At 37.5% G+C, this 63,111-nt stretch overlaps 2 protein-coding genes across 2 annotated transcripts; one reads left to right on the top strand and one right to left on the bottom strand.

The window, feature by feature from the left end:
- Nucleotides 1–2,650: 2,650 nt before the first annotated feature.
- Nucleotides 2,651–37,827, top strand: TSPAN13 (tetraspanin 13). Its single transcript, XM_019727176.3, has 6 exons — nucleotides 2,651–2,960; nucleotides 25,054–25,221; nucleotides 25,876–25,956; nucleotides 26,899–27,012; nucleotides 29,616–29,729; nucleotides 36,719–37,827. Exons 1-6 carry the CDS (start codon nucleotides 2,898–2,900, stop codon nucleotides 36,791–36,793), a joined length of 615 nt encoding a protein of 204 aa, XP_019582735.1. The 5' UTR covers nucleotides 2,651–2,897; the 3' UTR covers nucleotides 36,794–37,827.
- Nucleotides 37,828–43,423: 5,596 nt separating this feature from the next.
- AGR2 (anterior gradient 2, protein disulphide isomerase family member) lies at nucleotides 43,424–54,732 on the bottom strand. The gene is made up of 8 exons (XM_019726630.3): nucleotides 54,467–54,732; nucleotides 51,588–51,733; nucleotides 51,279–51,342; nucleotides 51,114–51,166; nucleotides 49,615–49,688; nucleotides 47,539–47,602; nucleotides 44,893–44,976; nucleotides 43,424–43,710 (listed from the first exon to the last, which is right to left on the bottom strand). Exons 2-8 carry the CDS (start codon nucleotides 51,724–51,726, stop codon nucleotides 43,661–43,663), a joined length of 528 nt encoding a protein of 175 aa, XP_019582189.1. The 5' UTR covers nucleotides 51,727–51,733; nucleotides 54,467–54,732; the 3' UTR covers nucleotides 43,424–43,660.
- Nucleotides 54,733–63,111: the final 8,379 nt, after the last annotated feature.

Here is a 63,111-nt window from a genome sequence, read left to right as displayed (position 1 = left end):
TTTAGCTACTGTCATGTACTTGGGGAAGGCCAATATGCCATAATTTAGCTGGGGAGGGAGCACTCTTTTCTGACCACAGCCTTTGGGGTGTATAACCCTTGTACTAAGTGAAGACCCATGGGTTAGAGCTGGCAAGTAGTTGTAGACTCACTCTGTCTGGGGATCCTTGTGTAACAGAGTGAAATACTCCATTTCTCTAACTCTACTTTGTTTAAGCCTGCTTTGTTCCTATGGCATTCAGGCTGATAGCTCCTGCTTAGTCTTGCATATAGGCACAACAATCATTAGAGGAATTTTGCTTGCAGCTTGAGGAGATAAGGGAAGTATGCACAAAAATAATGATTGTTTATCAAAAATTTGCAGGAACCTCTTGATCAGACTCACATCAACTAGCACAATCTTCCTCGAACCTGTTGGCCCCCAGATAACTATGGTGGTCAACCTCCGCTTGCCCCTCCCTTTTCCCTCTCCCCTTGACATAAAAGAAGACTGAACTCTCTACTTTCTTAAGATGGATTTGAGGTAATTACTAGGGCTCCCATCTTCTCAGTTGGTGCCTTCTGGATCAGTAAACCTTTTCTTACTCCAGACTCTCACATTTGACTTTTGGCTTTTTGAAATTTTGGGCACACTGACTTTGGACTGGTAACACTTGGATTATAAATTGTCACACTAGTGCACATATGGCATTAAAATATGGTTAAATGATCAACTAGTTTCTCTTTATCCCTCTCTATAGCAGTCTTCCTTTGATAGCCAATCCACAAGAGATAAAAGCAACTGTGGCTTTTACTTCCTAAGACTGTCTTGTTACTTCCTGGATTTTAGTTCCTTTAGATGTCTTTGGAGCCTCAGAGTTCTCTGATACATTTTTTTGAAAAGCTAAGATTTTGTAGCTTATCTAGCTGCTTGCTAGCGTGGACTAAATGGTCTTTTGTAAAATTCTATATTCCAATACTAAGGAGAAATCCACTATGTTTGTTTTCTTTACCAATTTGCAGTAGTTTCTCTATTTTCCTTATTAAAGGCCACAACTCCTGTCAGACAGCCCTCCTACAACGACAGCCCTTATCTAGCTTCTGTAACTGCTGCCTTAAGTTGCCCCTCAGAATTAAGGGAAATCATAAGCACCTGTTCTTGCTAGGTCTCAGCTGATTCACCATCCATTGTTGACTTCCTTTAATCTTGTCCATACTTTTGAAAATAGTCCCTTAATTATACTCTTCTCAATTATGCTATTTGAATGAGCTGTCTCCTTCCTGCTGGATCCCTGATAGGTGGCATTTCTTTGAGGAAAAAGAAAGAGATTCAATTTACAGGGAGATCGTAGATAATATTATGAAGAAGGCAAAAAGAGAGTGGCCATAGTTGGTTGAGTAATGTTGAAGTGGTGGCAATGTTGGTGACATCCAGGAATGGGAAGAGAAAGAATAGATCTCCCTGCTAATAAGCCTTTTTTTAGTAAGCCTCTGGCTTTTCAAATGGAAAGCCAAGCACCAAAATATTGTTTGGGATAGAGGCTCATTTTCCAGATTGATTTTTGGAATACTTCTTGGTGTATACAGAAGGTTAACGTGGAAAACAAAAGCTAAAGTATTAGTGCAGGCTTCTTGATGTGGTGGGGTTTGGGAATGTAAGAAAGGGATAGAAGAGGGAGCAGAGAATTCCAAGGAGACAAATTACTTTAATAAGCTGCAGTGTTTTATTTAACATACATTTAACATTTGCTATCATATAATTTACTTAACATGAACACTTAGGTTCCATGTAAGATTCTGAAAATGCCTTTATAAGAACCTTTTCTGGTAGAAGGTACTATGAAATAATCAAACCTTTATTGGTTCCTGGAACACAGTTGGCATTCAAAAACTGTTAGATCTACTAATACTAGTTGACATGTATTGCCAGGCACTGTGCAAAAAGCTTGACATATTGTTCTAATTCCAATTTATAGGTCAGAAATCTGAGGACATAAGATGCATTTCTACAGTAGACAATAAAGTGACAATGAATTTACTGAGATGAAGACTGCCATTTAAAATTTTTCAGTTATTTGTGGAAAAAAAGTTTATTGAAATTCAGAATTGGATGACAAAAATAATCTCTTGATTTTCTTTTGCATGCACTTATTCATAAAGTTTATTAATATTTTGCAAATCCCTGTAGGATAAATATGACCTGATAAGAGTCATAATTATCTTACCTGTTTTCGGAGTCAGGAATTTCATTTTCTTCTTTTATTCTTTCACTAATTACCTTCCTTTCATTTTTCTCCATTTCGTTCTCTCTTTTAAATCTGACATTCATTCATTTATTGCTTCATTTATGCCTTCCTTCCCTCCTTCGTTTATTTAAAGAAGGCCAGGTGCTTAATTTTTAAATCTCATTCGAAATGGTGCCACGTCATCCGCCGGGGACGAGAACTGGGAGGTGCTGTCACGTTTCTCTCTGCCTGCATGATCTCTGTCGAGCCCCGCCCTCTTCCCCTCACCTGCTCCCCAGGAAATGCCAGCGAGGCCAAGTCACAAGCTCTGGCCTCGGGCTTCCTACCCTTAGCCCCTGGGCCGCCCCGCCCCTTCCAGATCCCGACTGGCTGAGCGCATTTATTTGCATATTTCTACCTTTGTTCCTGCTGGCGGCCAATCAGCGCGCGGGGCGAGGTGGGGGGGGGGTGCTGGGCGGGGCTCGGGCTCCAGCTGCAGCGGCCGCAGGTTCCGGAGCGAGTCCGACTCGCCACGGGTGCGCTGTGTACTGCTATCCGAGCCCCGGGCCCCCCACCCGTGGCCGCACTGCTGCTTCTCCTTGGCTAGGCCCCGAAGGCAAGGACAAAGAGGCTGTCCGGGAGGGTCTTCCGGAGCCAGATTAACCTGCAGTTGCGGGAAACTACAGGCTTCAAGATGGTTTGCGGGGGTTTTGCGTGTTCCAAGAACTGCCTCTGCGTGCTTAACCTGCTCTACACTGTGAGTATCTCGAGCCCGTTCCTGTGGGTCTGGGGGCTTTGCACCTGCTCTGGTGCTTCTTAGCTTCCATGTCTGGCCGGCGACTCTCTCACTTCATCCCGCGCCCCCTTCCCGTCTTCCCACGCTTTGCGCCCCCGGGCCTAGCCATCAGTCCCCGCCCGCGACCAGGAGCCGGCGCTTGTCGCAGTCGCCTGCTTTCTCTCATTGTGAAGCCGCGGTCTTTCTGGCTGGCTGGCCTGGTCTCTGCCACACTGCTTTACCCCGCCCCCTCACCCATCGCCTTATTTTCAGTTATTTGACCAGACCTTCCCACTTTCCTCTTCTGCACCTCGCTCCTGGCTTCCAACCCCATCTGGGACGGGTTTGGAGGCGAGAGAGCCGCCTCGGGTTCGAGGACAGTTTTGCAAAATAGCTTGATCTGAAATTGTCGAGGAGGCTTGTGGACCCTGTGCGTTTAGCGTAGCTCTACGTGCTCCTGTGATTTTAATTGAGGCCGTAGGGGAGGTTCACAGGATATCCGTACCTTTGGAAGTTTGTTTCGTGCTTACATAAAGGGATGTCTTTTTTTTTTTTTTTTTTTGGACTGTTTTGCTCATACTGGATGCTTTTTCCATATGTCTTCCCCCTTTTCAATATCCTAACTCCATTTTAAGCAAAATCTTCTAGTAAATCCTTGAGCCTCCACCCAAATCGTTTTTCCCCTGCTAACCAGCGAGGGCCTTTTAGTTTTAACGTTGCAGTCTATCTTTGGTTTTTGAGGAGCAATTCTGGTTGAACTGGAGGATGGGAAAGCAGGCTGCCCTTTATTGATTGCCTACCACGTCCCAGTTTTTACATTCGTGATTTTCGTCCATCATCACACCGAGGACCGACAAAGAGGCATTGTCTAAATTTTACCCTTAAGATAGCAGACCCCAAAAAAAGGGTCTTAATAAAGTTTACATAGCCGGTAACTAGCGAGTCAGGAATAGAACCCAGGCTGTGGAATCCAGATCTTTCCACAGGCGACCAGACGGAAGAAACTTACTCTTCTGTCATCATCCCTCCATCATATAGTCTTGCTCCCTTCTATAAATACACCTGGAGTTTTGCAGCACCCACCCTGAAAACAAACCCAGCTCCTCTGCAATAGCGGTGAGCTAGGCCATCTGTGCAAGCTTAGGTTACATCTTTGGAATGGAGGCTGCCCTGTGGTCATCAACAGGAGAGAGGCTGGGTCAGTTTACCATAACTGGTCCTTTGTATGTGAACAGGATTGCAAAGCTTTCAAGGCAGGACAGAAACTGGAATCACGTATGCTGTTCTGGTTAGTTAGGAATCTAATCAACATGGTCACTAATGGTAGACTTGGGGGCAACAATTCTAAAACACCTGGTGGTACAACTCCTTGTAACTGGAGATCCATGGCAAGTTTCAGATCAAAATCCACCTTTGTCTTATCTGAAGCATGCTTATCACATTGATTATTTATTAAATGCTGACCAATTCTCCAGGTATTTTATTAGCATGGATGGATGGCCTGCTTAGAACTTCAGATTCCCCATTTTGTGCCCTGACTTTTCCCCACCCCAATGATTTAGTCACCTGTTCACCAGACACTTAACCTTGTAGTGTCTGCTTAACACACAGTAAAAGGTCTACTTTGCATACTTGACCGAGGGATCTGTTTAGGTTAATTTGCAATATGTATATTCTTTAAAAAAAGGGAAGTTATTTTTTAAATCTAGTTCTGTTGCTTTCAAGGTATATCGTTTCTTGCTATATTGACTGTGTATCAGAAAAGCAAGGAGAAAGGTGATTCTACAGGAACATATTAAGACTTTTATATCTTAATTATTGACCTTCAAAGTGTATTCTATTGATTTTAATAGCTATGCAGTAAAACTTAATTGGATATTCATAATACTATAAAAATGGTTCACCTTTTTAAATCCTAGACTTTTTAGACAAAAATATATTTCTTGAAATGAATTAGTGTCTACTTCTTATACGTTGTGAACAAGCTAAAATAATTTCAGCAGTTTAAATTGGAGGTAAACAAAAGTTAAAAAGTTGGATCAGATTTTAAATAGATGCTGAAAATGTTCCACAGTTATTATTTAGATTCTGTGTTTTTCCTGATCACTCCCTCAGCATTTTAAGATGAGAAATGTTAGGTGATTTGGGGTGGGGTTAAGGTTGAAGACTTGGGAGACATTTCTTTTTAAGGCAGGAATAGGAGGACCCTTTGTAGGTTCCAATCCCACCTGAGCCACTGCCTCAAAAATATGTTCCAGGTTGCAGGGTTAGGTCTGAGTTCATTTCTAAAAGTGTTCAGTAAAACCAGGGTGGCATACGGAGTGGCAGGGGTAAAGGCCACAGCCGCCCTTAAGTGTCATCTCTATTGTGTTGAAGCATTTTCTTGAGGAACTTAGGACTGTTAGCCAAACTGTTCACATACTCTGGTGGCCTGCTGGTGAGTCTGATATTAGAGCAGACATTCTGATCTGTCCAGGAAGCATGTCACTAAAATAGGTTGGAAGGACCATTCCCCCAAACTTGTCGTGGATTTTTGATCACAAGCCAAAGGTGCAGTTGATTTTTAATCGTTATTGTTGCTATTGTTTATGGTTTGGTTGTTTAATAAGATCCCTAGTACTGAGCAACTTTAAGTGTGGTGAATATAGTTTGTATGGCAGGCTCTTCATGCACCTTCCTGGTGTTCTAAGAAAGAGAATGACTTGCTTTTTAAAGAAACTGAAAGTTTCTTCACTCAGTGAATACTTACTGAGTGTCTATTATGTGCTAAGCTCTCTTCTCATTCTGGGAATACAGCAGTGTATCCAACTGGGCTTTAAAATTAATCCTTTATGCACCCTCTTTTTTATTTACTGTCTTTTCTATGTATGATCTCAAGAGCTTTATTCAGTCAATAAACATTTACCTCCTGTGTGCATTCTGCTGAGAACTGTGGGAAACAATAAACACATACAAAGGCAAATACCTACTCTGTTAAGATAAGATCTAGTTGAGATTCATGGAGTGGGAAAGTTAAATGCTACACTATAAGGGAGGGACTGACTTTAGGTGCCATAACATTTAGGAGAGTTCTCTGTGGGTCCAGGAAATCAAGGGAGTGAAGGTCTGATTGAATCGAGGAAATGTATAATAGAAATAACGCGGATCTTTTTTACACTGTTTAGAATAGAAATACAAATTAAAACTACTTTGAGAAAATGGTTTATTTTATCTTTAATAGATCATTTAAAAATAATTTTAATTGAAAATATTTTGGCAAATAGTAAAAACCAACTTTTTAAAATTATGCTTAGTGATTTGTGGGGAATATTAGGAAATATAAAATAATATATTACAATATGTGACATTTTGAGATGTATAATATATCTCCTTGTACTTAAGCGAAGAAAGGACTTGTAGGAATTGCACTGATGAGATATATACATATACAGAGGGTGCCAAAAAAATGTATACATATTTTAAGGAAAGGAAAACTGTGTTAATATTGTAATACTCAATATACTAGTATACCAGTAATAACAGATGAATGCAAGTCACATTTGACTTCTGCTATTACAAGAGGTGCTCAAAGTGGTTACCATCAGCATCAAGACACTTCTGATTACAGTGAACTACTGCTTGACCAACGTTGACCAACGTGTCCACTTGGAAACATTTTTTTTGGCACCCTCAGTGTGTGTGTGTCTGTGTGTATGAATAATTTTAATTAAGAGTATAAGCAACAGAAAGTAAGTTAAAATGTGGTCTTAACATGAAAAGGGCAATTTCAGAAGTTTCAGTTTTGTCTTTTTCCATATTCATTCTTTGTTCTAAAAATTTTCCAAGTTTGTTTCTATTGATGTTTTCCGTTTGCAGTTTTTTCTGATACCTTTGAGTGCTTTGGTAAAAATCCCCATGCAGCATCAAAAATAATACTGATTTACATTCATTCTAAGACACACATTTTAATATCTCTGAAATTGAGATTGTCTTAGATAAAACATTACATATTTATCTGATAAAAATAGATCTATTTATGCAGTCTGTGGGGGAGATCTATTTATGCAATCTGGATTTGGGAAGAAAGCTCAAGTTTGAGTACTAATTCTACAACTTGCTTGGAATGTAATCTTGGGCAAACAGTTCACTTTATTTGAGCTTCAGTTTTTTGTTTTTGTTTTTTAATTTATAAACTGGTGATGATATTTTTTATTCTTCCCTTATAGAGTTGTAGTGAGGATAAAATGAGAGAATGTAGGTAAATGCTTGGGATGTACTACAGAAAAAATTAAGTTTTTACAGCTTCAAGTGGAAAAAGTTGAATTATTTTAAATTTCGAAATTATAAACCTGCATGTTACAATAAAGACATTTTCAGACTATTGGGATTACTAACATTTAAGGCTTGTGTTAATTCAGGCAGGTCCCACATAGGCAAGAGTTTATACCCTCAAAATATAATATTAATCTTTTTGTTGTAAGGAAGAAAAATGACTGACATACAGTAAATATAAATTTGGAATGATTTATCTGAACTTTTTTTGTTTTTTTTTTTAGTCTTATTCTGGTAGACTGCTCTAATTTTGTTTAGTCTCAACTGTAAAATAAATGAAAAGCACTAGTACTTAAACCAAAGAAAAATCTACGTGTTGGAATTGCTTCAAATTTTTGCATTATCACTTTTCAAAATTATCATCATTTTTCAAATTTATTCTTTTTTGATATTTTAGTGTGTGGTTAGGTTGATGTTATTTCTCTCTCTGCCTTTGTTCAAACTACTGAATGAATTTAAAAATGATTTGTTATTTGCAGAACCTGGAACTTCCACATGATATTGTTGTGCTGGTATTTATAGACCGCCTTTGTGCCAACTATGTTTGTAAAATTTTCCAACTTTTGGTTTAAAAACACAATAACAAAAATGTGCCATTTATGCCATTTCTTACTTGAAATGAGGTTATCAACTTTTCACAAAGTTTAACTACATAATTAAGAGGCATTTACAAAGAAACAATTAATTTTGGGAAAAATTATATTTCAGCCCATATTTGAAAAGGGAGATTTGAACACCTCAGTGGCTTAATATTACATACAGTTTTTAGGTGATTTAAAAGTGGGCCATCGTCACTTCAAACACATTTGAATTACCGGTGAGGACAGGCAAGGTTGAATTCCTCTTCCTTTTTTATCACATTTCACGTAAATTCATCCTCCAAACTGTCTTAACATGGTAAAATGAATAATTCAAGCCCACTTGGAATGGTGGATGAAAACTCTTGGAAAATAAACCCAAATTCTTCAACATGCCATTCATCATCTGTCAGCATCTACTCCTTCCGTCTGCATCTCTCTCTCTATTTCAGCCACACAGGATTCCCCACATAGCTTGCCCTTTCTTGCCTTTCTGTCTTTGCTGAGCCTCTGCTGTTAACCTATAATGCCTTGCTTTGTCTTTGTAAGGTTACTCAAATAAAGCCTCCTATTTCTTTAGTCAGCATGAATTGTTTCCTTAAAGTTTCACTGGAGAATCTTAATACTTGAATGCCACCCCAGCCGAATTCAATTAGGATTCAGGGAGGGCGGGAGGGTGTGTGGTTTTCTTCAAAAAGCTTTTTGGTAGCTTCCTAGCTAATTCTAAAGTACAGTGAGGTTTTACTTTGTCTTTGCCATTGACCATGCCGCTCCATATTGTAGATAGCTTTGTGCCTGTATTTACCCTCTAGCTGGTCCATTAACCTTTCCTTGGCAGAGATCGTAGCTTTCTCTGTTGTGTCCATCAGTGAGTGGCATCTTATTTTTTTTTTTTTTAACACAGAACCTGTACTGTCTGAATACTTCTTGAATTGAATTTGCAAATTGGCCGCCCCCCTTTTCACCAGCAGCAAAACATACCTAACGGTGTATAAAAACGATAATCTGATCAAAGTTGTATCTAGAAGGCAGCCACATATTTTAAAACACGAAAGTTAGCATTGGGTTAAAAATAATAAGTACGAATTACTTTTACCTCTCTACTGTAGAATCTAATGTTTCTTGAAATGCTGTTTTTTCCTCCCTCGTTGGCCAACCTTCTGAGGTTTTCCTATAACTTTTCCCATGAGCAAAGCTACTTCCTGTAAAATTGTACTACAATCCTAATTGACTCGGGTTCTTTACATTTAGTCTGCTATATTATTGTTAGCGTAACATAAATGTATTGTAAGATGAACCCAAATAATTTTCTTTCTTTTATTCATTCCAATAATAAATGCTGATTGAGCATCAACAACAATGAACAAAACCCAAACCACAATATCCTGCCTTCATGGATCTTACATCTATGGGAGGAAGATAGATAATAAGCAAAAAAGGAAATACATTATACATTGTCTTATAAGGTGAAAAAGTGCTATGGAGAAAAGTGGAATGAGAAGAGTGAAGAGTGGTGGGGCAGTGGAGTGGGGAGGGGAGGATAAGTGCTTAGAGGCATGTATGGTGGTCGGGATTAGCTTGCTTGGAACAAAGACTGGAAGGAGATGAAGGATAAATAGCTGAGAAAAATATTTAAGGTAGAGGGAACGGCCTTTGGAAAGAGCCTGAAGGAGGACTATTCCTGGTTTGTGCGGGGGACAGAGAAGAGTCCAGTGTGAATGGGACAGAGTGAGCAAAGGTTGGTAGGAAATGAATCAGAGAAGTTCTGGGACCCAGGTTATGAAGGCCTTCCGAGCACTGTAAGGACTTGAGCTTTTAAACCAAATGAAATGGGGAACTATTGGTGCCTTTGTGCCTGATTTTCATTTAAAAGATTGTCTGACTGCTGAACTGAGAATAGATTATAGCTGGCAAAAGTGGAAGCAGTGAGATCACGTATCAGGCTATTCATTGCAGTACTTCAGGCAAGAGGTGATGGAGGCTTGGACTAAGAATGGCAGTAGAAGTAACAGAAATAATCAGATTTGGGGTGTATTTTGAATCCATAATTTCCTGATGGATTCGAATGGGGTATGAGAGAGACAAGTCATAGATTACTCATGATTTATGGTCTAAGCGACTGGCAGGATGGATTTGTTGTTAATGGGAATGAGGAGACTGTGTGTGGAGCAGGCTTTGGGAGGAAAAGAAGGGGTTCAGTATTAGATGGGATGCCAGTCAGACACCTAAGTGGAGATGTCAAGGAGCAGTTAGACTAAGAACAGGGAGAGGAATAGCTGGAGGTTTACATTCAGGGAGCGGTTGACATAGAGAATGGTGTTTAGAATTGAGATTGGATGAAATCAACAAGTTAGTGAAGGTAGATGGAGACGAGCAGTGGTCCATGGATTGAACCAAAGGCACTCTTAAAATAACAGTTTCAGGAGACAAGGAGGAGCCAGCAAAGGAGCCTGAGAAGTAATGGCCAGTCAGGTTAGAGGAAAACCTGGTAAATTTTGGAGTCCTAGAAGCCAAGTGCAAATCGTTGTAAGGAGATGGAATTGAACATCTGTGTCAAAAGCTGCTAAGTAAGATGAGGACTAAGACTTGATACTTGAATTGATCAATGAAGAAGTCATTGAAAAGGGCAATTACGCTTTTATTTTTCACATCATAGACTATATGGCCCTCAACAATAAGGACCTGCTTTCTTGAGTGCCCAGCAAAGCCCTGGCATATGGTTGGCATTTGCTTGAATGAAGGAATCAGTGCAGGGCTGGTCTACCCATTACTCCACCTCTTGTCTCCCAGACAGCTCCAAAGAAGAGGGAGAGGGTGGGTTGGAAGTGTGTTGGCAGGTGCGGGTGCCCCCTCAAACTAGTCATCCTTGGAAAATGACAAGTCAAGGTCCCTTACTTTAGATTCCCTTTGTATAATTTCTTCTCAGCACATATTATATACTATGCATTTTGTGCCTTATAAGTATAAAATAATCTGCTTGGCACCATGGAGAACATAAGAAAAATATATGACAAAGTCATTTCTGGCTTCCTGTGTCATTTGAAGAATAAAAATGAAACCATCAAAGAACTGAGGTCTTGGCTTCCACACTAAATGTCTGGATATTTAGCAATATCTGGATTTATTTATAGAATTTTCAAATTTTCCATCCAGATGTTTGGCATCATGGAAACACATGCTTGATCATCACTGAATTGTTCTTCAGTTTTCCACATTAGGCAGGCGTTCAGAGGGACAGTTCCATGTTCACGTGTGGAATTTCTCATTATGAATGGTTGAAGCGTATAGAGGGCCCATTGTCTGGGGCCTTCGTGTTCTTTACGCCTCTGAGGAAGCTGTGTTACATTTTGGGGGTGGAGCCCTACATCTTATTACTGTTTTACCTTCCTTACCCTCCACTACCACCACGACTTCTCTTTTGCTTTTGTGCTGAGAAAACATTTTTGAATAATTGAACTACAAAATCAAATCCAGTGTTTTCAAATGTTCCTACATTCCTCTTTTATCCTCAAGGTGATTCACTTACTCTGATAGAATGTGGATGCTCACAAAAATAATGTAGCTGTTGTAGAAATAATTTCTTTGCATCTTGTTTTTGAAATGTGCATATTTGATGAAATAATGCAAATCTCTTTAATCGGCTATATAGAGACGGAATAATCTGGAACGTCATTAGGTTGGATTTCTTCTCCCCAAATATTGTACAGGTTAGGGAATTGTACAGGTATGGTCTTTGAAGCATAATGAGCAATATCATGAGTTCTTTCATTCAGCAGTGTATTTGGAGTATCTCTTCTGTACCAGGCTCTTAGCCAGGTGCCGGGAATATCAGATCAACGTGTCTTGATTGTATGGCACTTAAAGTGTAGACGGCTCGTTGGAAGAATTCAAAGTATGGCTGGAGGTGGGGAAGAGTGGTTAGTGAATTACCCCGAGAGATAATCCAAACCCTTTACATTCTTGGATTTGTCAGCCTTGGATTTGAACTGTGTTCTAAGGTTAGAAACAAAAGATAGCCAGTGTGGTATGATCTGATCTTACTGGCTTTAAAAAAAGACCATCCAAAACCACCATATTAGGAATAGAGTCCAGCTACAGGTAACAGAAACTCAGTTACTGCGCCTTAAAACAGTAAGCTTAATCATTTTCATGTAGCAACATGTCCAGAAGTAGGTAGTCCAGACTGGGGCATAATTTCAGGCGTGTTAATCAAGGCCTCAGTCGTCATCTATTTTCGTGCCCCATCATCCTTGGTGTGTAACTTTATTCCTTGTCATCAAATTACATCTGCAACTCTAGGCATCATGATTTGTTCCATGCCCAAAGAAGGATGATGCTGTAAAATGCTTTCCCTTGTAAAGCTATCTTTTTTTTTTTTTTGGAACTGTTTAATTGATGTATTTTGACATACAGTAAGTTGCCCATTAAAGTATACATTTGATGAGTTTTGATATATATATATATATATATATATATATATATATATATACACACACACACACACACACCTGTGAACCGATCACCACATTCAAAACCTTGAACATATCCATCACCCTCCAGAGTTGTCTTATTCTCCTTTGTAATCCCTCCCGCCTGCCCTGCAACCCCTGCTCCCAATCTGCAGGCAACCACTGACCTGCTCAGCAGTAAAACTTAGGCTGGAGTTAAGTTTGGTAAGCGTAAGGAGACTGCTTGCAGAAAGATGGCCTAGGATGTTCTCTGGCTCATTGATTCCCTTGTTGTTTTGTCCTTATAGTAAGAAGTTTTAGGGAAGTCTTTTCAGCTAAGAGAGAGTGCTGCAGTTTTTTAAAAGCCCATTGATGAGTTGAAGGATTTGGAGTTAGTCTAGGTAGGAAAGTGGTCACAGTGGTGAAGTTAGAGTTACTGCAAATTTGCAGGTATTAAAAAATTTATGATAAACTCGTGCAAGATGGAGCTTGTGTTAACCACAATTCTTCATAGGTTATAAACGAGCTTAGAAAAAATGTGTTGGCAAGATAGCACGAACTCTTAAAAGAAATCTAATTCCGTACATCCAATAGTTGGATCATCAAGTATAGCTAGAACGAGGGCCTCAGAAAAGGTCAGAACTCTCTTGCTCCTTCTATCACTTCTCAGCCCACCTTGTCTCTGCTTAAATTCTTTTTGAGACTAGATATTTACATGTGCAACATGGCCACGGGAAGATTCAGTTTTAATTGTCCTCATAGCTTGCTATGCCAGAAGAATCGTTTTTAAAAATCTTTCTATATCTCTGGATTATGATATGAGACATACTGACTGACTCCGTGGATTTGTCGCCCAATCCCACGGACCAACCACTGTGGATAAGAGGATGAGCAACCGTGATTAATAGGCTTAAATCTTGTGCCTCTGCTGCTGCTAGTGGTTGGAGGGGGCCAGTGAGACTATGTTTAAGAGTTTTATAAGAAGTGTATGTGCTGGGTTGTAATGGTAGCATATGTCTGCTACAGAGGTCGTTTCTCCTCTGGGCAGCAATTTGGCTGGTTCTTCTATTTCTAATCCTAAAATATTCTGTCAACTCCTTAATCATTTGAAAAGGTTAGTGTAGTGCTTTCTGCACTCACTGAAACTGTATTATAAAGGACATGCACACCATCTTTTTTTACTTTGTTCTGTAATGGCAGTGCATGTATCAGTCCAAAAGGTGCATAAATACCTGTTTATTAGTTTTAAACAATTGTATTTGCTAGAGTATTTGATCTCAAAGATAAAGGCTTTTCATCCTGCGTAGAATTTCTTGCTTCCTTTCTCCAGGCAATGCACTATGTGGTTTTGTGTGAAGGTAGGCATATGTGACAAAATTTCTAGGTCAAGCAAAATAAAAAGCACAAAATGAGTATGGTAGTCAACTAATCGAAAAGTCATGTGAGGTAGAGGACTTTGTTGTTCTTTTATACATGACTGCAGCCAGGTCTCATAATGAGTAAGATAAAGAGATGCTATTCAAATGCATCTTAATGTGGCTACTAAGCAAAATCCACAATTTGTTATGCATTATAATCTTGTCTTTAGTATTATATCTAATGTTAAAAATTACTTAAATATATTCTTAGGCACTGTGATGTAATCCTACAGGGAGAAAACAATGCACCAAACAAAAAGTTTGCCACAGTTCTGCCTCTGTGTCATTGGGCATGTTATTTGGATACTCTGATTTATCACCTATCAAATGAAGAGACTGGATTAAAATCACTGGCCATTGCTTTGTGCCTCGGTGTTCTGTGAGTTTGTGCTCTGCTGTGAGCCTGTGCTAAGAATCGCTGCGTCCTTTCCACTAGCGCCCACCTGTTTCTTCACCTTCATCAGACGCTATCCGTGTGGGTACCAGTAGTTTTGTCCCCACCTCCTCTTTTTAAGATTTGCTTGGGAGAAGCAATTCCTGTTGTGGACACTTTTATAATCTTTCTTTGGCGTGATAATAGCTCTTCTAATCTCTCTTTTAAAAGCTCTTTTTGTATGATTCACTTTTGTTTTTAAGAGAAAACAGGAAAGGTTGGCGCTTCCTGTTCATAAAAACATTACTATCAATGAGTTAACAGTTCCATCATCTGTTTTTATCAGCATTCTGTCTCAAAGGAAGGAAACGGTCATAGGTCTAAATTTACTTTAATACAATTGGTCTTGTAAGGAAACTATTGTTATTATTGAACAAAAGATTCCCGCAGTTCCTTTGTCTACCAAATTCTAGTGACAAACAGGCTTTTAAATTATTTAGTTAGAATTAATTTTATTGGAATCAGTAATTTTTAGGTCACTAGTTTGGAAGATTTCATTATAATCCTATTCTGTTAAAATTACAAACCAACCATAACATAGAATTACCACTACTCAAAAATAGTTTCATTATTATCTTTAAAGGTTCTTTTTTAGTAGAAGTTAAAGAAACACTGATAAGCAAATCTATTTAGCGGCATATCATAATTGTTCAGGTGTGTGTGGTTTTTTTTTAATTTAAAAAGTGACTACTTGGGGGATTTTTGTTATACAATGTGTTAGAAATACCAGTCATACACAGGAAGACAAGAAAACATTTATGTTTTTTTCAATTTTTTAATTTAAGAAAACCTAACATATTTTGGGGGTTCATCAGAAAATTGATTAGCTCAAATAAGTTTATGTTTGGACAGTTTCACTGTCTTGGTAATAAATTTCGTATTTGTTTTGGATCGGATAGTTAAACCTATCTTCTTTCCCACCTTACAAATGAGAATGTGTATTTGTGTCCATGTGTGTGCTTGGGACTTGGGTTTGAGAAGGGGATGATTGGATGGTGTCTTGTGTCACATGTAAGAGTACCCACATGTAACACACCTAGAGCTTTGCTTTCTGTTATAAACAAGTGGAGGTTCAACAAATTATTGCCTACTGACTTAAGGTATATACCACTTTCATTTGAAAACCTTCCTGTTCCCTAAATTATAGGAGAGAATGTGGACAGTACTTGAAGATGCACAGATAGGCATTAATGTGAAATATTTGAGAGAGAAATAAGATCTTGTTTTAAGTAGCTGTGTTGGAGGAATAGTGAAAGGAAAGGCTGGATGAGAAAAGTTGGACCAATTTACAGAGGGAAGCAAAGCAGAAGAACTTAGAATTGGTGCTCTAGTAAGAAAAGGGCTGTTAAATTTTCAAGTCTAGTTTTATTCAGGAAGTATTTCATATACACAGAAAATAATGTGGTGGACTCTTGTGAACCTAACAGCCTAATTTTACAGATGCCAATGTTTTGCCACATCTCTCTCTTTTTGAGAAGATAGGCATTAAAAATAGTCATAGGTGAAATGCCCATCAGTAGACGACTGGATTAAGAAACGGGTACATTTATACAATGGAGTATTACGCAGCCATAAAGAAGAATGAAATCTTACCTTTTGCAACAATATGGATGGACCTAGAGAACATTATGTGAAATGAAATAAGTCAGACAGAGAAAGACAAATACCATATGCTCTCACTTATATGTGAAATCTAAAGAAAAGAATAAATGAACGAACTAATCAGAAACAGTCTTAGAGATACAGAGGAAAAACTGAGGGTGGTGAGATGAGAGGGGGGTGGGGGACGAGGGAGAAGGTGAGGGGATTAGAAAGCACAATCGGTAACCAAAAGATTGCCACGGGGATATGAAAGACAGTTTGGGGAATAGAATCAATAATGTAAAGATTTTGTAGGGTGTCAGATGGACACTTGTCTTATTAGGGAGACCACTTCATGGATGGTGTAGATGCCTGATCACTGCACTACACCTGAAGCTGAAGCTGAACAATAATGAATGTCAACTAAAATTTTGTATGTATGTGCATATATATATATATATACACACACACACACACACATACACACACACACACATATGTAGTTACAAGAAGTGGAGTACAGCATTAGGAATAGAGACAGTGGAAATGTAACGGCTGTATGCAATGTCAGAGGGGTAGTGGATTGAGAGAGGGGGGTTATCACTTTGTGAGGGATATAAATGATAAATGTCTAACTATTACATTGTTTTGTACACCTGAAACTAATTTTAAAAAAAAAGAAAGAAAAAAATAGTCATAGGAATGTAAGGTACAGCATAGGGTATATAGTCAATATTGTAGTAATTATGTATGGTGCCAGGTGGGTCCTAGACTAATTGGGGGATCACTTTGTGAATTAAATGTGTAACCACTATGTTGTTCACCGGAAACTAATATAAAATAATATTGATGATGGAATCTATAGATGTTTGGCAGACTTTATCTTTATAAAGGAACTAGAAATTTCTAAAAAAAAAAAAAAAAAAAGTAATATTTAATGTCAACTATAATTGAAGAATAAAATAAAAACAAAACAAACAAAGTGTTAAAGGCCCACTTTCCATCCACTTTCCCACTTTTCCCCTCTTGAAAGTAGTCACTACCCTAAAATCAATATTTGTCATATCTAATTGTCATGCAGGGTGTCATGCGGGGTCTCTAGTCCCGCTCCCCACATAAGAATGCAGGATATGGTGAGGCCAAAAAGGAACACCAACGGAGCCATAGATGGGGGAGTCGTACCACTATAGTCTCGCTGGTGGCTGGATTGGAGAGTCAGGAAGCAGGAGCCACACTATCTGCAACCTGACGTCCATGTCTCTGCCAACCAACCTCACTTGCTAGCTGCAATCCGCCTCTCTGCAATCCGCAATCCACACTCCGCCACGCCACCATGCTAGCTTAGTTAACGGCAGTTATATCAGTGGCTAATGGCTAACTGGTAACAGCCGATGGCCAACTAGTCACAGCTGATGGCCATGTACTACCTGAGCCAGCACCTTTCTATGTGAGGCCGAGAGCCTGGAAATTGCTCTCTGGGGCTCTGTCCGCACACCAATGCACGCTTATATTTATAACAATTTGACCTATTAACCACAAAGAATACACAGTATTGTTTTTGTGTTTTAAAATTTATATGAATGATATGTTTTATCAATATTTATACAATTTTATTTTTTTAGATTTGAGATTTATCAACTAAATAGAAATAGATCAGAATCATTTGTTTTCTACTGTGTCATTACACCGGTTTATGAATTCCCTAGTCATGGTGTTTGAGGTTGTTTTCAGTTTTTTTACTATTACAAACAAGTCTGCAGCAAAATTCTGATATATGTCTAGTTGGGTACATGGTGTTTCTCTTGGGTATTAACCCAAGCAGAGTTGCTAGCTTAGTAAGGGATACATGTCTTTAATTTTTCTAGGTGCTGTCACGTTCTGTAAAGTGACTACAACAATTTACACTTCTATTAGAATGTGAGGTCTAGATTCTCCACATCCTTGGTATCATTAGGCTTAATTCTTGCCAATCAAGTACATGTGAGATGGTTTCTCATTGTTATAATTTTTATTTTCCTGATGTATAATGAGATTTAACATCTTTCATGTGTTGATTGGCCTTTTGGATTCTTTTTCAGTGAATTGCCTCTTAAATTACCTTTGACCACTTTTCAGTGTGCTTTTTGTCTGTTTAAATTGATTTGTAGGTGTTTTTTAATATATGTGTATGCTGGAAGTATCTTCTAGTCCTAGGCCTATCCTACATTAGTCTGGTGTTTTTTTATTTTGTTTTTTAAAATTTTTTTTTAGTGTATAGAATTTAAATTTTAATTGTGAGGTATGGTGTGGTAGGTAAGTACACAGAATCTGCAGCCAGACAGCCTGGGTTCATGTCCCACTTCTATTCCTTCCTTGCTGTGTAACCTTGCATGTTACTTGGGCACGACTTCCCCCATCTGGAAAATGGAGGCAATAGTACTACCTACCTCTTAGGGTTGTTGAGAATATTAGTTAATAAACTATAATAAAGCACTTAAGACTACTTTCTTGCACACAGTAAATGCCCATTTAGTATTTTACATGCTTTTGGGGGTTCTTGTTTAAGAAATTCTTTCATGGCAAAGTCAAAACATTTTTCTGTATTTTTTCCTAAAAGTTGAAGTTTTACTTTTTTATATTTAGGATTTAACTCTATGGTGTGAGGTAAGGACTACTACTTTCCTGTTTCAAAATGAGAAGGTAATGGTCACGGGGCTATTAATTAAAGCCTATGCTTTCCCTACTGATTTAGAATTCCATCTCTCTCCAAGTCCGCACTGTTGACTTATTTAGATCTGTGTTTTTAACTACTGAACCATTACAATAAGTTCTGATATTTGTTGGGATGGTGTTTAACTTGTTTAGTTCTTTTTTGTTTATATATTTAATTTTAGTAATTTTACAAAACCAAACACATTCAAAAGAGGTTGAATCAGACTCAGATTTTGCAGAGCATGGTGAAAGCAGCAACAAAGACAGTTTGAGACAGTTAGATGGAACCACTGATAAAGGTTGATTTGCTACTGGGAGCATTTTTTATACATACATGGTGCTGCTGACAGTGCAGCAAACACAGGCTTTTCTTCTTAATCTTAAAAATGGTTATAGCTCTTTGATAACATTTGTTCTTCCATGTACATTAATGGATCATTGTATAAAATTCCACCTAAAACCCTATGGAGACTATGACTAGCAATTTAACTTGTAGGCTAAATTGGAGGTTCATTAATGCTTTATTATATTGACTGTTCCCACCCATGAACATGATATGTTTCTTCATTTAGTTTAGATCTTTTTCATGTTCTTCAATTTATTTCAAAGTTTCCTTCCTGAAGATCTTACAATACTTTTGTTAGATTTATTTATATGTGTGATGTTGGGGGTTTATTACAAATTGCATCCTAAAAAATGCATTAAGAGATAGTCTTTTGGTGCGTCAGCATTCTTTTGATTTTTGTGTATTGATCCTACTTTTAGCAACTTTTCTGGTTCTTACTAGTTTTAATAATATTTGCATTCTCTTAGATTTCTTGTCTAGATGCTCCTATTAATTTGAATCCTGACAGCTGTGTTTTCTCCTCATCTTTGTTCCATGTTCACTCTTATTCAGATGACTAAAACCTCTACTATGCTAAATATAAGTGGTGATGGCTGGGACCCTTGTCTTATTCCTAAATTTTGAAAGAAATGGTTCTCAGGTTTCACCATTAAGTATGATTTTTGCTTTGGGTTTTTTATAGTTATTTTTTATCAGTTAAGGAAATTTTGCAGGATTTATTCTTTTTTATTTATTTATTCTTATTCTTTCCTTTAATATATAATTTTGGTGAAGGCCTGTCAATTTTTTTCTTTTTTAATGTAGCTTTTGACCTTTCTGTTACACGTTTCTCTTCTTCTTTTGGTTTTGCTCTGGTTCTTTTTCAAGTCTTCATTTTTAAAATATGGTTTTGTTTTTTTATATTGTTTTTATTCCTTTTATCTTTTTAGTGCCTTTAAACAGGTTAATTTTAGTCTCATTCAGTTCGTTTTATTAGCTCAAGTGTTTGGGAGTGCTAATCTTTTGCTATGTCTTTTGTATCTCTCTCGTGGTAGATTTTTTTTTTTATGTGTTTTGTGATTTTTGATTGACAACAAAGTTTTTATTTTTTTCTTTGGGAATGGTGTGAGGGCTGGAATTTGGAAGTGTCCCTCTTGAGTCATTTTGGATTTGCTTCTGTGAGTTTCCTCCCCTAAATGCCATCATTCCCTGTGGTTAGCTTTTATCTGAATTGCTGGCTTAATGATTGCTGCATGCCTGAATAGAGTACCTTTTAAACTCCAGACATGGTCACGGTAGGCTTGGTGTTCCTCTTTCTTGCAGAATGCTTTTTGAAGAGACTCAAAAATCTTTGCTGTCTTCCTGGACGTCATGGTGTAATTTTTCTGTAACCCCTTACACTGAAAATACAGCTGTCGGGAAGTCCTAGTTACGCAAGTGTCTTAGTTTCACTTCCCACTTCTGCCTGGTTTAAAACCCAAGTCCTTCCCCTTTAAGGGACTGTTCTGATCCAAGAACCTCTTCCCACCCTCTCCTGGGCCACTACAGGACCAACTGTATGTTTTTAGCTTTGGCTTTCCGTTCTTTCTTCCTTTCTGGCCCATGGGAATTTCCCATGGTTTCCCTGTGCTCATATATTTAAATCAAATGTTACAGTCTTTTTCAATATTTTCAAGTATTTGTGGCAGGAAGGGTTCTATGGTAATTCAGTTGCCCATGTTCCCAAAACCCTCTCTGGTTGGCTGGATAATGCCCTTTTCCCCACAAAGGTGCACATCCAATCCTTGGAACCTATGAATATATTACCTCATATAGCAAAAGGGACTTTGAAGGTGTGATTAAATTAAGCATCTTGAAATGGGGTGATTTTTCTGAGTTATCTGGCAGAGACCTATGTAATCACAATAGTCCTTATTAGGGGAATGCAGGGGTGTTTACACAAGGTTTACGCAAAGAGACGTGCTTTGGGAAGCAGGTTGTAGTCTGAGGTATCTGAAGATGCTACATGGCTAGCTTTTGAAATGGAGTAGGGGTCTTTAGGCCAAGGCATGCAAATAGCTTCTAGAAACTGGAAATGGCAAAGAAATGGATTCTCCCCTAGAGCTTCCAGAAGGATTGCAACCTTGTACCATAATTTCAGCCGAGTGCGGCCCATGTTGGACTTCTCACCGCCAGAATTGCAAAATAAGTCTGTGTTATTTTAAGCCACTAAGCTTGTGGTAACTTTTGGTAAAGCAACAATGAGAAACTGATAACCTCTTCAATGTTTTTGGTATTTGTGAAGGGGATACACTGAAAACTACTGGGGGTGCAAAAAAAATGTATACACATGACTCGTATTCATCTTTTGTTATTGGTATAGATTGAGTATTACAATTTTAATATACAGTTTTTTCCTTGCTTAAAATGTATATACATTTTTTTGGCACCCTCTGTAAGTTAGAGACACAGCAGAGTGATCTAAGGAATACTCTTGACAGAATTATATAAAAGGGTGTTTGTTGTCTCTTTCTTCCCCTACATAGGGAAAAACAAAATCAGAGCAGAGATAGTTTTCAATGTTCTAGATAATGTTTTCAGTGATAGCATAATGCCTAGTCTGGGACCTAGAACTTCTTATAGAAGTGATTAAGTACCCCCTTTTTAGTTATAGCTATTATTTTTGAAAAGGTGAAAGATTCTGATTATTAACAAACCTGTAAGAAGGTAGCTGAGCTGAGAACAGTTTCATTTTCCTGAAATTCTGCTGTTGTAAATAAAGGGTTTGGTTTCCTGGGAGGCTTCTGATAGGATACCCGGATTCTTAACTCTAGCTACATGGTAGAGGTTCTACTGGTGGTAAAACATCAGACAGCTTTCTGAAACAGCTGACTTGTTTCCTGACTTGTTCACCTCAAATGTATAAATTGTCCTCTATTAGTTTCCTGGGGCTGCTGTGACAAATTTCCACAAACATGGTGGCTAGAAATAAAGTTTATTTTCACAGTTTAGTAGACCAGAAGCCTGAAATCAAGGTGGTGACATGATTGCACTCCTTCTGAAATCCCTGCTGGGGGAGACTCTGTTCCTTGCCTCTTCTGTCTTCTGGTGGCTGCCGGCATTTCTTGTCTTGGGATCACATCAAGCCCTGCCTGTGTCTTTACATTGCCGTCTCCTCTCTGTCTCTCTCTCTCTAATCTCTCTCTGTCTCTGTTTTATAAGGGCTCTTGTGATGACATCTAGGGCCCACCCAGTAATCCAGGTTAAGCTCCTCATTTTAAGATCCTTAATGCAGTCACCTCTTTTGCCATATAATATGTTATTTATTCTTTTGCTAAATAAGGCACTGTTAACAGGGAGGTCATTTTTGCAGCCTACTCCCTGCTCAGCCTACTGCCTGTTTATTTAGTCTTTGGCCCATTCTGTTTATCTGGATTTTTGGATTATTATTCTGTACTCTGACTCACCCTTGAGAAAGAAAATGCATGATAGAGCAAGTATTTGTCCCATTGTAATTTTTCATTCTTTCTTATGCTGACTTGTAGAATAAGAGGCAGCAAACTACAGTCCATGGGCCACATCCATTCCACTGCCTATTTTTGTATATTCTGCCAACTCAGAATGGTTTTACATTTTTAAACTGTTGGGAAAAAAAAATATCAAAGGAAGAATATTTTTGTCACACGTGAAAATTATATGAATTTACATTTCAGTATCTGTAAATGAAGTGTTATTGGAACACAGTCCTGCTCATTCATTTATGTATTGTCTATTGCTGCTTTCGTGTTACAATTGAATAGTTGTGGCAGAGACTATGTGATCCACATAGCCAGACGTTAAATATCTGGCCCTACACAGAGAAAGTTTCTGATCTTTATTCTAGTTGGGGTGTTTTGTCTCTGGCTTTAGTGCATAGTGGGCACCAACCGTTTGTTTATAAATATTTGACTTGTGATAAGAATTTCATTAATATACTAAGAGTTTGGATTCTTTAAAACTATGGGGTTAGAAGAATTTTATGTATCATATTATTCATGCTTCGCATCCTCTTGGCCCTAACACTCAAAGAAATGTAGAGTAATAGTCCTGCACCTGAATTTAATTGTATTAAGAAATAGACATCATATCCAGGACTTGAAGTTGGTATGTGTGTTGGTTAATTTTATATGTCAACTTGGCTAGGCTATGGTGCACAAATGTTTGTTCAAACACTAGGCTAGATGTTGCTGTGAAGGTATTTTTTTACATGTGATTAACATTTACACTTAATTGACTTTCCATAAAGCAAATTATCCTCCACACTGTGGGCCTCATCTACAATATGAAGCATAAAAGCATTAAGAATAAAGACTGAGGGTTCCTAAGGAAGATGGACTTTGTCTCAAGACTGTGGCATAGAAATTCTACCTGAATTTCTAACCTGCTACCCTGCCCTACAAATTTCAGACTTGCTGGCCCCCACAATTACATGAGCCAATTCCTTAAAATAACCCCCTCCCCCCCAAAAATACATATCCTATTCTGTTTCTCCGAAGAACCCTGGCTGGTAAGTGGTGAGTCAGTCTGATGTGTTGGAGTGTGAACCATCTTCAGTGTTTGGTCCCGCGATGCAGTGAAGATGCTGAGTGCAGCCCTCTAACCTCACCGAGGTGCTTTCATCACACCTCCTTCAGGATGCTGACTTTTACACCTCGTGAAAGGACATGTGTTATATTTGGATACCACAGAGTCAGAAATAAGCTCACTTGGGATGGGGCAGAGGACTTTTTCTCAATCCAACAGTGTCTGAAGTTGTGAGAAGGTTGTAAGTGAGATGATAAAAATGACGCAGCAGCAAATGGACCTGCTGATAAAAAGCAATTGAGAAAGTGAGAGGGACTGTGCAAATTTCGTGGTGGCAAAATTTGTGAGAATTTTTTCCCTTTCCCAAAGTTTTCATTAGGCTTTGAAGTGATGCTCAAAAAGTATATTTTATATATTTTGATTCCTCCCAACTGGGTATACAGTCATCTAGTTCCAGAAAATGATTGACTCACCACTGAATTAAAGATACTATCTCCTTCCTGTTCCCCACCTCTCTGTCTCCCACATACCTGTTTAAGTTATACCCTGTATCAGTTAATGATTATATGGCGTGCTATTTATTTGTGTTATTTTAAAGAATAATTGTAACTTTGATTTTTACAGGTAATGATTGATTTTTGAGGCGTGTGTTCTCCCTCTTCACTTGTTTTTTTTAATAAGTATATAAATAAAATGATTGGAATGTAAAGTAATTTCTTCTTGCTCAGAATACCATTTTACTCTAAATAGCAAAAAGCTTTTACACTCTTTTCATCCAAAAGTTTCAGTGGTCTCTCTCTATATAGTTGACCGTTCAACAACACAGGGGTTAGAGGTGCTGACCCCCTATGCTGTCAAAAATCTGCATATACCTTTTGATACCCCCCAAATTAATACCCTACTGTTGGCCAGAAAGAAGCCTTACCAACAACATAAATAGTTGATTAACACATATTTTATGTTATATGTATTATATACTATATTCTTACAGTAAAGTAAGCTAGAGAAAAAAAATGTTACTAAGAAAGTAATAAAGAGAAAATACATTTATAATGCTGTAAGTATTTATTGAAAAAAATCCACAGGTAAGTGGACCCCCACAGTTCAAACCTGTGATTTTCAAGGGTCAACTGTATATGAATTCTAATAGAATAGATAATGACACATAAAGCAATTCATTTCAGCAACAGCCCCGTGAGAAATTTTTGACTGTTCCCAATGGTCAAGTTCTTTGATAGGTTCTGGGGAGATAGGTGAAAAGATGGGGTCCTTATGCTCAAGTCGGACAGAGAAGGGGAAGATTCATTTAGTTTATTGGGGACCTGGAAAGCATAACAGAGAAGGTTACAGTCCAACTGGTTTTTGAAGGAAAGATTAGTGATTTCCATGTGAAGAAATTCAGTAAGTTGGACTGAGATGTAAGAGTATTGGCATCTAGAAATTTTATATATGCTATTATTTCAAAAACTTAAGTAGAAATCATTTAGGCTCAGTAAACCAGGTGACTTCTGAGGCTCCATAATAATTTTATAGGCCATGGTCAGTTTTTCTTTAAAGCATGACCAAGGATTAATATAGTTTGTTAAAACCATACTATCTCCTGAGCTCTTGTGTGTATTCTAGTATTGAGTATTAGCAATCCTTTGTAAGATACTGTGTGGGTCCCTGAAAAAATGTTCTTGATATTATTGTTCCAAATTGACGCTTTCCCCCCTCTCTCTCTCCTCCCTTTTTGGCTGTTTTTACAGTTGGTTAGTTTGTTGCTAATTGGAATTGCCGCCTGGGGCATTGGCTTCGGGCTGATATCCAGTCTCCGCGTGGTCGGTGTGGTCATTGCAGTGGGCATCTTCTTGTTCCTGATTGCTTTGGTGGGGCTGATCGGAGCGGTCAAGCATCATCAGGTGTTGCTGTTTTTTGTATCCTTTTTAAAAAGGGGCCGTTCCCCCCATTGGGTTTGTTCTTACCTTTATTGATTACTTTTTAATAACTATAACGAATTTTAAATTATCTTCAGGAAATGGTGAGACAAACTCCTGGCGAGCATTGTGTGTATTTGTTCAACCAACATGAGGGACATTTCTTAAGGTGAAGTTGTTATATGTGTACGTGTTCCCACCCTTGCTTTTCACGTCCTAAAGAATGTATTTTGCAAGTTCAGTATAGTCCTATTTATTGAGTATTGCAAATTCAGAGTTACGTGGAACTGATTCGGTGACCTCTCAGTCCTTTCCAACACATTCAGATTTCGTTGAGAATTTCACAGTGATCTATACGTTTATCTGTACTTATTTTCCTATTTTATATATGTAAGAATTTTTATTTTAATCGAAATGAAATTCTAATAGCTCAGCTTTTAGGTGAAATTATTATTGTCAGTATTTTTCTATATGAACTTACAGCTACAGTGTATTGTCAAAATAATAATCATGTGACTTCTTTTTGAATTTTCTCTCAGTGCCATTAGTTCTGTTTTCAGGGTGAATTCCTTCTAGTGAATTCTAAAGTTGTCAGTACCTCTGTTTTATGTTATTTCAAGAGTATCAAGAGATAACCTTAACTTGAATTCTCAGTACATGATCATTCTCTTACTTGTATTTATTGTTCAGTTTTCTGTATCATGTGCTTGTTTAGCCCTGAACGAGGAGCAACAGGTAAGCAAAGACTTTTTCCTTCTACTTTATTATGCCACACTGTATGTGTAGGAAAAAAGGGGGGAGAAATGAAAGGGATATAAAATAACTTTTTTTGTGTGCACAGTGCCATTTCACAGTACCTACCGTGTTTCCCTGAAAATAAGATTTAGCCGGGCAATAGGTTCTAATGTATTTTTTGGAGCAAAAATTAATATAAGACCCGGTTTTATTATAGTAAAATAAGACCTGATGTTATGTTATGTTATGTTATGTTATGTTATGTTATGTTATGTTATGTTATGTTATGTTATGTTATGTTATGTTATGTTATGTTATGTTCCTGGTCTTACAATAAAATAAGACCGGATCTTATATTAATTTTTACTCCAAAAAACGCATTAGAGCTGATTGTCTGGCTAGGCCTTATTTTCAGGGAAACACGGTAGCTGAAAAACCTTTTGTTTCTGATTGCATTCGTGGGCCTGATTAGAGCCCTAAAACTGTTGCTATGTTATTGCATCTTTTAAGTAGGATTTTGCCTGTACTGGGTAAAAATACTATTGCTAACAGATGTTCACCCAGTCTTTTCTCACTGGAGTGAAACATTTGCTCCAGAATATTGCAGTTCCATTCTAGCAATTACCCTTTTCAAACTCAAATTTGTAGAAGAGTATGGGTCTTAATTTTGGGGCAATGGAAAATGTTTCTTGTTACACGCTAAGGAGTATTCTTCTCAACCCAGTGCTGCTTTTAAATTGCATGTAAAATTTAAGACTTTTCATTCTTGGATAGAAATAGTGCCTTAATTTCGTTACAGAGTGAGGTATAACCTTTCGATCAGTTTTAATGGTCTTATAAAAAGTATTTATTTTAGGTACACTCAGTAAAAAGTTGCAGGCCGTAGATTTATACATTTAGTGCACGGATGACACATTTTCATGTATATATTAAATTTTCTAGGGTCAGCTTCTGGAAGTTGGTTGGAACAATACAGCAAGTGCCCGGAATGACATCCAGAGAAATCTAAACTGCTGTGGGTTCCGAAGTTTTAATCCAAATGACACCTGTCTGGCTGTAAGTACAAAGTATAAAATCTTTTTTGGAGATGTATTACATTAGACGAATAATGATGAACATGGAAGAAATGGACTTTCTGATATTGAATTGTATTTCTTAAATGCTTTATATACACCTAAATTATATTCCATGTACACTATTGTATCATTTGTCTTCAAATATCCACTTCTGAGAGTACTGCTTATCCAGGGTCCTGCCAGACACAGATGCTTTTCGTTCTTTGTCCCTAATGCCTTCCCACTTAGCTTCTTCTATTAGGTTGGTGCAAATGTAATTGCGGTTTTTGCAATTATTTTTAACCTTTTAAACCTCAATTACTTTTGTACCAACCTAAGAGAACAAATTGTGAAAGAGAAATAACAGCAGATCAGCCTTAGAGATTCAGAGGAGGTGTCTAAATATCTTTGTTTTGAGGCATATCAGGGAGGAGAGTGGTCTATATTAAATTGGGCTTCTTAACTAGCTAAAGTCCCTATGGTGGAGGACTCATGGAACTAACATCATTCCTCTCCCCCTTCTTTCCCATTACAACTCTTGCTCTTTCACTCTGGGAACTGAGTTAGTGATGGACCAGTTAGAGCCATTCTTTTGTCCCAGGCCAGACCCCTGACCTCCAGGTTCCAAACCAATCCTTTGTGAGGTTGGACTTGGAGCTTGGCTCTCCTAGAAAGTTCAGATGTGTTTATGTTTTGGGGAAACTCCTATTACCACCTCTCTGAGACTTGAGTTGGATATCTCCTCAGCGAGGCCTTTTTTTTTTTGGGGGTGGGGGTTATTAATTTTCTATTGCTATGCAACACCTGATCACAAATTTAGTGGCTTAAAACAACACCCATTTATATGATCTCAGTTTCCATGGGTATGGCTTAGCTGGGTCCTCTGCTCAGTATCTCACCAGGATGAAATCAAGCTGTTGGCTAGGGCTGCAATCTCATCTGAGGCTTGAGGTCCTCTACCAAGCTCCGTGGTTGTTGGCAGAATTCAGCCCCTGGTGGTTGTGGAACTGAAATCTTGTCTTCTTGCCGGGTGTTTCCCAGTTCCTAGAGGCTACTCTCAGGTCCTAACAATTCAGCCATCTCACAACATGGCAGCATCAAAGTCATCATGAGACTCTCTCCATTCTCTTAGGATTGTGTCTTAGCAACGCCACATAAACATGGGAGTGACCATCCATAGTACTTAAAAATCCCATCTACACTCAAGGAAGTGATTACTCAGTGTGGACACGGGGTGGGAATCTTGAGAGCCACCTTAGAATTTGGGACACTACTAAAGAAATAAGGCCCCAAAATGGATATAATATTCCAGACACTAATTTTTCTTTCTTTTTTTTTTTTTCAGGCAGCATAGACTTTATTTATTTTTTCACTTTTATTTATTTATTTTTATTTTTTCATTTTTTATTAGTTTCAGGTGCACAAAACTATGTAATAGTTAGACATTTATCATTTATAGCCCTCACACAGTGACAACCCCCCTCCCGCATCCACTATCCCTCTGACATCGCACACAGCCATTACGTTTCCATTGTCTCTATTCCTAATGCTGTACTCCGCTTCTTGTAACCATATATATATACATAATTACATACATATATATATATATAATTATAGTTGACATTTATTATTGTTCAGCTTCAGCTTCAGGTGTACACTGCAGTGATCAGGCATCTACATAATCCCTTAGGTGGTCTCCCTAACGAGACAAGTGTCCATCGGATACCCTACAAAGTCTTTACATTATTGATTACATTCCCCAAATTGACTTTCGTATCCCGTGGCCATCTTGTGGTTACTGACTGTGTTTTCTAATCCCCTCACCTTCCTCCTTGTCCCCATCCCCCCTCCCATCTAGCAACCCTCAGTTTTTCCTTTATGTCTCTGAGACTGTTTCTGATTAGTTCATTCATTTATTCTTTTCTTTAGATTACACATATAAGTGAGATCATATGGTATTTGTCTTTCTCTTTCTGACTTATTTCACTTAACATAATGTTCTGTAGTTCCATCCATATTGTTGCAAATGGTAAGATTTCATTCTTCTTTATGGCTACATAATACTCCATTGTATAAATGTATCACAGTTTCTTAATCCAGTGGTCTGCTGATGGGCATTTTGGTTGTTTCCATGTCTTGGCTATTGTGTATAGTGCTGCAATAAACATAGTGGTGCATAAGCTTTTTGAAATAGAGTTTTGGATTTCTCTGGATAGATAACCTAGGAGTGGAATTGCTGGGTCATAATGTAGTTCCTTTTTCAGATTTTTGAGATGCCTCCGTACTGTTTTCCATAGTCGCTGCACCAATTTGCAGTCCCACCAACAGTGCACAAGAGTTCCCTTTTCTCCACATCCTCGCCAGCACTGGTTGTTTGTTGATTTATTGATGATAGCCATTTTGACTGGGGTGAGGTGGTCTCTCATTATGGTTTTTATTTGCATTTCTCTAATGATGAGTGAGGTTGAGCATTTTTCATATGTCTGTCATCTGTATGTCGTTTTTAGAATAATGTCCAGACACTAATTTTTATGTGGGTGCAGTTTTTATCTGCTCTTTACAAATGTAGTTTGAAATAACATTTCTTGTCTTTAATTGATACAGAGCTGTACAAAAAGCGGCCACCCATGCTCACTGTGTGCTCCGATAATAGGAAAATACGCTGGAGAGGTTTTGAGATTTGTCGGTGGCATTGGTCTCTTCTTCAGTTTTACAGAGGTATGTGCAAATAACTCAATATCTTTCGTCCTTTCTCATAGGGATCCTTGTGGTACTTGACGAGAAGGCATAGCGTTTTACCTTAGCACGTCTCTTAACTTTTGGAATGTATCAATGAATATTTTCACTGAGAACTAGTATTGTAGTAGCAGGAGCCTGGAAAGTCCTGGAAATCAGAAGACCTCACAGATCTAGCATTAAGTTTATACAGGGTGAGATGTTTGATCATTGTGTAAAATGTAATGAACAAATGAAATGAGATCAGACTGGGGTATCTCTAGGGTCTCTCCTGTTTCTTGAGCTATATGATAAATTATCATTTTAAATTTGATTTTGGAATAGCTAGGACATTAACATTATTAAATATATATGTAATATACATAAAGGTACACTTTGAAAAATTTCCTTTCAACCCATCCTTTATTCCCCTTTGTTACTAGCCTTCTAAAACCTGCAGGTAACCAGTGCTATTAATTTCTTATCTCTGATTTTTGACATATATGACATATATTTATACTGTATTAGTATATTATATTACTTAATACATTCATATGTAATATATGTGTTGTAAGCGAAACCACAAAAAAGATTTTGATAATTTTTGAGGAATGCTAATTCCTTCCCCAGTGTCTTTATTAAACTCTTAATAACCATGGACATTTTTTTATGCATTTGAGTTGGCGATATGTATCAAAATTAAAATTTTTTTCTTTAACTCATAAATTCTACTAGCAGTGCTTTATTTCATGGAGATACTCATATAACTGTAAGATGAATACAAGAATGTTTATTGTTCATAACAGGAAACCTTTGGGCTAACTTGTGTTTTTCAATAATGAGCTAATTAAATTTGGGTATATTAGAAAGGAGCAAATAGTTAAGGAATACACTGTCTGGAATGGAAACCTGTTTCCACTGCTTATTCATTGTGTGACCTTGGGGCAAGTTACTTAACCTTTCTCTGCTTCTGTTTCCTCATTAAAAAGCAGATGTAATAATGGGAAGCCCTTATTTCATAGAGTTGTTCTGATGATTACAGGAGTCAGTATATGTAAAACTTGTAATACTTAGAATAGTACCTAGTACATGGCAAGGGCTGTGTGAGTGTTAGCTGTCATTTTGTAGCCATTAGTAAATTATTGATGGATAAGTCACCATGTTACATCTCATTAAGAAAAAATAATGGGACCTCAATGGTTGTCATGGTAGTCACACTCCTGCTTTAAGCAGATAATAGAATAGCATGTATAGAATAATGCTATTAAAAATAATCAGAAAAATCCTAAGTGTTTTTATATGATTGACGTTTAGTGTGTTAATTTAATCTCTTGGACATTTAATTTTTCCTTCAATATGTCACTATAATAAATAGTTCTATGGTTAACTTCCTCCTACGTAATTTTAAAATCTGTAGTCTCAAGTGTTTTTTTTTTTCCTTAGATTACATCTCTAGAAGTAAAACATGACACATTCAGTATGGACATTTTAAAAGAATTTGATAAATATTGTTAAGTTGCCTTTTGGGGAGATTTTATCAAATTTTGATTTAACCACTAATTCTAGATATTTCTATTCTAAAAAATATTTGCCAGTTTGATTGGTAAAAATAGTATTACCGTGTTTCCCCGAAAATAAGACCTAGCCGGACAATCAGTTGTAATGCGTCTTTTAGAGCAAAAATTAATATAAGACCCGGTATTATATTATATTATATTATATTATATTATATTATATTATACCCCGTCTTATATAAGACCCGGTCTTATTTTATAGTAATATAAGACCAGATCTTGTATTAATTTTTGCTCCAAAAGATACATTAGAGCTGATTGTCCGGCTAGGTCTTATTTTCGGGGAAACACAGTAAAGTCCTCTTTGTTCTTTTGAAAATGTGACTAATGAGTCTGACAATGTAGTTATATGTGTTTTGGCCATTTGCATTTCTTCTTTTGTCTTTTTTTGTAAGATTTTTCCTAAAATACAGCTAATGTACAATATTATATTAGTGTCAGGTGCACATCATAGTTATTCAATAGTACACACCTAGCACCATACAGTTCTTAACACACTATTGGTTATATTCCCTATGCTAATGCCCAGTTTTGTCTCGATCGAGGTCCTCTGGATTGCATGTAAGAAACTCAAAATAGCGTATGCACAAAAGGGAAATTTTGTATCAGAATCCCAGAGTGGGGCGCAGGGCCTAGGTGTGTGAGAAGTAGGCACCGAGCTGGTGTTCCTGAGAGGGTTGTCTTAGAAACCCAGGTGCATAAGAATGTGCACACTTCCCTTTTATTTCCTTCTTTTCCTCCCTTTCTTCCTCTTCCTCCTCACTTCACTTGGTTTCTTTGTTTCACTTTTACTTTCTTTGGCATTCATTTAACTTTTTAATGACTTTTAAATAAAATGTATAGAAGGTTTCAGTTTTCATGTAATTAAATTTGTTGCAGTTTTTTTTTTCTCTCTATGGTTTATCCAGTTGATTTTTATGCTTAGAAAGACCTTCCTCATTTTGATTATATGTGTTCAGAAATGATTAAAAGAGACAATTCAGATGATACTAACTTTCAGTCTCCTTTCGGAGAACTGCAGAATGGGGCAGAGGGTTAAAAAGCATTTATAGGATAAGTAATAAAAAACAAGGAAGAGAAAAATAGAAAATATCTTATTGGCTGGGGCCACAGAGTCAACCTTGTTTGGTGTGAGAAAGCCCAAAGCTTGGTGTTTGGGGACTGGCTGACTGAATATACTGTTTGTGGTCAAGTGGAGCATTTGTAGGGACACCAAAGCTATGTAAGTTTTGGTTTGCTGATGTGGCACCCTGGACAGGAGCAGCTCCATCTTAGGCCTAGAAATTTGTATAGATATAGATATTTTCAGTTTTATTGAGGTATAATTGGCACATAAAATTGTAAGATATTTAAGGTGTACATCATTTGATTTGATATATGTATACATGGTGATAGTTAATTACTAACTATTTACTATTATTATTTTTTTGTGAGAACATTTAATTTCTACTCTTTTAGTAAGTTTCCATTATACAATGAGGTATTATTAACTATAGTCACCATGTTATACATTAGATCCTCTCATTTTGATTGTGTGTGTGTAACATATACATATAATGTATGTATTGCATTTGTGTATGTAATGTATACCTAATGTAACATGAGTAACATAGGGTACATTATATATACATATACATGTGTGTATGTTATATATCTTATTCTAATTCAGTTATATTTTCCCCCCTCACAAAAAATCTACACTTGGCTCTTATTAACAAAGTGGAGAGAAAGACCAAGCTTAATGTTCACTTTTTAAAGAGAGTTTTTCCCTGATATCCCTTCCTACTCTGAGCATTTTTTTCGTTTTACTTTTTCTTGGGAAAGAGCTGTCTTGTGGGTTGATTTTGACATTGATTCAAGAAAAGGCATATATAGCTTGAAAACAATTCTGTTTGTGCATTCTTCCTTTCTTTCCTTTACAACAAACAAACAAACATGAATTTTTGTCGTGAGAACTTCAAAATATAGCTAGGGGAAAACTGGAATGAGGGATCTCCATTCACTCCATTACCTAGAGTTTTGCCACATGGTTTCTTTTTTTATATCTGGAAATTTGAGAATTTTATTTTTTTTTTGTTTTGAGCAGCTCCAATATTTCTCACCAGATCACACTGCCTTCACTTATGACTTTTTTTTTTTTTTTTTTTTTTTAAGAGCAGTTACAGGTTCATAGCAAAATTGAGTGAAAGGTACGCAGGTTTCCCCTATAGCCCATGCTCTACACATACACAGCCTCCCCCATTATCACCGTCCCTCACCAGTGTTGCATTTGTTACAGTTGATGAACCCACATTGACACATCATTCTCACCCAAAGTGCATAGTTTACATTAGGCTTCACCCTTGATATACAGTCTATGGACTTGCACAAATGTATAGGACATTTCTCCATCACTATAATATACAGAGTATTTTCACTGCCCTAAAAATCCTCTGTGTTCAAACTATGCATCTCTCCCCCTGCTTTTTTTTTTTAATACCAATTCTTTAAGAATATAAACTCATGAATCTTAGATATCTAACATGTTTTTTTCAAGGAATCCTGTTCTATATGTTATATACCATGTTCTTTTGAAACCTAGCTAGAGATTTTCATAATAATTTATTTAACCTGATATTTTCTGGATAATATTTTATAGGCTCTCTCACTTTAAAAATTTTTATTTTATTCACTGTTTCAGAGAATCAGTGATTCTTGGAGTCTGAAAGGGTGAGGCTGACTAGCTGATGATGTCCTACCATAGGTGAAGTGGAAAGATTTGATTTGAACTGTTAATACCTGAAAATAAATTTAAACTATCAAAGTAACATTGATTTTGAATCTGACAAAAGTAATGACAATTAGTACATGTTCTTTGTAGAAATTTTAGAAAATACAGAAAGTTATTAAAATGTCAGACTAAATGTATCTACTGACTAAAATGACCTATTCAGAAATAGTCACTGTTTATATTTTGGCATATTTCTTCTGCCTTTCTATATTTCATAGAACGAGTACAGACTTATTACATACTTTACATATACAGAGGGTGCCAAAAATTTATACACATTTTAAGAAAGGAAAAAACTGACTTAAAATTGTAATACTCAACATATGCCAATTAACAAAAAATGAATACAAGTCATATGTATGCATGTTTTTGGCACCTCCGGTACATTTCTAGGTGTCAGCTATACTTTGGTGACTTACTGTATATGGGATGTAAATTCTAGAATCAGCAGAGTTCATGATCAGGGCTAGTCAAAGTTACTCTTGACAAATTTTAAGTTATGAGCACTTTTGTAAGCTTAAAATCCAATAGGTGTCTAATGTTGATCTTTTTGCATTTTGGGTGTGGCCTCCCTTCCATGCTGTCCCTGAGAATGAGGGAGGAGATGGTGGTTCAGCAGTGGGGCAAAGGAAGGGATTGTCCTGTTTTGTCACTTACAGCTGCATTGGAGGAAAGAAATTTTCTGGTAAAATATGGCTCCAGGTTATAAGTATTTAATTGACTCAGTTGCTTTTTTGCCCTTAAGGACCATAACTTACAGCATTAGCACACCCAGGGGTGATAATCCAAATATTGAACAATCTCAAAAGTTCTAACCAGAAGCTCCTTGGGTGCCAGCATTTCCAAGGCAGGGTCAAGGACATGATGCTGGGGCAGGTTGTGGGGTGTCAGAGAAGTAGCTGTTTAACAACAGGCAGGTGTAACAACCAGCATAGCTGAAACGGTAGGTGAAATATTACTCTGAGAATGGCCAGTGGCACATCAGCATCTCATGTAAAACCATAAACGTGATTAAGAGCATGGACTCCAGGTTTAAACCCAGTTCTACCACTCATGACGTGTGTGACTATTTATTACCCAGTTATTTAACCTTGCTATGCCTCGGCTCCATCACTGATAAATGAGGGGAATGTAGGGTTGTTGGGAGGATTGTATGAATTTCTAGTGTATAGAACAGAGTCTGTCCCATAATACTCTGCGTGTTTAAGTAAATTGCTTTTTATCCCTGTCGTACAGACTCCAAACCAGACTTTCCACTTCCTTAAATTAGGCTTATTTTTCTTTGATTCAGTTCCCCAACCATAGTTCCATAAGCCCTCATGTGTTTTTAGCTATAAACATTGCCAGTCTTGAATTATACAGTAACTCAGCAATTATTATTGTGGTAAATTGAGAAAATGTGGGACTTACCATAATTCCCTAGAAGTAGTTTAAGGGGCTAATGAGTAGGTGGTTATAAACTAAATAAACAAAATTTAGATTATAAGTTGGCATAGATCTAAAATGGGAAATGTAATTTGTAATTCATTTTGTTCCGTTAAAATTGTGTCTTTTTCAGAGGGTTTTCACTATTTTAAATAAGTCAACTTTGAGGTAACAGGAACATAATGGACCCATTTCTTAGTTTAAACGATAAGTTATATTGGTTAACTCTTTAGTGAACCTAGTGTGGGACATGGCGCAATAACAACTTATCTTCTAAAATTGTAGCCCCCACACCTCCCTTGGAGAGGCTGCCTGCACGCCTTGGCTCATGGCCCCTTCCTCCATCTTCAAAGCCAGCAGTGTGGCATCTTTTTTTTTTTTTTTTTTATTTTTATTGGGGAAGGGGAAACAGGACTTTATTGGGGAACAGTGTGTACTTCCAGGCCTTTTTTCCAAGTCAAGTTGTTGTCCTTTCAATCTCAGTTGTGGAGGGCACAGCTCAGCTCCAGGTCCAGTTGCCGTTTTCTAGTTGCAGGTGGCACAGCCCACCATCCCTTGCAGGACTCAAGGAATCGAACTGGCAACCTTGTGGTTGAGAGGATGCGCTCCAACCAACTGAGCCATCTGGGAGCTCAGCGGCAGCTCAGCTCAAGGTGCCGTGTTCAATCTTAGTTGCAGGGGGCGCTGCCCACCATCCCTTGTGGGACTCAAGGAGTTGAACTGGCAACCTTGTGGTTGAGAGCCCACTGGCCCACGTGGGAATCGAACCGGCAGCCTTCGTTTTAGGAGCATGGAGCTCCAACCGCCTGAGCCACCGGGCCGGCCCGCAGTGTAGCATCTTTTCCCTGACTCGGCTTCCTGCTGCTTCTGTCATCACAGCATCTTTTCTCTGTATCTCTGATTTTGTCCTTCTGCTTCCCTGTCAAGATCAATCACATCTGTAAAGTTCCCTCTTATCATGCAAGGTGATGACATATCTGCAGGGTCTGGGCATGATGAGCTGGACATCCTTGGAGAGCCAGTATTCAGCCTACCACAGTGTTCATATTAATTTTTCTTTGGGCCTCTCTTTTGGGTTATTGACTACGTTTGAAAAAGAAGAAATCTTTTCCTCATTGAACAAATAATGCAAAATGCTTCAGAGGTTCCAGATTATTATAAACCGAATAAATATACACAACAGTGACTCTTTCTTTCTTCCCCTTTCTCTTTTTCCATTTCAGATCCTGGGCGTTTGGCTGACCTACAGATACAGAAACCAGAAAGACCCTCGTGCTAATCCTAGTGCATTCCTTTGATGCAATAACAAGGAAATGTTTTTCATACTCTGGTGGTGTTCACAGCTAACTTGAAGTTATGCTAATTTGCTTGTTTAAGGAACCAGCGTCTGGAAAATTACATGATTGACAGTGGAATTATATATTTTTACTCTTATGTTTCTCTAACTATTATTTTTCCCCATTGCTGAAAAAAAAAAAAAAAAAAAAGGAAACGTGTGGTCTCCTCTGAACCTCAGTTGTACCTGTAATCTACTGTATTCTCAGTGTCTAGCACTATCCTTTGTGGCCTTTCTTAGCATTTTAACTGCAGAACAACTTTGTATGGCACTATGCTGTTGATCTTATTGTGAATCTAAGTACACGTCTCACTGGAATAATTAATTGTATGTAGCACTGTGCTGTGTAGATTACTTCCTACAGGGAAAAAAAGAATTCAAGTTTATTAAAGCCAGTAAGTATAAGTTTCTATTAATATTGTGTTAAGTTCAGAATGGGAAATCTACATTCCCTTTTTTATTTTATTTTATTTTATTTTATTTTATTTTTTTGTCTTTTGAGAAGGTATGTATTGTGGTGAAAATTGTTAACATAAAAGTTATAATTTAGTTCTAGTAGTCTTTTATTACACTAATGTATTCTAGAAATAGCTATGTCTTTAGGAAAGTGTGGTTTAGTTTTTGATTTTTATAGGTAAGTACAAAGGAAATGGTCTTATGAATCTTCTCATGTGTCACATGGGCCTTCAGCCTTCAAAATGGAATGAGTTTGAGAAATTCAGAAAGTGTATCTATATAATGTTGATATTTTATAATAATTTGAAATCCAAGACTGCATTTTTAAACAAGCTACTATTATTGCATTGGCCCACGTAGCAAAAAGATATTTGATTATCTTACAAATTGTCAAATACCTTTTTCATGAAATTTCTCAGTATTGTAACAGCAAATTGTCAAATACAAGCATATTTGAATGTGAATTCCCATCATTTGAAATTGAAATAGTATTGTGATCCTGTATATTATGTTAAAAAAAATTAAAGGATGGAAACCTTTCTTCATGTATGAGTATCTGAATTAAAAAAAAACTAATGGGAGAGTTGATACATGAATTAAGTTAAGTGGACTTCGTTGTTCTTTCTTTTTTTTTAAATTTGGGTTCTCTTTTAACTACAGCTGAGTATTGATATTTTAGTGTATAATCCACCCATGGAAATGAATTTCCAGCACTAATGTCTACTGGTAGTCATCCCAAAATCCTTTCTTAAAGTGTTTCAGTTTAATATTTTCTCCATACTGAGAATTATTTTTTAAAAGAGAAGTTATTCATATTTATTTGGGGAAAAATAGGTAAGTTCTTCCTGTTACAGAAAATCCCTAATTTCTTGTCTTGAATTCTATGTAGTATATGGTATTTTATCAGTCATTTTCTTGATGGGTTTTGGACCAAGAAAGATGGTAAGTGATTGATCTATAGAATGTTAGAGTGGTGTGTGTGTGTGTGTGTGTGTCGCTTCCATGACTGGAAGATGGTTAATCTTTCAAGAAAACTAAATTGTGACATTCCCGTGATGTTGTAGGGGAGGAAAAATAACTTTCCCTCTACTGTTCTGAGTTCGGCTGACACCCTGTGTAATAAGACGGATTAACAAGAGAAAAGTAAGTTTATCCACATGCATACCTCATGTATACATAGGAGATACCCAGAAAAATTAAGTAACTTCCCTAGATGGCCCAACCCACCATCTTAAATACCATCTTTAGCGAAAGACGAAAGAGGTGTGTGTGTGTGTGTGTGTGTGTGTGTGTGTGTGTGTGTGTGTGTGTGTGTGTAGGCCAGTGAATGGGGTGGTTACCAGGAACAGTGCAGTAAACATAGGTAAGGTTTGTTATGTAGAGTTATTCAGTGACTTTTACATTGTTAAGTTTCTTGTGATTTAGAGTCCTCCTTCCCATCATACAGAGAAGGAGACAGCCTACAAATGGAGATTCTCTTTAAAAATATGAATTTCCCTTACATAAGGGTAAACTTCTACTCTTGTTTTTAGAGCTTCTCCTGTGTGTGCTGTTTCTCAGAAATAATCAGCTCAAAAGAATCTTTATGCCTAAGAGGTATGTTCTGGGGTAGCATATTCTGCCATCCTTCAATGTCATGTTGAGTTCTGAACAACGCTAACACAGTTCCCACTTATACATAAAATGAAATTGCGAGTGACGCATAGAGGAAGTGAGGCTTTTGAACTCTTATCTTCCTTTAAGGCATTTTGTTTGTTCTCTTCCCTATTTGCTTTGTGAACTTCACTGGAGTTTCTGGAATCTTCTAATACTTTTCTTGGTAGAAAGGATTATATGTGGAAAGGGCAGTGGCGGCAAGAACCAACCCATAGCCTTGGTCTGTGCTCTAATGGCAATGGACTTTATTTGGGTCCACCTAATTACAAACCAAAGCTTTGGAGGCATGCATCTTTAGGGCTATAAACTAGAGCATTGTAAGAGTAGGTAATAGCTGGTGATTAGCCACTCAAGAAATAACATACCAGGGGAGCCAAAAAATGTATACAAGTGGACACTTTGGTTAGCGTTGCTCAAGCAGTAGTTTGCTGGAATCAGAAGTGTCTGGACGCTGATGGTAACCACTTTGAGCACCTCTTGTAATTGCAGAAGTCAAACGTGACTTGTATTCATCTTTTGTATATATTGAGTATTACAGTTTTAATATGTTTTCCCTTTTATGTGTAGACATATTTTTGGCACACTCTGTATTTTTAAGTATCAAGCATAGCCTTGTTAGGTTAAGCTTTCTGTTCCCTCAGGCAGATCTAAAGGTGATAGATTCTCCAGCGTCTTTTAAGAGGTCTCCTGTGATCTCTGTGTCTGGGTACAGAGATAACAGCTCCCATTCCATAGCGTATTATAACACTTGCTGGAAAGGCCTCTGAATAGGTCTATCCTGAATCCCAAATGGCTGCTGGTGAGCAAGGGGAGGTCAGGCTGATCCCAAGCCAACTCAAAACCCTGGGGCTCCTTTTTTTCTAAACCTAGCATTTATTTTAGAAAAGAAACAGCTACTTTTATAAATTTCTCTTGGTCCCTGTTTACATGTTCGAGTTAGAAGAATATTTCTTGAAACATTCGTCCAGCCTTGATGTTAAAAGTGAAATTTTAGTTAGAGAATATAATGCTCATACCAAGGGAAAATATTAGACTGTAATTTCTAAAATCTGAGTGCATGTGGCATAAATTCCTCCCAGATACTCTGTTTTCTAAGCAGCAACGAGTTTAGTATGAAAACCAGTTTTGCATGTTCAACCTAAGTAATATGATGCTGAATGGAACCTTTCAGAGAGAGGAAAGAAACCAGGGTGTGGCTTTTAGTTCTTAGTTTCCTTAAGCCAAAAGCCTCCTCCTATAATTTTCTTAAATATTTGTGTAACCCTGTTACAGTTTATTCATCGTTTTGAAGATGCACCGAGTAAATATATGAAACACTTTTTAGCTGGTACTGAAAAGTTAGAATCACATTTTTGTGTAGTACATTTCATAGGCGAAAAACACTTTTAGGCATGGTGATCAGACAAATAGGATCATTCACATGTCACTTGTTTTATTAGAGATGACGATAAAGTTAAAGACAGAGCTTTCCAGGTTTCTGGGAAAGTGAAGGGATTTGTGTCCAGTTACTCTGCACTTGGTATATTTGGGGCTGGCAGTTAATTTTTACTCCTGGCCCTCTATGCCAACTACAATTACAATATGTGTTAGTGAGTGTTTTCTAAACCATTTTAAGGAAGCAACCAGCAGTGCCCTCCACCCTACCCCAGAGAGAGAGAGAGAGACAGAGAGAGAGAAACAGCCCTGGTGTGGAAGTTTTTCTGGAATGTCATATCACAACCTGGCAATTGTAGTCATTGAAATACCTCTGGAGACTAGAAAAGGGGAAAATCAGACCCTCCTGCCATGTATGAGGCTACTTCTCATCTACTCTCCTCAGGAAAGTCAGCTTTTGGAATTCATTTTCCAGTAAGGGCTTGAGGGAGTTGCCTGTGAGTTAAAATATACACGTGTGTCAGAGTGGACTTTGATATCACTTGGAGGGTGAAACCACTTTTGCTTACTTTCAGATCTTGCTTTTTACAAGTAGATGAGGTCATAGCTTGACAAGTGGCTATTTAATAAGTTAAGGTGACTTTATTTGGACTTTGAAGTCTGCCTCTTTGGTGAGACAGTGAAGAAAGTTCTGTTTCTGCCTTAGGGTTTTTTTCTGTTCTCCCCCCAGCTCCCATTCTTGCCAGTGATTACTAAATATAAGGACTCAGTAGCTACTTAGGATTACCGATTGCACAAAACAAACAAAAAACCAAAGCAGAGATAGATGGTCATAATCGGTCATTTGAGGAAGACTGGCTCTAAAACAGGTAAATATGGTTTAATCAAACATGTTGCTCATCCACGTAAATGACTCTTACAGATGATTTACATTACCAACGTTTTAAAAAGTTAGTTCCTCTGTTTTCCCCCTAAGCTAGGAGGCCTCAGATAAAATTGACTTTAAAAAATGTTAATGTGGTAAAACATACATAAAATGTGTCACTGTAACCATTTTTATCTGTATAATTCAATGTCATATAAGTATATTCACATTGTTCCACAACCATCACCACCATCCATTTCCAGAACTTTTTCATCTTCCCAAACTGAAAATCTGTACCTGTTAAACAGTAACTCCCCTTTCTCCTCCCTCTTCTCAGATCTTGGCAACCCCCAGTCTACTTTCTGTCTCTATGAATTTGACTACCCTAGATATCCCATATAAGTCGAATCACACAATATTTGTTCCTTTGAAACGGGTTTATTTCACTCACCATAATGTTGTCAAGGTTCATCTATGTTGTAGCATGTATCAGAATTTCCTTTTAAAGGCTGAATAGTATGCCATTGTCTGTATATACCACCTTTTGTTTATCCATTCATCAGTGGATATTTGGGTGGCTTCCAACTCCTGGCTATTGTGAATAATGCTGCTATGAACATGAGAGTACAAATATCTTTCCCCTGCTTTCAGTTGATAAACTATGTAATCATATCTGGAGGTGGCCAATTTGGGGGGAGGTATGTTTAAATAGCATTGCCACTGGCATCTTCACAGAACTCTTTCTCTGGAATGGTTTTTTTAGGACAGATTCTCAGAAGTTGAGGAGCCTGGGTCAATGTCAAACTTTTTTTTTTTTTTTTTTAATGACTTTTGCTCTGTGTTTAACACTTTTCTGAGACTCATTTTCCTTGAACCTTGACATTTGACTTCACAGAGATTTCTTGATATTTCCAAAATTATATGTATTGCCAAAACACTGTTTTGTCACTAGTAAATTTCAAGAACTTAATCTTATGTCACATTAACCCAATAAAAATGAAAGATTATTTTGCTGTATGATAGATGAAGATCTTAGAAGTTGTCATTCAAAATATTTGTTTATACATGTGAAAAATATTTTTTTCCTCCCATTAACCCTCAGAGAACTTTCTAAATGGAATATTTTACCTTTTTAAGCACATGTAAGCTATTGACTTATGAGAAGGAAGCCCAATTCTTCTGGTGATATTTTTGCTGAGGATTTTTATGTCGTTAAATCAACAATATATGCTCAGAACCTATTCGTGAATAGCTCTGTCAAACTACTGTGAAAGAGAAAAGTATTTAAAATATATTATCTGCCCTGAAAAGTTAATGATGCCAAAGGATCTATTCAGAAAAAGATCTATCTAAAAAAAAGTTATTCAAGACAAGCAATAAATAATCAATACGCAAAGTATTGTACAGACCATCACAGCCATTCCAGGGCTAAAGCAGTTAGTGGGGGCTGAGTAATAAAAAGAATTCCATATAATCATGAATGTGAAGTTACTCAATATGTCGTGAAGAAATTAATAGAGTTCTAGTTTTTGTCAGGCAGAAGAAAGAGTTACAGTGGCTAAAGCTGCTCCCCTATCTGATGCTATGCTCTTTCTCAACTTTTCCAGATAACTAGTGACCTCTGATCTCTACCTAATAGACAAGATAGCACTGCCCTTTGCTCTTCTCCCAGTCACATTTTAATGAAGAAGATAGGAACAATTCAACTGAATTGATTCCAGGCCAGGACTCAACACCTTGAGAGACCAAATATAAGACTAAGTCTCAGGATTTCTTTAGTGTATGTTCATGAGTGCAGATGTTCTTTGAATGACCTTTTCACAAAATGATTCTTCTGAAGGGGGAAGCTACCTGCCAGAGCCTTTCTGTGAGAGCATTCAGCTGGGCAAAAATCTAACTAAACTTGAATTACAAAATTAAGGTGTGGACATACATAGGAGTTTTAGGCCAGGGTGGGGAGGGGTTGTCTTCAATTTAGGTACCTGATTTTCTTGTGATGCCGTTCTTCTACCTCTTCTTTCACACTAAAGCATATGCTGTTTGAAACGGCTATTGATAAAGCTAATATCTTTTAGTCACCCAGCGAGAAATTATAGTGAGCTGTGATGAGAACTTGGTCTTCATTGCTTGAACTAGTTTTGTCTTGTCCCCTCTTTGAACATTTTGCATCCAAAGGTGAATGAACCAAATAGGTTTTCTGTGAAAGACCAACTTGGGGAAAAAAAGATATAACAGTTTGAACACCCTCAAAAGGATTTATTTTTTTAAAAAGTTTGGCTCACTATGGTAGTATACAATGTTGTTTTCATATATGCATACTTGAAACCAAATTAAAAAAAAACATTGCTGTTGTAACATTAAACCATAATCTATCAGCATGGCCACCAGTGCTTCTGCCTTCTCCAGAGTCTTCTGAAATCTCTGGTTCCAAGTCGCAAGGCCTAACAGAGTGAAGAGCTTGCAAAGTTTGTTTTTGCTCTACAGTTCGGTCTTCAGCAACTTGAGTGCTTTCTTCATGTTGTCGAGCACTAATGGGGGGAAAAGTTATAAGAGTCAAGACGTGACCAAAAATTATATTAACAGATATAGTAAACCCCCAAACTTGAAGACTATTGCTTAATGGGGTGCTATTTTATCAGAGGGTGAATAGTTGGCAATAGGATTGTAAATTTTTTTCTAAAATTAATGGCTTCTGTTATAATTCAGTTCTTTTCCAATATCTATTAAATGCCGTTTCTACAAGGCACTAGGGTATTGCCTACGCAGGGTACTTACCTTTAAGGAGTCCAAAGTCTTATTAAGATACTGTATGTGTTGTTATCTTGGGAATGGTTAATACTTGGACTATGCTTCCCTGGTCTTCCCAGCACCCATCTGAGGCATTTCTAATGGACCATGATTATCTTTCTGCCACCAAGACACAGCCTCAAAATCCTTCCCCACATAAGGTTCTAGGTCAGTGCCCCTCGATGGGAATTTCTGTGATGACGAAAAATAATTCAGTGCCTTGGCGATGAGTACTTGAAATGTGGTTAGTGTGACAGAGGAACTGAATTGTAAAGTATAAGTAATGTTAATAGTAAACAGCTACATGTGGCTAATGGCTAATATATTGGTCAATGTAATTCTAGGAGCCACTAGTCATTGAGCAGAATTGGTTCTTAGGACAAAACCCAGTTCTTCCCAAAAGGACTAATTAACCCAGAGACAAGTAGGTACAGTCTCCCATCAAGGTACCTCATCTGCCTTGAGTCCCCCCTCCCCTATTTTATAGCAACCCCAGGGGAAGTGTCTTGGCAACAATTTGCAGCCATCTTTACTACTGATCTTTAAAATTGAACTTGATTTTAACTTCAACAAGCTGGACTAAATTATTTTACTCTCATTATTTGGGGAAAAAAAAAAATTTAACAAAGCATGCAGATTACTACAACTATCGTTACATTCTGTGGTAGAAGGACTTGCCTGTTAGTGTGCCTGGGAGAAAACCTGAAAAGCAGGTAATACTGTCATTTCCAGAAAAAGATACTTAATCTAAATAATTCATCTTCGATTGAGATTTAAAGAAAAAAAGAGATCAAAGTGCATGTAATTTGCCTGAGGACGACCCTAGTTAGAGACCGAATGAGACAAGGCTTCTACGATTCTCTAGTCACGAGGCCTCTTCCCCGCACCGCGCAGTGGAGACGTTCAAAGCAGGTAACACTTACATAGAGCTGCGTCCGAAGGTTCGTATGCGTAGAGACGATTTGAATATCTTCCAGTGATGTCGGCTCTAACTGTCAGGGATGGGTCTACAAAGAAAAGCAAAAGGGAATGGAGTGCTCTGTTTCCAGGTAACCTCTTGTTTGATGAAGATCACGTATTTTTTCCATGTCCTATCAAAGGAACACAGCGTGTGTCTGTCGGATGCAATTCTACTCCCTCTGCGCTGCAACCCAGCCTCTGGCCGTCAGGACCCAAGAGGCGGGGCGTGGCCAACAGCTGCGCATGGTTATTTGTGGAAGAGGTTACAAACCCTGCTGCTCTATCGATAGCAACTTGAAAACACGATGATGTATCTTACTGGGGAAGTGTTTTGGTTTGAAAACATTGGCGTTCTCTACTATGGAATATTTTGATCTTTTGAAATGATACGTTGTAACTGAAATGTGTTACCAAGAGCAACCAAATAATTGGAAACCCACACCCAATGCTAGGTAGTGTTCAAAACCCAATGGTTTATTCTTTTCTTTAATGAATAAAAGAACGCAAGCCCTTAAAGAGCAGCAAAGGTCAAATAAGCACGTGGGGTCCCTTTTTACTTTTCACTTATTGTTAACCAGCTGCATTTTGAAAATAGAGACTTAGGAATCATCCTTTATGTATTGCTTAAATCTGATTTTTCATGTTTTGTATTTAACTTGACGTTATCGATGGGACAGTAAGGTATTTTTAAAATAAAGTGGGCATCCAAAAGGGAGGTAGGTAGTACTGGGAATGCACAGCGGCCTAGAAACCTTGGGATTGAAGGAGCCTAAGGTGTGTGTCCTGAAATCTAGGTGAAGTGGCTGCGGGAGAAGCACCCGCGTGTTTGCAAAGTCTGTCACCAGTATTTGGATAGTCTCTGCCATTTCAGAATACTGGACTAGGACCAACATAAGTTACATGGAGGAGACATTCTTTTGTTCAACAAAGACAAGACCTGCTACTGCTTGGTGCAGAAGATACCAATACCTGGTCTAGATAGTAAATTAACAGAAAGGCTTTTAAATGCCCAACCATTGGTTGTGAACCAATGGCTGCCCAATGGAATCACCTGGAGAGTTTTTGAAAATACGCATGCCTGCATTCCAACCCCAGAGATTCTGATTTAACACATTGTTTGTGGCAAACGAGTAAACTCGTCATATCGCCTCTAGTTGGAACCCGCAAAAATTTTGCAAAGTGAATAAATAGAGACCTCTTTTTAAACTAAAACACTGAAAGTTTCATAGAAAAATATCAAATAGATCGAAAGATATGAATATTTTATGGAAAGTCTAATTTTGGAGAGAAAATGTCAAAAAAGCCCCGCGTTACGGACGCGATTTGGCGGGAAAATGCCCGCTTACAAAGTTTAATTTGTTTGAGGTGTGGCCTGAGCGGCTTGACTCTCAAAATCTTCCAGGTGATTCTAATGTGCAGGCAGCATGGAGAGCTACTGAGCTGGAGAGAAGCTGCAGCAGAGTTGGAGTTGGTTCTTAGGACTGAAGGGACCAAACGTGGGTTAACACGCCCTTAGATGGGAATACTGTGAACAGAATTCCTGCACAAGGTAAGACTGGATGACCTATTAGTCTCTTTCAATTTCAAGCGTTCTAAATTTTCTAAATCCTAACAAACCCAAATCTGTAAAGCTCTAGTTCAGCCGTCCTCCTTTTCTTCCTTTACTTTTTCTCTCCCGTTTTGTACATTTAGTGTGAACTCGGAGGGATTACATAGGTGAACTGCTTGATTAGGGTGAGCTCTTTTATGTGATGGATTTGATTATTGACTGTCTTTAAATCAATGTGATTTTGTTTAAAGCCAAACTCAATTAGTTCATTCATTTAAGAAATATGTATTGTGAGCCTACCACAGGGTAATGCTGAAAATTTGATGGTGAGCAGAAACAGATACACTCCCTGCCCCATGGAGTTTATAATCCCATGGGGGAAAGTATTTATTAAACAATCACCCAATAAATGTAAAATTATAACTGAGGAAAGTACAACCATTGAAAGAAACATTGTGCCACAAAAGCACATAGTGGGTATTCGGCCAGGTCAGTGAAAGACAGTGATGACTGGGGAGTTAATTAGGTGATGAGAAGTTGCAGAGGGGGAAGCAGAAAAAGTTTTCCAGCAGAGGCAACAACGTGAAAAGTACTAGTGGCAGGAAGGAACAGCTCCTTTGATTTTTTTTTTTTCCCGATTCGTATTCCTAATTTTCCTAAAATAAGTATCAGCAATGTCAGAAAGAAAAATCCAACACACAGATTGAAAGTGTGCCAGATTAAAAATATGAATTCATAGACCTGGTGTATTTAGGAAAATGATTAATACATTTACACTCTTAACGGGGTGCTTCGTTTTCAGATGTATTTCTGACAGAAGATGAAAAGTTAAAATTAGCATATGAGAAAAAAAATGGCATCTGTGGAAATATCTAGAAGATCACACTTTCTGATGAAAATGTTTTGTGAAAGTTAAAGGAATGTTGTACCCCTTACTAGAGCTTTGTGGTGGCATTGGCCATGGTAGAGGGCAGATGAGGATGGGGAAAGACAGGAAGAATGACAGCAGCACTTGTGTAATTGTAAGAGTGTGTTTCATCTCATTGTTACTTTTACTTACCAACAAACATAATCCTGGGGACATATTGGCCATCAGGAGAAAGGTGTTTGTCAGTTGTTTCATACTAAGATTAAAAAAAAAAAAAAGCAGCTTTTAGTTTGTTTACTCTGTAGTTATTTTCAAACTTGTTAATACAAAAATGTGTCCATTACTGGGGTAGGCATCTTAAAATACCGTAAGGCACACCTGTTCCAGAGCTTATAGATGGAGAGACAAGGTATATGCATGAAATAATAACTTAGTGCAGGATGTGACGCATAACAGAAATAAAGAGCTGAATGTATGAGATAAAGAGCACAAACATTCAAGAAGGAAGAGTTATAACTATACTATAACTTCTTTGGGGAAGACATCTTGTATGAGGTAGAAAGAAATAAATTAGTGAAAAAATCAGAAGTCATTTTTGGAGAAATAACAGAAATAGGACTATCCTGAGCATTCAACTATCATCCACTTACCAACTTTATATTTAAGAGTTTGTGTATTTAGCAATATATAGCACTTATCTGTGATAGGTGTACAGCCTATTGGTAGATACAGGTAGGAAAATGAATACTGGGGATTCAGTGGCTGAACTGTCCTGATGGACGATACGCAGATGCCATGCGTACCCCGAGGAGGACATGTACTCTAGTACGCAGTGTGATTAGGACTTTATGAAGTGGGTAAAGAGGGATCTTAAAAAATAAATAGAAGTCAGTTACATGGAAAAGGAGGTCACTCCAGGCAGAGGGGAGACATTATGCAAAGGAGAAATGCAAACCTCTTTGCTGATATAGCCCAGTGTTTGGAAAGGGCTGAAATATGGGGGATGCATGAGGTGGTGAGAGAAGATGCTGGAGAGCTGCTTCAGGGGCCAGCTCCTGCGTGACTGCACACCCTGCCGCAGCGTTTGCATTTGTTCATAAAGATAAGAACCAGTGGAGGAATGTTAGGGGAGGTATCATGATCTCATTTTGGTCTTCATAGTGATTATCTTGACGGCCATGTGGGATTGGATGGTATTTATCTGGTAGGCAGGGAGCCATTTAGTTAAACTGCCACTGCAGTGCGCTAGGCAAAGGGAACAATTCTCGTGGTCCTCAGTTTACAGAGAAAGTGTACAAACGTATTCAAAAGAACCACAGGGCTTTTTGACTGCTGGAGGAGAGGAGGTGAGGAAAATCAAGAATAACACGTGCAGTGAAATAGGGAAGAAAGAAAGAAGAGCTATTTGAAAAGCCTGGATAAAAACGATAAAATTAGTGTTGAACATGTTGCGTGTAAGCTAATTATGGGTGATCTGAAGCATGGTTGTATGCCCACGTTGGAGGTTGTTGCATGTTTGTGTAAGGTGGGAATTATTACTGTGTGGACATTGATTCAAGGCAGATGTAGATGACGTCCATAGAGGATATAAACTACATAAAAGAGAAGTAGGTCAAGTAGAGACACCAAGTTACTAATACTAGGGGTAGGAAGAAAATGAGCCTGTGGAGGGGAGGTGAGGAAGAACTATTGGTGTAGATGCTCTTTGAGGAAGCCCACCTGTCAACCTGTGACGCGTATGAGAGAGGGTGGCAAGGGGCGGGGGGGGCTGACCCAAGGGTTACGGTAGAGTAAGGCAGAAAGCTTGAACATCAGGAGAGGTGGTGATGGTGAAGTGAGTGGGAATGCATGAGGCTAAAAGTACGATGGCATGATGATATTTGAACTGCCAGAGCGCTGTCTCTTCCAGAGAGAGCGGAGACAAGCACTAAGAATGACGTGGAGTAGCCAGGACTGCAGGAAAGGGCACAGGAAGTAATTTGCAAAAATACAGAAACCTTCCAATTATGACAGCAACAGAGAGAATCCCAGCCACAGGAGAATTATTTTTCAGACAACCTAAATTAATTACTAAATAAAAACATTAGCATGAAAGATAGGTTATTAATAAAATGAAGTATCATTTTTTTTCTCTCCAGGCTTTGAGATAAGATATTTGGAACAGATCCCAGTTCATGCAGTATGTTTAGGACATATAGGAAAAATGAATCATCCCTTTCAAATAATGATCCGTGGAGAAATGTCATTGATGATGAAAAGTAAACTTACAACTAGATTGAGGAGGACAAACTGCTCTGCCAATTTCTGGATTTCTTTATTTTCAGCAAACACTTTCTTTAGAGCTATAATATAAAGAAAAATCGTTAAGCATCCATCTCCTCACCAGTTAAAACCATTGTTCTCTGTTATATTTTCGGTTGAACTTAAAATATATTTTTATTTAAAAATGTATTTTTAACACAATATTCAATTTTGCCCTTTCAGCTAATGATTAGTGAAGTAATGTCTAGGCCATTGACTGCCTTTGCTTCTTGCCATTCACTCATCCATCCATCCATCCATCTATCCATTCATTCATTCATTTTTTTCAGCCCATATATATTGAGTGGCTACTCTGTGGTAGGTACCATTTTATGCCCTGGGGGTAGAGCAGTGAGAAAAAAATGTAATGTGCTTTCTTCATAGAGCTCAAATGCTTGTGTGGGAGACATCATAAACAAGTAAACAAACATGTATCTAATAATTTCAGGTGAAGATATGTTCTTGGAATAAAAACATAAAGCAAAGCAAGAGATTTAAGAGGTATAGAGTAGTTAGGGTAGACCTCTCTGGGGAGATAACATTGAAGTGACAGAGTGATCCATTCTGAGATTTTGGGGGTGTGTCACAGGAGGCAGAGGGGACTGTAAGAGCAATAGTCCTGAGGCAGAAATGAGCTCACATGTTTGAGGAAAGGCACAAAGGACAGGCTAGATGGACTAGAGATAAAACAAGGGGAAAGTGGTAAGAAAGGAAGGAGCCAGAGGCCAGGAATTTGGATGCAATTTTACCTGTGATGAGAAGCCAGTAGAGCACATGAATGAAAGGATCTGATTTATGTTTAACAGCCTGATTGTGGCCGTTTGTATGGAGAACTGACTATGTGGTGACCAGTTAGGTGGCTGTTCAGGTGTTCTAGACAACATGTGATCTTGGTTTGGACCAGGGCAAGTAGCAATGAGACAATAGGAAGTGCTTGGATTTGAGCAGGACCAATGTAATAGAGGGACCCCAGTGCAAAATAAAAAATATGGAGCCTCTTGTTCAAAAATCATAAAGAATCTGAAGACAGCGACAACAGGACTTGAAACAAAGCATGGGAACGTTCTAAGAACTGGTTTCTGTGTGACTGCACAGGTTGCAAGCCCATGAAGCTGGCGCTGGCTTTAGCATATACTTGTAGGTAAAGCCAACGGTATTTGCTGATGCATTGGGTATGGGATATAAGCGAAAGCAAGACACCAAAGATGAATCCTAGGGTTTGTTTTTTTCAAAATATGCACCAATGGTTAACACAAAACATGGAAATATTTGAAGTTACTTTAAAATACCTTTTTACTACATGAAATACTATGTTTTATTCAACTGTGTTAGGTACTAAGGATATAAAGATGAATGACCTGAACCTTGTCCCTAAAGCTAGAAGCAGATAAAGGAAATTATATTTAGAAGAATAAATAAAGGAAATAAATATAATAAAGGAAATTATATTTAGAAGAATAAATTACCTTGGCTGTGTGGACATTCATCCAAGTGATGAATAATCATCAGGGGTTTGTTGCTTTAAGAGAAAGAGATTGGATAATTTTTAATGACTAGGATTTCACATATGGCTAAATATCACTAGATGGTGCTCTTGAGAGCTTTGAGCTCTGTGTTACCCTTGTCTTTACCTTGTCTTGGATTTGTATAAAGCTTCTTCGTATGTCTGAGTCCAGATGAGTTGATCACCCCAACCTGGAACAAAATGAACCAGTGTATGTAAAGCTATCATAATTTCAGATTCCAAGCTGTTGAAAAGCAATGCAAAAGACTGGGATAAATATATATTTGCTATTAAAGAAGAAAAACCTCTACAGAAAGTAGAAATAATTATACATTTTGATAAATCTAGAAGGAACACATACAAAAATATATTCAGCACACAAGTCTCAGTTTCCCAATTTAGTAGCATTGGAAGCCGATGAGAAGCTGGCTCCTACCTCTGGAGAGGGTCTGGGGCAGTTTGGGTGGAGTGTCCTTTGTGTTCTTCTTAGCACCCGGTTTGACTGTGGTATCTTTAGCCAGAGTGTAGGAGAGAGCCACAAGGAGTAAGAATGCTGACAGTGAAATCTTCTCCATGGCAAATCTGATGTGGGAAACAAATAAGCAAAAAGTCAAAACAAAAGGGAATTAGCAGTCTTCAAAAATCTTCAGAATGGATCACAACCATGAGATACAACAGGAATTGAGGCTTCGCTGATGTTGAAAACATGCAGTCTCATTTGAAAACATGAAAAATTCCACAGAATTTTCTGAAGAATACATAGTGTCGATCTATCTATCAATATATATCTATACAGACATAAATATATTGATTAGCTCTCCATAGAAATCTATAATATAGAAATAGATACAGATATATTTTAAGAAAATAAGTAGATGTATACACTCTTATAGCTAAGGGAATTTACATTTAAATTTTATATTTTAAAATGTTTAGTACTGGAAGGCACCTTATGGGTTACCTCCTCTTTTCCTACTCTGCAGTGCTTCATTTTATAAATGAAACTGAAATTCAGAGAGGAAGATTTGTGGGATGGGTGCAGAACCATGGCTCCTGGATCTTGCCCTTTTGCAGTGCTGGTTCCCATTTTCCCATCCTGAAACAATTACCCTAAACGTACATATTTCTTTAGCCTTCTGTTAAAATGGGGACATTGCCAGTGAAGAGAAAGATCTGAGTAAAATGGTTCCTTGTTTGATTTAAAACCTGCCATGTTTGTCACTTAACTGAAAACTTGCACCCACATAACTCTTTCCCCAGTGTAACATTGACTCAAACTCTATGTGTTAGTTCTGAGTTGACTAAAATATGTCATTCAAGCTCCTTCTGCAACAATTCTTTGACCCTCTGTTGGCCTCTATAGGTAGGCAGTTGTGGGCATGCACTTGTGTGCACAAAAGTATTCTGTGGGACCCGTAATGCAGAGAAAGCAACCCCATGGGTGTCTCTTTGTTAACTTTTTTGATTTCCCAGTATTCCACAGTTAATTCTTAAGGAACAGGAATGTGAATGGCAAGATAAGATCCATGAATGACTGAGGGAGAGAGCAAGCTAGCAAAGTGAGCTGCACTGGTAAATCACTCCAGCATAACATGCAAAGCTGGAGACTTGGGATTTTAGTAAAGCCAAAGACTGAAATTGCTTAAAAATAAATGTCTAGTATTAGCATGGGTTTTGAATTAAACTCTGCAAAGGAAGCAGGATGGACTATCAATGCTTGGTAGTTTCAAGCGGAAAAGTTTCCCATGTTCTGATAGCTTGAGTGGGACCCTTTGCTAAGTGTTAGCTGATTTTAAAAAAGGGTTGGCTAAATCACCAGATCAGATGATGCCTTGTATTAAACTATCCAATTACTATCCAAGCCATAGTACGTAGCCACAGAATGTCTTACTCAAAAAGACAAAAACTAAAAGCAAGGATACACTTTCTTCATTTTCTACACCGATAAAGATGTGGAAATGCCAATAACAATTTTTGTATCTAAGTATTTTGCAGAAACAACTCAAGTGTACTACAAGTCAACAATTCCCAGCCCTCTTAGTACAAAGGTTTATTTTTAATGTTAAAAAAACAAGAACTTTTATGTGAGAGTAATTGTACTGTTTGAATATTAGTTGATTCAGAAACATGGCAAATAGCTACTTTGAATTTATGAACAAACGTTTGATTTTGTATTTTAATTACAGCAACAGCATCAATGTATATTTTTTAAAAAATAGTCGTAAAACATAATTGAAGCATTTTCCCTATTTAGTCCATTGACAATTCTTGCTGTGAAAGAGGCGATTAAGAGCCCTTGCAATAGCTGCACAGCTTATAGGTTGGAACTATTGATATATTACACATGTTTTATGGCATGGTGATTCAACAAAGCCTAATATAACTCCTGTACAAACATCCTGCTGTGCTGTGGGCTTTCTGAGATTCACTCTATTGAGTTTTCATAATGTGAATAGACTCTGCTCTGCAAACTTCCTGCTTAAACCGCCTCAAAATGGAATGCCAGCTGTGGAAGATATTGACAGTTTGATGCTCCCCTCTCTCTCTCCTTCTCTCCCTCTCCCCCTCTCCCCCTCTCCCCCCCTCTCCCTCTCTCCCTCTCTCCCTCTCTCCCTCTCTCCCTCTCTCCCTCTCTCCCTCTCTCCCTCTCTCCCTCTCTCCCTCTCGCCAGCTTTTTTTACTAGTCACTCCATCTCTGTATCCTTATCTTTGGCAAGGAGTGAAATCGCAGAAGGTTTTGGTCTCCCTGGTCATAAATGTATCGGTAAAGCACCCATATCTCTCCTCTTAGAGTCTATCCCATGAATTGAAAGATTGAAGATGCAACAAGAATATCTTTACGCCAGACAGAGAAAGGGAACTGTTTTTCCGATTTGCCATCATATTCTGAACTGCAATTCCAAGTGGGCACTCTGAGCCGAGGTTGCCCAGTTCTTTGCTTTAGGCAGTGGGAGAGAAGCAGAGCCTTCGGTGGTGACTAATGCACGGTGACAGGAGACCCTGGGCCCTGTCCCAGGCTTGAAAACACTTGGAGTTCATCTATTCTTGTTTTCTAAGAAAGAAAGCTTTACCTTGAACCAGTTCAGGAACATAGCACTCTGCCAGCTCTGGGCAAAGAAAGGTCCTAGTAAACCTTTGTTGAGAATTCCATTTATTTTCTCTCCAAAGCCCATCTCATTGCCCTTGAAACTACCTTTACTTCACTTCTCTGTTGATTGTCTGCAACTTTCCACAGTAATCAGAGGCTAAAGCTGACGCTAGTGAGTGCCCTTCCACCACTATTGTCAGGGGCCTTACCTGGCTTTCCCCACTCACCTGTCTGTGTGAGTCAGATGGCCTCGTTGTTTCCAAGGTTCCTAGTGTGCTAGCTCAGCCCAGCTTCTATTTATGCACCGGAGCACACCTCAATCCCACCCACTAATCTCCTATTTACGTGTTACAAACTCAGAAAGGAACTTTGCTTTTCCCAAGCAATTGTCTTCCCTGGGCTAAAGATTTCCTTGTTTTTTAAAAAAATAATGTTGTAAAGGATATGCTTCTCAGTATGCATAATTTTTAACTCTTTGTGAAAGTATATTGTTAAAGGATTTGGAAAAGATGGGCAGAATGCCAAATCCAGGTAAGCTTTAAAGGAAGACATTTGATTTGCCTGACGGCTGATTTGTCTTTACGTGATTGGATGGAGTGTGTGGTTTGTAGATTTTTTTTTTCTCTTCCTTGAGCAGACTGCCTTTACTTAGTTAAAAACGCAGGAGATGATTCACAGTTCCGACCCCTACAGTCATATAACTTGCTATCCTCCATTTAGTACAAATTATTTTCCATGATATACTTCCCTCTTCCTGGCAAACAGGATATACATTCACTATATGTATGAACAACATACAAATCAAGCACTCATGTATTTCAAAACTGGGGGAGTTAATTGATAAAACATACCCCAAAACAATGAGTTTTTATTAATTACTTTGCTGCTGAATATATGCAGCAACTTCCCTCCTAAGAGTACCAAGGTATTTCACAGATACTCTTTCATTTAATGGCAAACTTTCCAGCTAGGCATGCAGGAAGCCATTTATTCCATTTCTCAGACCTAGAAACTGAGGTCTGCAACTGCTTTTCTTTTTCTTTTTCCCCCACCCCCCCACTCAAGATTATGTAATTATTCACTAAAGAATTTAAACCTGAACTCAGATTTTCTGTTAAAAAAATATTCAGTCTTGTGTTTTGTTCATGAAGCTATGTGCAATTCTTAAAAGCTCACAATGGAGAAATCTTAAAAAAAAAAAATTAGTGAGATGCAAGCCCTATAAAAATTACTTTTTGTAAGTCAGTGAAATTCACAATACATATTTTAAAGCATTTTTAAGTATATGTATATTTTGATAGCGATGATTGCTGTGGGCAAAATAGTAAGTGATTTCCCAAAATAATTGATGTTTCTTTTAACTCTAAATGAATGAGTTTACAGAGAGAATTTCTTTAAGAGTTTGGAAACAATGATTTGAGCTAAATTTGTAAAACTAGAAAGGCTTTTATATAGACCCTTAGTCTCTTCAGTTGTTATAATATTCAACCCCTTCATCTTGCAGATGGAAAAAACGAAGATGTTAAAAAAAGAATGACTCTGAAGTTCCCATAACAAGTTTAGGTCACTGCTGGGATCAAAGCCGGGGGTCCTGTCACCCACCACCTGCTGAGAGTGAAAAGTCAGCAGCATCTGAGGGCACGAGATTCTAATCTGCACTCTGGTGCTTGCTCACTGGATGATCTCACAGACAGCATTTAACGTCTCTGAAGCGTCAATTTCCCTAACTATTAATATGAAATGGGGAAATATTACCATACATGATTGTCGAGTATTATATTGGATATTAATGAATTAAGAAATGAGAAAGGACTTGGTGTACTAGTGTGCAAAGTCTGCTGTAACAAAGTATCAGAGATTGGGTCACTTAGACAACAGACATTTAGCATCTCACAATTCTGGAAACTGGAAGTCTGCGGTCAAGGTATCTGCAAGTTTGGAGTCTGAGGCTTCTCTTCTGAGGTCTCTCTCCTTCACTTCTATCTGCCTTCTTCTCCCTCTGTCTTCACATGGTATTCCCTCTGTACTTATCTGTGTCCTAATTTCCTCTTCTTGTAAGGATACCAGTCGTCTTGGAGTAGGGCCCATTTGAATGATTTATTTTAACTTAATTACCTCTTTAAAGACCATATCTCCAAATACAGTCAGTCATACTTTAAGGTACTTGGGGTTAGGATTTCAACATGTATATTTTGGGGAGAACAACTCAGCCCATAACATTTGGTAATTAAAAACATCTCTGCCATGTCATAATTAATCATGATGGTATAATTCTCCTATTGTCGTCCTGGGCCTACTCGTGTGTTGGTAAAACTCCAGTATTTCCCTTAGCGGCTAAGGTACGGCAGGGAAGAAGTGATTATTACAACATACCTACACACATCATGGTGCCTGTGGCATCTTTGGCACACATACCTGTCTCAGTGTAAAGCAACGAGGGTTTTGTAGATGGTGCAAGTTTTTCTTGTAGGTTATTAAGCATCACTACTTTTAGTAGGGATGTCATGTGATCAGTCTTTGGGATCTGCCTGCTATTGTAAAGATCCGTCATTCTCAAGTAGATATTTTTGGTTAATTTTTTCTCTGAGTAGGGTTTGAAATTGTGATATATAAAATAATGATTGGTTGTGAAACTGAGCTTGGTACCAACGACTCTGACAATAGCCTAATTAGGTGGGTGCTATAACTTTGTGTTTTGTATATTTGTGTCACTGTGATTGTAGAGGCTTTTATTCAAGCAGATTTTAAAGTAGGTTATTTCCTATTTTTGAGTAAAATTTAAAGACACAGTAATAATAATTAGCAAATACTGAGTATCTAATATGTGCTGGATACTCAGCCTATTATTTCGTTTTTTCACTCATTTTTTCCCCTCACGAAATATCCATTGAACCTAAATATTATGCTAGGCATTAAAGATATGAAGATGAAAAAGACATGGTCAGTTACTGAGGTAGCCAGACACCTACCAGAATAATTTGCAATTCAGGTTGGTAAGTCATGCCTTGGGAAAATACAGAGAAGTTGAAGACATTGTTCCTGCTCTGAGGTTACTTACAATCTGACTGAAGAATTAAAATAGAATCACACTGAAAATTAACCATCCACTATGAGAACAGTATGCCATAAGGGACAGATAAGTGGTATCGACTTCAGCTGTTATTGTTTCTCTGAGGAGGTTGAGATTGTTATACGTTAGAATGCTCAAATTGGTAGTAGAAAGCAAAATTTCCAGTTGGAGAGAATGATATAGAATTTGCAAAATATGTTTGTCGGATATTTAATGGGACTAGCCTAGCTGGAGTGAGAACCATCTGGGTAACTTATAAATAGGTTTGGAACTACATTTGGGGGCTGTTTGTCTGGGGCCTTGAATACCATTCTAAGTTTAAACTTCACTCTCAAAAGAAGGGTTGCCTGGTGATTAAGATGCTAAGGTATTGATTCAGATTGGTTTGAGTCTACATCTAACTTTATGACTATTACATACTATCCTAACCTCTTCAAACTGCCCTCTCTGTACTTTAGTTGTCTCACTTGTAAAGTAGGGATAGTATGACCTACTTTATAGGATCTGTGGGAGATTATATAAGACAATAGAGGTGAAGTCCTTAGAATGGTGCATAGCTCATAGTCAGCACTTAAAAATATTAGTTATTATTACAGACTGTTTCATTTGCTTCTCTGTATTGCAATCATTTAGATCCCAGTCTGTTTACTCTATTAACTACTATTAAATCTGTTAACTCTGTGACAGCAGAATCATGGCCTAGCATAAGGCTTAAACTTTCAACACATATTGAAAAAAATAATTTATCATCATAAGAACCTCCGAAGACATCATTATTTTCTTTTAAAAATAAATAAACTCAAATGGGTGGATTTAATTGGCCCAGAGACACAAAACTGTTAAGAGTACAAAGAGGACCTAAAATCGCCCATGATTATGATAATAAATTCAATATTCCTTCAGCCTACCAAGCTGCTCTCTGATGTCAGGAAGTAAAGCCATAAACTGTAAGCAATTGTTAACCTCTCAAACTGAATAATGATGAGCCTTATGAAGAGGAAAATGAGAATAGCTTCTAAGCACTCAAGGATTTTGCCTGTAAAAGAGCCTTTTCAAAAACACATAGTCGGCTTTCTCTGTTTACAGGATCTACATCCGTGGATTCAACCAACCACAGATGGAAAATATTTTTTAAAAAATGTTGTTGCTGATGTGTACCATGTAGTTAGACCTATGATAGTTGCTTCTGTACTGAACATGTACAGATTTTTTGTCTTGTCATTATTCCCTAAGCAATATAGTGGAACAACTATTTATATAGCGTTTACATTGTATTAGGTATTATAAGTAATCAAGAGGTGATTTAAAGTATACTGGAGGATGTATGTAGGTTATATGCAAATACTACACCATTTTGGTATCTACTGGAGGGTCCTGGAACCAATGCCCTGCAGATACTGAGGGACGACTGTATACCTAACTACAAACCAAGTTGCTGAATAAATCAGCTCTCTCTAAACTCTAGTTTAGAGAAATAGACCCATAGCATGAGAGTTTGACACATAGGAAGAATTGATGTCATTTGAGTTTATTTTAATGTCTGATGGGGGCTTTTGTGTACAAAAGTAATTGTTTCCCATTTTGGGGGGATTTAATTGCTATTCAGTGTATTAAAGGTAAAACTTTAAAACCTAGTTCTCTCCTAAATCTACTAAGTTTAAGTTTCAAAATATACAAATTTTGTTTATTTGTATAAAGTATACAAAATATTTTTGGACACAGTGGACTGGTATAACATTGAAATATATTTTAACTTGCTTCTTTCTCTCTCTCTCTCTCTTTTTTTATTGTGGTAAGAAGAGATAACATGAGATCTACCCTATAAACAAATTTTAAAATGTGCAATACAGTATTGTTAACTGCACCTTGGTAATACTCATCCATTGAGGAAAAGAAGTGCTAGTAAAGCACAAAAACAATCAGAGAAAAAAGTACAAGAACATCCAGGCCAATGCTATACCCTGAATCCAAGTTTACTAGGAACTACAAAGCACAAGTCAACAAAGAGCATCAAACGCAGGTGAGAAAGTTTTAAGAGAAGAGAATTGGTAGGCTTAAAAGCATTTGGATGGCTTCCCAAGGTGGCCTGGTATGTACCCAGACACTTGGAGAGTACATCTGATTGTATAAAAATCAATTGCCTTAAATCAGGCTTCATGCATGGCTCGTGAGTTGAAATAATGAAAAGCCCAATTCTCTGGTGCAATAGTATATTACCTTCTTGGGTTAGAGATAAAGTAGCCTCTTTATACTTCCCATTTTGCTCAAAGTCTCATTTTAAGCCTGTTGCTGAGCATAAAAATTGAGAACATTCCCTTTCACTTTCAAAAGTATTATAATGTGGACAATAAGTTGGATGGTCTAGATGATGAAATCTGTCAATGTTCTCTCCAGGAAAAAAGAATGTGCATGCAAGAGTGTACACACACACACACACACACACATAATTTTGCTGTTATTTTAGTGGGCTCATTTATATACTGAACCTAATCCAAGGATTCCTTTGAGGGATCCATAGACGCAGATTGAAAACTCTTCCTTGAGTGTTCAAGTCTCCATGCTTAGCCATTCCCAAGGAGCCCACAGCTTTAGAAATGGGCATTTCACTCTCTGCACTTGTTTTATAGCACAATCTAATTTTCTTCCTGGGTATCAGAAATTTTATACCTTGTACTAAGCTGGAAGCAATCCTAGTCTCACAGCCATTCAAGTCTCTTGTTTTCCCTGAGTAAAGGCCCACACTTGGAAATCCTTTTAGACCATGGTGGAGGTAGGCCTTATAGGAAAGGGGGAATAAAACGAAATTTGAAATGTGTCAACATCCAAAGTGGTTAAGTAATTTCTCCATGAACTCTCCTCTTTTTTGATGATAGGTATTTATAAAGGAAACGTTAACATCATTCTTTGGGAATTTGAAGTGAATAGTCTCATAAATACTTAGAACTTTCCATTGAAGTGATATGCTACTAGTGAGTTTGGATAGGTTGGAAATAGGTATCATTTAAAATATATATATATATATATCTGGATCTAGTAACTACGTTAGCCATATATGAAAGAAGGGTTTTAGATACTTAAGGGAGACGTGTCCTTAGCAGTTGAAGTCTGACTCTAGAGTCAATATTGTTACATGACAAACATACTCCTTAGGGTGGAGCCCTGAACAAGCAGAGATGCTGTTAGAAGCTGTCATCCTCCTTGAGAATGCAAGTGGCTTTTAAAAGTACAATCTCACCTTCTGAGATAGCTTTACTTTGACTTAAGTTCTATGAAACATCTTCTCATAATTGTTTTTACTTTTACTCCTTTAAAAACTATTATATCATTATTTCCTTATGTAAGTGGATTGTCTTGTGGCCATGACTAGAGTTTTCTATCTTATTATTTAGCCATCTGTATACTGAAATGGCAAGTGTTTTGTGAGAGATAGTGCCAAATGAATAACAACGTAATATGAAAATGATAAATACATATCAATATTATCTTGGTAAATATAACACATGGTAAATATAACACATGGTTTATATCATGTAATATAATGCTTCCAAGTTTGTGAAGTTTTAACAAGCAAAAATAATAGATTTTAACATTTTAAATCCACAGAAGAAAACACTGTTAAACAAATGTACTCAAAAAGAAAGGACTATTATGCTTATAATCTTCTCATCTGTCAAATAGTAACAAGTAACTTTCCAAGACCTCAATTTTTGTGTGCATATAATTGAATATTTCTTGAAGGATCAAAATAATCTTTCTGTGATCTATGATTCCAAATTTGCCTTAAGTATTTGTGTACGTATCTTTTATACTAATTGATTTGGTAACAGTTTCTCCAAATGGAATAATTGGTTTGAAACATTAGGGTTTGGGTAATTTGGGGGTTTTCAGAAAAACTTCTATGATTGTTATTTAAAGAAATACTATCACTTATTTCACAAATTATCTTTTGGGATACTTCGCACTGTCCAGTTTTTATGTTTCATCCTTAAAGTTAAGTGCCAATGAAAGAATAACGTGTACTTATATTCTTAATATTCTTCTGTTTGCCTGTGTTTTCCATCTGACTCATTCTATAATAACTTGAGTATTCTCAGGAATAGGTCAGCCCTGAAAGCAAACATAAAAGAAACTTGTCCTTTTACTTTCTTCCTGATTTCTTTAAGACCTCGTCATCATTTCAAGACTAAGCTTTGCTGTGTTCACCACATTGCATTTTTTCTAATATGCGCTTATAGGAAAAGATCACATTTGTTCATTATTTATAGGCTTTTAGACTCGGCACGATGGGGAAAAATGGTTTCCAATTCAGTGAATATTTAGAATGTAATTTTAGAAGTGTATCTTAATTACAGTTAAACCAGTTTTCTATTACTCCTCTGTTAGGTTAGGTTGTCAAATAAAAGTCTCAGTACAAGAAATTTCCCCAGCTAGTTACTATAAACATTAAACTATTTGGTGCCTTTGGTGAATTCCCTGAGGCTGTAAGATGGTTTGAGCAATATTTGAAGTTTTTCAGGACACAAAATATAGATATTCTACAAGGAGATTTCTATATGGAATCAATCAGGTCACGTTTAAAATAATAGAATTGGGACTAGGATGACTTTTTTTTGTTTTTTTAAGCACCAAACTATGGATAGGAAGTTTTTTGTTTTTTTTTTTTCAATTTCAAATGAATACATGGACATCTTATTTATGACTTAAAGATGAATCTTATCTGACTCATTTCACTAGCCCTACTCAGGCTCATTTTATAATATTCCTGAATGAAAACCTTCATTTTCTCATAGTGCTTTCAAAAGACTTATGTGACTTGTCTGACATGTGTATTGTTTACAGCTCAGATTAGTTTAGAAAATGGGGATTAATGGCTTCCTGAAGATACAGAAAGAAGATAAGCAAAAAAGTTGGGAAAATTATTAATATTTCTGAAAACGTGCCCTTTAGTAGCTGTTTTAAATTATTGCTAATAATGATAGCCATGATTTCTGATATTTTATTATGGTGCTCATTTATTAAGCACAATATTCTCAAAATATAATTGGCCCCTCATTTTTTTGGTTCCATATTCTCTTTATTCTTTGTAGTGAATTGGTTGCCATGGTTTCACCACTTTCCTTGCAGCACCATTTGTCAACTTTTATCACAAGCTTTTCCTGAATGATTTAGCCTATTGGCGTTCCTTTAGATAGTTTAGTACTACTGGACTAGGGAGAAGTGAGTAACGGACCTAAAATGATTACTTGGGGATTACTAAACTAACACATGAATTTTAAGGAAGGCTGTTTTCCTATAAAATCACTCTCATGAGTAAAAATAAAATTTGTGTTGTTTTGATGTATTACGTTTGTAACCATTTCAAACAGTATATACTTCTGAATTTTGGCCAAACTGTGTCCCTTTGTTGACTAACTGCATGTTCTGAGCTAGAGTAAACCAGAGACCATGTATGAAGTAATGTAAATTTATTCTGGCACATGTGATCCAAGAAAGATTAAACTTAAAAAAGCTAATCCCCAAAGAATATCATACCAGAAACAGGAGTACGTCCTTTGACATCTTGTCACTTGGAAACACTGCAGGTTTCAGTAGAACTAAAGGTCGAACTAGTTCACAATTTTACAAAATGATAGCTTTCACAGGAAGTTTTGCACACCATTCCGAGATTCTGATTTTGTGGTCATTTTCCCTTTTGCAAGGCCGTCTGCAAGAACGTTTCAGGTTAGGCAATAACGTAACAAAGATTTATTAGCTCAGAAGAAGGAAGTTACCACTGCAAAAGTGTGCCCAGGGGGCCAGTGT

Source organism: Rhinolophus sinicus, chromosome 4 (genome assembly GCF_057876585.1).
Source record: "Rhinolophus sinicus isolate RSI-liver-muscle chromosome 4, RSI-T2T, whole genome shotgun sequence".
Lineage (NCBI taxonomy): Eukaryota > Metazoa > Chordata > Mammalia > Chiroptera > Rhinolophidae > Rhinolophus > Rhinolophus sinicus.
Note: the sequence above shows the minus strand (reverse complement) of the source record. Positions and strands in the feature narration are given on the sequence as shown.

Coding starts and splice junctions, on each gene's coding strand:
- AGR2 (XM_019726630.3), bottom strand. CDS start 51,726: ATGGAGAAGATTTCACTGTCAGCATTCTTACTCCTTGTGGCTCTCTCC. Junction 49,689..51,113: donor TGAATGTCCACACAGCCAAG/GTAATTTATTCT, acceptor TTTATATTATAG/CTCTAAAGAAAGTGTTTGCT. Junction 43,711..44,892: donor ACCTTCGGACGCAGCTCTAT/GTAAGTGTTACC, acceptor TCCCCCCATTAG/TGCTCGACAACATGAAGAAA.
- TSPAN13 (XM_019727176.3), top strand. CDS start 2,898: ATGGTTTGCGGGGGTTTTGCGTGTTCCAAGAACTGCCTCTGCGTGCTT. Junction 25,957..26,898: donor CCCTGAACGAGGAGCAACAG/GTAAGCAAAGAC, acceptor TAAATTTTCTAG/GGTCAGCTTCTGGAAGTTGG. Junction 27,013..29,615: donor CAAATGACACCTGTCTGGCT/GTAAGTACAAAG, acceptor TAATTGATACAG/AGCTGTACAAAAAGCGGCCA.